We start from the raw sequence: 69,332 nt of genomic DNA, 5'->3' as shown, positions 1-69,332 counted from the left end.
CATGGCTGCCAGCATTAGAGGTGCCTTACTTCCAGCCAGGTGGAGGCCAGGGACAACAGAGTATACTGGGATGTGTATGTGAAATGGCCTGGCGCTTCAGAAGCCCTGAAGTACCGAGCTCTGGTGGACACAGGGGCCAAATGCACCCTGATAGCATCGAGGTACAAAGGGGCTGAGCCCATAAGCATTCAGGGAGTCACAGGGAGCTCACAAGACCTGACTGTACTGCAAGATGAGATAAGCCTGACCGGGAATGAATGGGGAAAGCACGACATAGTGACTGGTCCAGATGCCAAGGGCAAATCCTGCCTGACCAACCTGGTGGCCTTCTATGAGCAGGTGACAAAATTAATAGATGAGGGGTGAGCAACTGATGTCATTTACCTGGACCTGAGCAAAGCCTTCGACACTGTCCCGCACCACATCCTGGTCTCCAAGCTGGTGACACATGGGTGTGATGGGTGACCACTAGATGGATAAGGAACTGGCTTGATGGCTGCACCCAAAGAGTGGCTGTCAATGGGTCCATGTCCCAGTGGAGGCCAGGGACAAGCGGAGTCCCTCAGGGATCAGTCCTGGGACCAGGCTTGTTCAACATCTTTGTGGGTGCCATGGACAGTGGCACTGAGTGCACCCTCAGCAGGTTTGCTGATGACACCAAGCTGTGTGGTGCAGCAGACAGGCTGGAGGGAAGGGATCCATCCAGAGGGACCTGGACAGGCTGGAGAGGTGGGCAAAAGCCAACCTCATGAAGTTCAATAAGAGCAAGTGCAGGGTCCTGCATCTGGGTCGAGGCAATCCCAGGCACAAATCCAGGCTGGGCAGGGACTGGCTGGAAAGCAGCCCTGAGGAGAGGGACTTGGGGGTGCTGGGGGAGGAGAAGCTCACCAGGAGCTCTCAGTGTGCACTTGCAGCCCGCAAAGCCAATCAGATCCTGGGCTGCATCAGGAGAAGTGTGGCCAGCAGGGCAAGGGAGGTGATTCTCCCCCTCTGCTCAGCTCTGCTGAGACCCCACCTGGAGTACTGTGTCCAGTTCTGGAGCCCCTATTACAAGAGGGATCTGGAGGTGCTGGAACGTGTCCAGAGAAGGGCCACGAGGATGAGCAGAGGGCTGGAGCACCTCTGCTATGAGGACAGACTGAAGGAGTTGGCGTTGTTCAGTCTGGAGGAGAGAAGGCTCCCAGGTGACCTCATTGTGGCCTTCCAGTATCTGAAGGGAGCCTACAGGAAAGCTGGGGAGGGACTGCTCAGGATCTCAGGTAGTGATAGGACTAGGGGGAAGGGAATGAAGCTGGAGGTGGGGAGATTGAGGCTGGAGGGGAGGAGGAAGTTCTTCCCCATGAGAGTGGTGAAGCACTGGAATGGGTTGTCCATGGACATGGTTGAGGCCCTGTCCCTGGAGGTGTTTAAGACCAGGCTGGATGAGGCTCTGGCCAGGCTGATCTAGTGTGGGGTGTCCCTGCCCATGGCAGGGGGGTTGGAACTAGATGATCCTTGTGGTCCCTTCCAACCCTGACTGATACTATGATACTATGCACCTTGCATTCTTGACATTGACTTACTGCAGGAGGGATGCTTCAAGGACCCTAAGGGGGCACAAGTGGGCGTTTGGGGTGGCAGCTGTGGAGACTGCAGGCAAAGAACAGCTGTCCACCATGCCCGAGCTGTCGGATGAGCCCTCCGTAGTGGGCAGCCATAAGGTGCAGGATTTGAAGTTACCTATTGCCTCTCGCATAGTACATCACAGGCAATACAGGACCAACAGAGACTCTCTGCACCCCATACACCAACTGTTTTGATGACTGGAGAGCCAGAGGGTGATCAGTAAGGCTCACTCCCCCTTCAACAGCCCGATATGGCCAGTGCGGAAGGCAAATGGGGAATGGAGACTGACTGTGGACTACCGTGGCCTGAATGAAGTGACTCCTCCGATCAGCGCTGCCGTGCCAGACATGCTGGAGCTCCAGTACGAGCTGGAATCGAAGGCAGCCAAGTGGTATGCCACAATTGACATTGCTAATGCCTTTTTCTCTATTCCCATTGCAGAAGAATGCCGGCCACAGTTTGCTTTCACCTGGAGGGGAGTACAGTATCAATGGAATTGGTTACCTCAGGGCTGGGTCCATAGCTCAACCATCTGCCATTAGGTGATCCAGACTGCCTTAGAGAAAGGTGAGGCCCCTGAGCATCTGCAGGTCATCGATGACATCATTGTATGGGGTGAGACAGCAGAGGAAGTTTATCAGAAGGGTAAGAGGATAATTGACATCCTGCTGGAGGCTGGCTTTGCCATCAAGAGAAGCAAGGTGAAAGGGCCTGCCAGGGAGATCCAGTTCCTGGGTGTTCAATGGCAGGATGGCTGTTGCCACGTCCCTCAGGAGGTGGTGAACAGGGTAGCCACTATGGTGCAGCCCATGAACAAGAAAGAGACACAGTCGGTTTTGGGGCTTGTGGGCTTCTGGAAAATGCACATTCCCGGGTACAGTCAAATTGTGAAGCCTCTCTTCCATGTAACAAGGAAGAAAAATGATTTTGTGTGGGGACTTGAGCAGCAGGTGGTGTTTGACCTGATCAAACGAGAGGTGGTCCAGGCTATGGCTCTGGGACCTGTTTGAACTGGGCCAGAGATCAAGAATGTGCTGTACCCTGCGGCTGGTGAGAATGGTCCTACATGGAGCTTGTGGCAGAAGGCTCCTGGTGAAACCAGGGGCAGGCCCCTAGGTTTCTGGAGTAAGGGGTACAAAGGCTCTGAGGCCAACTACACCACGACAGAGAAGGAAATCCTAGCTGCCTATGAGGGTGTCCAGGCTGCCTCTGAGGTAACTGGGACCGAGTCACCTCTATTTCTAGCTCCAAGGCTTCCAGTCCTGACCTGGATGTTCAAAGGGAGAGGCTCAACCCCACATCATGCCACAGATGCTACCTGGAGTAAGTGGATGGCCCTGATAACTCAGCGAGCTCGGATGGGGAACTTCGAATGCCCTGGTATAGTGGAAGTGATCACCAACTGGCCAGAGGGTGCTGACTTTGGAATGCCAGCAGAGCAGACAGTGACCTGTGCTGAGGAGGCTCCCCCATATAACGATCTCCCTGACAACGAGAAGGGCTATGCTCTATTTACAGATGGGTCCTGCCGGCTTGTAGGAAGCAAGCGGAGATGGAAGGCAGCTGTCTGGAGCCCAACAAGGCAAGTGGCAGAAGCAAGGGATGGAGAAGGTGAATCCAGTCAGTATGCAGAGGTAAAAGCTGTCCAGCTGGCCCTGGATATAGCAGAACAAGAGAACTGGCCAGTGCTGTACCTCTACACTGACTCCTGGGTGGTAGCCAATGCCTTGTGGGGGTGGCTGAAGGAATGGAGGAGGAACGGGTGGCAGAGAAAAGGGAAGCCTGTTTGGGCCACTGACCTGTGGCAAGACATCGCTGCCTGCCTGGACAGGCTGCCAACCAAGGTACGGCACATCGATGCACACATCCCCAAGAGCAGAGCCACAGAGGAGCACAAGCACAACCACCAAGCAGACCTGGCTGCTAAGATCTCACAAATAGACTTGGACTGGGAACACAAGGGTGAGCTGTTCTTAGCTTGCTGGGCCCATGACACTTCTGGCCACCAAGGGAGAGATGCCACATACCGGTGGGCTCGGGACAGAGCTGTGGACATCTCTATGGAGGCCATCTCACAGGTCATCCATGAGTGTGACATCTGTGCTGCCATCAAGCAGGCCAAGCGCATGAAGCCTCTGTGGTATGGGGGGAGATGGTCGAAATATAAATATGGAGAGGCCTGGCAGATTGACTACATCACCCTTCCTCGGTCTCACAGTGGCAAGCAGTACGTACTGACCATGGTGGAGACAAGTGCAGGGTGGCTGGAGACCTACTCAGTACCTCATGCCACTGCTCCCAACGCCATCCTGGGCCTAGAGAGACATATCCTGTGGAGACACGGCACCCCCGGGAGGATTGAATCAGACAATGGAACCCACTTCAGGAACCATCTCATAAGGGACTGGGCAAAGGAACATGGGATTGAGTGGATTTACCACATCCCATACCATGCACCAGCTGCAGGGAAGGTCGAGCGCTACAATGGCTTGCTAAAGACCACCCTAAAAGCCATGGGGGGTGGAACCTTCAGGAACTGGGAAAAGCACCTAGCTCAAGTCACTTGGTTAGTGAACAGCAGAGGATCTGTGAACCGAGCTGGTCCTGCCCAGTCCGACCTGCTGCAAACAGTGGATGGAGATGGAGTTCCTGTGATTGCTGAGAACCTGCTGGGGAAGTCAGTGTGGGTTTTCCCTGCTGCTGGTGGGGGCAAACCAACCCGAGGGGTGGTCTCGGCTGAGGGTCCTGGTCACACGTACTGGGTTATGTTAGAAACTGGGGACATTCAGTGTATCCCACAACGGAATGTGACTCTGGCTGAGAGGGGATGAACTCAGAGGGAGCAACACACATCAATGTATTATAGTCACTGTGTGAATAGTTATAAGTTGTTCTAAGATTTTCCCTCCTAGCTTAATACCAGCCCAGCATCCAGGACTCAACATACACACTGCACACCAACCCAGAGGGCTCCTGGGTCAGCTCACCTGCACCTGTTCCTGATGTCCCTACAGCAATGGACTGTACCTGATTTTTCTCTTTCCCTTTCAAAGACAGACTGATTCCTGATTCTTCTCCACATCCCTGCCCAGTTCAAGCACCACCTACACTGACCAGCACCAGAGAGAGAGAGAGAGTCAGCCCTGGGAGAGAGTGAGCCGGGATAACAAGGGACTTGCATAAAGGATTCAAATACCATGGGCCAAGATTGCATGAAGGGGCTGTGGCAGGAGAGGGGAAGTGGAACAGAGGGGTGGATTGTGGTGGGTTAACACCCACTCTGAAAACAGAAAAACAAAGCAGGGTGGAGAGCTTGCAGGGGCTTTGCCCTCCCTGCAGGGCGTTTTCCCCCTGGCAAGCTGAGTCTGTTCCACTCCACCCTCCCTGCCCAGCTAGGGTATAAAAAGCAGGGCATTGCACCTATTAGCTCCTTTTGGCTCATGCCTCCCCTGGATGAGAGCTACTGCAGCTGCCCTCCTGCTCTTCTGTCACGTGGTCGGGCCTGATCCTTCTCCCTGCTGCCCCCGTGCCTCTTCAGAGAGAGGCTGGTTTTGTATTATTCTTTTTTGTCCCCCAATTTGTTCCCCATCCTTCTTCCTTGCCCTTGTGAACCTTACCTGTTATTGATATATATATATATTGTTTGTTTGTTTGTTTTTGTTTAAAGAAAACCTGTTTACCTCTCCACTTCTGAGCTGACTCTAAATTATCGTTTGGTGGATTTGCTCCTTTCCTTTTTTTCCCTCTCTGCTGGGAGGGAGGAGGGGGGGAGCAGGGGAGAGATTCTCAGCCTTGCCCCCATCTGAGCTCTTAACTCCCAGTTAAGGCTTAAACCATCACACCTTCCAACCCAAATAATTTGGTGCTTCTACAAAAGAGCATCCTGGGTTTTATTAAGAGAATCAGAGGTAAATGACTGATTACATCCAGCTGCCTAGCACTTTAAATGAGACATCTGGAGGTGGCCACTGAGGTGATTGAGGGCTAGAGCATGACCCATGAGGAGGGACCTTGGACATTTGTCCAGCTTGGAGAAGAGATTCATAGGAGCTGATTGCAGCACCCCAGCACCTGTGAGGAGGTCATCAAGAAGATGGAGTCAGGCTTCTCACTGGGCTCCATGTCAGGAGAGTGAAGACACAACAAATGTCAGTGGAAGCTCCCCAAGCAGGGGAGCAGGCTGCCTAAGGAGGTTCTGAAAACTCCATCCTTGAAGATTTTCAAGCCCTGAGTAGATAACACCTTGAGCAACCTGGTCTGACCTCAGAGCTGACCCTGCTTTGAGAAGAAGCCTGGAAAAGAGACCTCCTGAGGTCCATTCTAGCCTGGCTTGCTGTGCGATCCTGCTGTATGTAACTTGTCTACAGAGCTGCTTATCTTAAAGCTGGCACACAAGGTGTTCTGAAAGTTTGGTTAAAGTGATAAAGAAGGGAACAGAAGAGTGTGTGCTGTGGTGTGTACAAACTCCTGCTCAAACAGCTCTTGTTTTAGCTCTTTGCTTCAGCAGTATGCCCAAGGTTACAGCAGATATGCTAAGCAAACAGGCTGAGCAAACCCACAGCCCTGGAATTTAAACCAGCAGCTGCTGAGAGCTTATCCTTCACTCTGAGGACAGGGACTAACCTGTCTGAATTCAGCCCAGGTTAAAAATGACAACTTGTGTCAGTGACTTTGACTGGGTTTAGAGAGAAGTGCTGCAGCAGCTGCGCAGGAGTTAGGAATGCTCTAGAACAAAAGAAAAAGGAACATGCAGGTTAAGTTCAAAGGGGAAAGCCTGCTACACAAACCCCCAGACTTGCTCCTTTTGCTGGGTGGTCTGGCTGGTCTCAGTCTCCATCTGAACATGCACATTTCCAGGAAGGGCTGGGGCAAGGGACAAAGGAGATGACAGAAGCCAGAAAAGCTTTGCCGTGGGTCCCAGCTGGTGTGACAGTGTTGAACACTACCAGAAGTGGCAGTCCATAGTCTTGTGGACAGGGCATGTGTCCTGGCCAGCCAAGCCATGGAGAAAGAGCTTGTGACAACCACCCAAAGCTGTGCCAGGTCCTGCACCTGGGTCTCAACAACCCCATGGGGAGCTACAGACTTGGGGATCTGTGGTTGGAAAGCTGCAACTCAGAGAGGGACCTGGGGGTGTTGGTTGGCAGTCACTGACCAGGAGCCAGCAGTGCCTAGGGGACCAAGAGAGCCAATGGCCTCCTGGCTTGGGTCAGAAGCAGGGTGGGCAGCAGGGACAGGAGGTGACCACCCCCCTGTGCTCAGCACTGGGGAGGCCACACCTGGAGTCCTGTGTTCAGCTCTGGGCCCTCCCTGCAGGAGGGACATTGAGGGGCTGGAGCCTGTCCAGAGCAGGGCAGTGAGGCTGGAGAAGGACCTGGAGCCCCTGGGCTAGAGGAGGGGCTGAGGGAGCTGGGGGTGTTCAGGCTGGAGAAGAGGAGGCTGAGGGAGACCTCCTTGCTCTCTACAGCTCCCTGCAGGGAGGTTGGAGTGAGGAAGGAGCAGCTTCTGCTCCTTGGTGGCAAGGGACAGGAGCAGAGGCAATGGTTCCAAGCTGCCCCAGGGGAGGCTCAGGCTGGAGCTGAGGAAATCTTTCTGCCCTGGAAGGGATCTGAGAGATTGGCAGAGGCTGCCCAGGGCAGTGCTGCAGTGCCCATCCCTGGGGGTGTGCCAGCAGCCTGTGGAGCTGGTGCTTAGGGCCATGGTTTGGTGCTGAGCCTGCAGTGCTGGATTGGGCTTGGACTGGATGAGCTTGGAGGTCTCTTCCAGCTGGATGTGTTCTGTGACTCTGTGATTTATCCAACACACATTTGCATTACTGAAGTCACTTTTGATCATGTTTCCTGCCCTGCAGACTCTGATCTCCCTGCCCTGTTAGCCAGTCTGCTGATACAGTCCTGATACTGCATTCTTCCTATTTGTTTCTGGGACTTCAACCCATTGAGACTCCACCTTATTTACAGAGAGAGTTGGGAATTGGAAGCTCCTCTAAGCTTTCTTTCAAGTACAGCACTCCTCACCACCTGCATGCCTTGCTCTGCCTTTGCATTTTACATCTCAGCAATATAACACACAATAAGACTGGCACTCTCCCTCTTCCCTTTCAAAACCTCAGGCTCTCTTCCCACTGAGATGAAAAATGTCTCACTCTGAGAGGAGACAGGCAGTGGTGGTCTGCCACACTGTTCATGGCATGGGGCTATGTGCATGCTGCACAATTAGTCACAAAGAGCTGCTCCTCTGCTAGCGTGGCTGGGCTGGGAGGGTTTCTACAATGGAATCCTGTCTGCATTGCTTTGGCCTTCACTGTCTCTAGAGTGCATTTGGAGTTGTGTGCTGGTACTAAGCATCTGTCATTGCCAGTAACAGAACTCATCTTCCTGGTAGGAGAGTGGGGTTGGACATGAAGATGATAAATGTGGTTTTGCCTTTGTCCTCCATGCAAATTGGCAGGTCCCACTTCCGGATGCCTGATGTCCTTCTACACACTGCTCCAGGTACACAATTGATCAATGACCGTGGGAGAAATGCCACTTCTTAAAGATGCTGTGGGAAACACAGTGATGAGGAAAAGGCTGAGGTACTTGATAACTTCTTTACCTCAGTCTTCACTGCAAGGGCCTCTAGCCACACTCCTGATGTTATGGAAGACAATGCCAGGGACGGGGAGGAAGAACTGCCCATTGTAAGTGCAGATCAGGTTCGTGATCATCTGAAGAACCTGAAAGTGTTCAAGTCCATGGGACCCGATGGGATGCACTCACGGGTACTGAGAGAACTGGCAGAGGAGGTTGCTAAACCCCTCTCTATTATATTTCAAAAGTCATGGCAGTCTGGGGCAGTCCCCACAGACTGGAAAAGGGGAAACATTGCCCCCATCTTCAAAAAGGGTAAGAAGGAGGAACCAGGGAACTACAGGCCAGTCAGTCTCACCTCTGTGCCTGGAAAGATCATGGAGCAGATCCTCCTGGAGTCACTACTGGCTCAGAAGAATAGTGAAGAGGTGATTGGGAGCAGTCAGCATGGCTTTGCCAAGGGCAAATCCTGCCTGACCAACCTGGTTGCCTTCTATGAGCAGGTGACAAAATTAATAGGTGAGGGGCGAGCAACTGATGTCATTTACCTGGACCTGAGCAAAGCCTTCGACACTGTCCCACACCACATCCTGGTCTCCAAACTGGTGACACATGGGTGCGATGGGTGACCACTAGATGGATAAGGAACTGGCTTGATGGCCGCACCCAAAGAGTGGCTGTCAATGGGTCCATGTCCCAGGGGAGGCCAGGGACAAGCAGAGTCCCTCAGGGATCAGTTCTGGGACCAGGCTTGTTCAACATCTTTGTGGGTGCCATGGACAGTGGCATTGAGTGCACCCTCAGCAGGTTTGCTGATGACACCAAGCTGTGTGGTGCAGCAGACACGCTGGAGGGAAGGGAGGCCATCCAGAGGGACCTTGACAGGCTGGAGAGGTGGGCACAAGCCAACCTCATGAGGTTCAATAAGAGCAAGTGCAGGTTCCTGCATCTGGGTCGAGGCAATCCCAGGCACAAATCCAGGCTGGGCAGGGACTGGCTGGAAAGCAGCCCTGAGGAGAGAGACTTGGGGGTGCTGGTGGACAAAAAGCTCAACAGGAGCTCTCAGTGTGCACTTGCAGCCCGCAAAGCCAATCAGATCCTGGGCTGCATCAGGAGAAGTGTGGCTAGCAGGGCAAGGGAGGTGATCCTCCCCCTCTACTCAGCCCTGGTGAGACCCCACCTGGAGTACTGTGTCCAGTTCTGGAGCCCCTATTGCAAGAGGGATCTGGAGGTGCTGGAAGGTGTCCAGAGAAGGGCCACGAGGATGATCAGAGGGCTGGAGCACGTCTCCTGTGAGGACAGACTGAAGGAGTTGGGGCTGTTCAGTCTGCAGAAGAGAAAGCTCCCAGGTGACCTCATTGTGGCCTTCCAGTATCTGAAGGGGGCCTACAGGAAGGCTGGGGAAGGACTTCTCAGGATCTCAGGTAGTGATAGGACTAGGGGGAATGGAATGAAGCTGGAGGTGGGGAGATTCAGGCTGGATGTGAGGAGGAGGTTCTTCACCATCAGAGTGGTGAAGCACTGGAATGGGTTGTCCAGGGAGGTGGTCAAGGCCCCGTCCCTGGGGGTGTTTAAGAGCAGGCTGGATGAGGCTCTGGCCAGGCTGATCTAGTGTGGGGTGTCCCTGCCCATGGCAGGGGGGTTGGAACTAGATGATCCTTGTGGTCCCTTTCAACCCTGAATGATACTATGAAACAGCCTGCACTCTTAGCACAAACAGCTGAAAGCACTCAAAAGCACTCTGTTGAGAACCTTCTTCTGGTGTGGACTACAGTGGGACTGCCTAAGCTTCCCTCCTCTGGAACAGCAGCATCTGTCATTCAGCCATCAATCAGAATAAACATTAAAGCATATCAGGCTTAATAAAACCATTATTACTGTGCCACAGAAATAATAATGAAGATTGGCCGTAAGAGAGAGACATTTATTTACATGGAGCATCATTTTGAAGGGTGACTTCCCTTGCCCCACCCAGCAGGACTTCTGGGACACGGCAAGTGGCACAGTCCATGGTTGAGACTGTTTCCTAGAAACTGATGACTGATCCTGAAAGGTTTTTTCTTGTATGGACCTAATTCTGCTGAGAGCTGAGATCTGTCAGTCTGATTCAGCAGTGGCTTGCTCCTATTCACTGAGAAAAACTGAAAAGCACACAGGGTCCCAGTTCTCCTAGAGGGAAGTTTATGGAAACTGCTGGACACAGACTCACAGTTAAAAAAAATCAGAACCCTATGAAAACCAGGTTAGGAAAAAAGAGATGTGCACAACTCTAAAGCCAGCCCCAAATCCATGACCTTATTTTGGCAGCTGCTGCCTCTGTTAAGGGGATGGTGTTCTCAGGCTTGCTGAAATAAAGACACGGAGCTCAGATGCTGTAAAACTTCAGAAGCATTCTGCTGCCTAACTCCCACTGATTCACCTTCTATGTCTGACTGTGTCTGTAAACATCTCCACGAATCGCCACGCCTGCCAGCACAAATCTCAAGAGCTCACGGGAATTACTCTTGCACCTTTGATGAGCTGCTGCCTCTCTGCCCATCCACCTTTCTGGCACTGCCTGGTGGTGTGAGCCCTGTGCACACAGCCCTGCACACATCCAAGCCCTAGAGCATCAGTCTGCCAGCTCCCTGTGCAGAAGAGCTGGTGGCATCTCAAAGCCCGTATCAGGAGCAAAGAGCTGGGAGTAGCACAGTCCACACCTCTCCTGCTCCCACATCCAAACATCAAAACACTGCCATCACCAAAGCTTCAGCAGCAATTCTAGCAGGTGAAAATGGATTTGAATCGATGTCTAGCACTTCTTCACTCCAGCTGAAGTGTCCTAAAGTGCTTTCTGCTGTTTCTTTCCCTTTCCTTTTTTTCCCCTATAGATGCCATTTTTCCTCTTACCAAAGTTTCCCCTCAGATTTATTAAGGTTTTATTTCTGATTTGCCGAGATCACTCCACATATCTTTCCAGAAATCAATATAATGCATCTTTGCTGCAGCTGCTCTTCTTCAAGGCTGCTTGCCAAGCCCAGTGTGACAGGCCCTGTGACACCCTTGTGCACGCCTGGCTGTACAGTTGGAGTCTTTATTTGCATCCTCTGGCTTCATCTCAAAGTCCACACTAACGAATGGCTGCTTGCAATTACGGATGACCAGCATTAAGAGCTGATCCTAAATAAACCTTCTGTCCTCAGTTACGCCAGTGGCTGAACAAAAGAAGAAGGAAATCTTTTGTTTCTGACATTTTTTCTTGAACTGTACAAAAAATTATCAAGGATCTGCCCTGACTACAAATGAAACCACCACACAGCCAGCAGAACACAACAGAAATAAGGCATCCGTGGTAGAGAGCAAAAGACCAGTCTGGCAAGAACCGTGAGGAAGAGACCAACACATCGACAGAAGTCCTTGATAAAAAGTCCGTCTGTGTTTATCTGGCATCAAATCTGAAACAATCTAAACCGTTCTACTTCTGGACAAGTGTTCCTCAGGCCCTGCCGGCCAGGGAACACATGCACCCGTCAGGAACCCGGGGCTGTGTCCGCCGTGCAGCAGCTCTCGCACAGCAGAGCCAGGCGGACGCCAGCCACAGCCCCTAGCTGGGGGCTGCAGCTCACTGCGGAGCCGGCCGGGTCCCGCCCTGCCCCGCAGCCGGCGCAGCCCCAGCGCTGCTGTGCTCTGTGCAGCGCACGGCTGCAGCTTGTGAACGCTTCGCAGCAACCACCCACGTCAAGGGGCAGGTTTCAGGTACCGCAGCAAGCAGCCAGATATTCCAAACCCCGAGAAGTTTCTGCAGCACATGGTGCGTGTATGGATCGAGGCCGCTTCCTGCCCCCGGCACTGTCCTGCAGCCAGCGCCCAGGCCTGCAGCTCCGCTCAGTGCCGTTCAGCCCTTCGTGGGGCTTCAGCTGGGGGCTCTACCACGGCCAGGGCACCAAGGCTGCGCCACTCCTTTGCGCGGGGCCACCTCGGAACCGGGCATGTGTTACCGCTGCCTGCGGCAGCGCCGAGCGAGTGCCGCCAGCGCCCCGCCACTGTCTTGAGCACTGCGGAGGCTCCCGAGCTCCTGCGATGCGGGGACCAGCTCCGGTTTGCTCCGTGGGGGGGGTGTGACGGCGCTGCAGAGGCGGCGGGGGCGGCCGGGCTGAGAGGGGGCAGGTCTGTGTCGCCATCCCCCCCCCCAGTCGCCGGAAGAAAGGGAAAAAAACCCAAATCCAGGATTTCTTGAAGACAGAAAGATCTGGAAGACGTTCTCGGGGAAAACCCCGCGGAACCCCCAGCAGCGCAGGGGCCGCGGAGCCCCCAACAGCGCAGGCTCCCCCCGCCGCTGTGCGGCTCTGCGCTCGGCCCCCATTGGCTGCGGCCCGCCACGTGCCCCGCCGCCACCCTCGCCCCTTCCCCCCTCCCTCCCCCGCCTCTCCCCTTCCCCGCGGCTGTCCGGAGCCGTTACCTGCGGCGGGGCCACGCTGCTCTGCCCGCTCCGATGCGGAGGCGAGGCGTCCGCTCCCGGCCCGGCGCAGGTAGGAGACCCCGCAGCGCCGGCGGGGCCTGCGGCAGGGAGCGCGCGGCTCGGGGCCATTTGGAGGGAGGGGAAAGCGGGGGGGTTAGCGGGGCAGGCTGCGGCGCGGGCCTGCCGGTGCGGGGCGCCGCAGGGGTGCGTGGGGCTCTGGGGGCGTGCGGGGTGCCGAGGAGGCTTTCCCCTTAGCGGCGCCCCGGGGCCCTTTGTCGCTGCAGGGGAGGGTCCAAGGAGCCGCGGAGGCAGCGGCGGTTTGGGGTATCGGAGCGGGCGAGTGACGGAGCCCCGGTGCCTCGGGGTAGCGATGTGCCGCGGGGCCGCGGCTCCCTCCTTCGGCCGTGGGTGTCCGCAGGCCTCGGTGCCCCTCCGCTGCGGGGCGGAGGTGTGCAGGATGTGCCCCTCCGGGACTCTCCCGGGAGATGCCGTGTAGGGGAGGGCTGCGGGGCGATGGAAGGGCTGCCTCGGGCCCGTCCTGGGAGGGTGAGGAGTGCGGCTGGGACTGCCCTGAGCGGTTCCTCGGAAGCCAAGGGATGGCTCTGCTCGCCCGCGACGTGCCAGAACCTGCTCGGGGGCGATTTTGGCTTTTCCTGCTCGGGAGGGATGGAGATGCGAAAGGAGGAATGACTCCTGTGGTCGCTGAGAAAACCTTTTCTTTTTTTAAACCCTAACTCAGGAAAGATTTTGTTTTGTTTTTTGCTGAGCTGCCTTTTTTAAAGTAGGTAAGATCGTAGTATAAGACTGAGGGAGGAGAGATGTTTATTTTGCAGCTGTGTGCTGTTATGGACATGAAGGGGAAATGTTCATAAAATTACTGGAGGTAGCTAGCTTTCGTGTGGGGAATGGCTGATTTGGACTCATTCTGAGAAAAGGGTGAATAGAGATGCACAGTTCTTCCTTTCCTGAGGAAAACTTGTTGAGCTCAATGCTCTTCGTGTGTCTAAAGTGGAAGCACGTTTTCAAAGGCAGCTTGTCATGGGACTGCAGGGATGCAGTTGGGAGCGGTGTGGTTTCCCTGCAGGGTGTCAGCCCATCCGTTGCACCGCAGTGGAATTACTGCCTCCCGTCTGGATCACACAGCCGGAAACCTGCAGCTACTCCTCAAGTCCTCCGTTGGCCAGGCAGCAAAGGGGGCATTTCCCTGGCAGGTCTAGAAGCAGTGGGAGGGTTGGTGCATGCAGGTGCTGTGGGGCACTGGCTGTTTCCTCTCTATGGGTGGGAAGGGCTCACCCTGCCTCTGCTTTCCTGGAGCTTCTTGGGATGCAGCATCCTCCCTTCCGCAGGGTGTGCTTCTGTTGGCCAAGTGATTGACAGGCAGCTAGGGGCAGGATACCAGATGACAGTGCAACAGCAGAAACTTCTTTTCACTGAGGAAAATGGGCTAAAAAGGCTTAATTCTGTTTACTTTACAGACACCAGTTAAGGTGACAGATGCAGAACGTGCCAAAAGTGCTTGGAGTTAGGCTATTTGGAGGGCAGGTTGTTTTGCTGAGGTAAGAGAGCCTGACAAACTTGGAAAGGCTTGAGGTTTGATAAAAGGCAAACTGCTGGAGGAGACCCAGCCAAGGCTGGGTGATGGAGCAGCTCTCAAACTCTGAAATGTGCATGAACTTGAGCGATGAAAGCATCTGCAGTGTGTGCATCCAGTGCTTCACAGCTGCATGCTGGCAGCTTGGCCACGGGACTTCTGGGTCATGGAAGGGTCTCCTCCATGGAAGGGAACCCTCTCATGAGGTCACTCGTAAAGGACTTCCTTAGACCTTGTGGAAGTTATTTTCCTTTACTTCTGTGGGAAGGGTGTTTCTTTGCTGCTCAAGAATCTTTTGCTCCAAGTCCATATTTGTTTGTGACCACGTCTCCTGTGCTGATGATGTCCTTTTGTTTTGAATTGTTTGCTTTTCACTTTGGTGTTGGTGTTTGGTGTATCTAAGGATCAACTCTCAACCAGCTTTGCAGAGCTAGGCAGACTGAGCTCTCTGTTATCATCTGCAGCAGTTCTGAGCAGGGTGTGCCTGGGAGGGGTTTCTGAGTAGCAGCAGCCTGTGTGCTTGCTGTGTGTCTGTTGGCTTCAGCAGATGCTGAGCTGCACCTCTGTTTCTCAGCAGCAGATAGGATGCTGCTTACACAGGTAGCATGAAAGGGAAAAGGAATTTGCTTTAAAAAACCAAAAGAGGCTAAGGGGGCTCAAAAGCTTCCTCTGCAAGAGACAAACTTCTGTTGGTAGTGCCACGCTGCTCCTGGCAGCAGTTTCCTCCTGCTTGGCTCAAGCACTGACTTTCTGTGGCTCAGAACGACTCAAAATTCAGGTGGTTTGTCTGCCTGGAAGCATCAGCTGCCCTCTGAAGTGCTGAAGCACTCCCTGCTGATCTTTCCTGTGTTGTGCATTATGGTTTTCTGCTGTTCCCCACTTCAGGCCACTGGAAAGAGATTTCCCAGCAAAGCTTAGAAAAGCTTGAATGTAGAGGAAGGAGCCAAGGCAGAGGTGAAATCAAGGTGATTCTTGTCTGAAAGTGGAATTGTCATTTAGCACCTCACTAGGAGATCTTTGCCTGTAAGGTTATTTTAGAAGGCACTATTAGCATCTCAGCTGCCTCCTGTGAGTGCTGTAAGTGATGGTGTCGCCCTGGGATAATTGGACTGGATTTCAGCTGGAAGATTTGGTTTTTACTTCATTCAGTCTGGATGACTCAAGGTTAAGAACAAGTTGCAGCATAGCTGTGTGAATCCCTTCCCAAAGGAAAAGACTGGGCAAACATACACAATTCCATAAGGTGATTAGTTGATTCCATGGTAATTGGTGGTGAGGATGGGCCATTAAACAGAAGAGAACACAGAAAACCAGTGATGTTCCTAAGGTGCTGCTGCTTCTGGCTGGCAGTCATGGCTCCAGGCAAGGTGATTTCACCTGAGAACCTGCTGGTGGTCACAGAATGGTCTGGGTTGGATGGGACCCCCAAAGATCATCCAGTCCAATCCCTCTGCAGTCAACAGAAACATCCTCCACCACATCAGGTTGCCCATAGCCCTGTCCAGCCTTACCTTGACTAGCTCCAGGAATGGGGCCCCAACCACTTCCCTGGGCAACCTGCTCCAATGTTCCACTGCTCTCGTGGTGCAGAACTTGTTCCTAACATCCAGGTCTGTCAGCTGCTTGGAGATTCTCACCTGCTCCACATTTAGCTGTGTGCCAGTGATGCCTACACAGGATTCAGTGTTAGGGTCTCATCTGCTGAGGAGATAGATCTTAAGCAAATGAATTGCAGGTTGTGCAGACAGGAGTGGGTTTTGCTTTCAGTGTCTGATGAAAAAGCCTGACCAGTCGCAGCTCCCTTTGGAAATGCATTGTGCTCTGTTATTGAGGTCCTGCTGTAGGTGCTTGTCACCATGTTATGGGCTCCTCTCCTCTCTGCTGGCAAGGATGAGTTCTCTTTAAGGACTTCATTAAATTAACCAAGCCTGCACCATGCAGAGCAGGCACATCTGTCAGGTGGGTGCTTTTCATAAAATCACAGGATGGTCTGGTGAGGAACAAGTTCTGCACCAGGAGGCTGCTGGGACACTGGAGCAGGTTGCCCAGGGAGGTGGTTGAGGCCCCATCCCTGGAGATATTCAAGATGAGGCTGGACAGGGCTCTGGGTAACCTGATCTAGCTGAGGATGTCCCTGCTGAGTGCAGGGGGGTTGGACTGGGTGAGCTTCGGAGGCCCCTCCCAGGCCAGAGCATTCTGTGGTTCTAGGCAAGTGAGGCAGTCTGTGCTGTGGTGCAGGTCGTGCTGTGCCTCTTGCTCGTGGATGATCCCAGGTGGTTCCAGGTTTGGTTTTTAATAACAAATTCCTTAAGTCACAAGAAAATATGTTCCAGATTTTGTATCTAGGAAATACTCTGTGTTCCAAATGGGTAACATTGCCTCTGCTGCCTTGCAGTGTGAGGCAGCAGTTGGGCTGCAGCGCACCAGCAGCGGTGGAGGCTTCCGTGGAGGGCAGGCTGCACAGCTATTGACTCAGCTTCAGCTCTTTTTGGCCTTCTGTTTCCATTTTCTTTCCTTATTGTTGGGATGAGATATGAGTCACTGTTGGTTTTTAACCATCAGTGGGTGATGGTTTGGTTTGTATGGATAGAGGCTGGTTTCAAAATGTATTCCACAATGGTTTATTGCTTCCAACAAAGAGATGAGGCAGTTTGAAAAGGCAGGAAAGAGCTGAAGGTACCAGGGGTTGATCAGGAGATCAGGGAGAGAGAGTCCCAGAGGAAGGATGCCCCTTGGGGACTTGTGGGCCGTCTATGCCAGGCCAGGTCAGCTGGTAAGAAGCACAGAGGAGCAGAAGAAACCCAGTGAGAATCACAGAGGTGCTGCAGAGAGAAGCCCTTATGCAGATGTCCCCACGCTCCTCTCACCTCCTCAGAGGAATTGGGACAGGCTCTGTGTAATCTGTGGCAAAAATAAAAGCAGTTGAGTCAAGGAGGGATGGAGGAGCAGTGTTTGCCTTGAACTGAAGCCTGTGGAAAGGAGAAGTGGTTGCTCATGGCTAAAATCGTTTTCCTTAACATCAGAATTGGTGATTGGAAGTTGCATTAACTGGCAATAAATTGTGACTTAAAATTCCCCCAAATGAAGACTGTTACAAACTGAAGAGACTAGAGCAGGGTTTGAAAATGTGGGAGGGAACTGGGAGAGTTTTATCCTGATCCCTGAGATTATTTTAATGACTTCCTTAAAGAAGAGAAATTTGTCGTTCTGAAGTTTCTTCTTTCAAGAGGCTCTGCTCACCTGATGGCTCTTAAATGTTTTGTCTGTGTTGGAACCCCCAACCAAGCCCTGCACCTCAGGACCCTTGCTTTCCTCAGACTCAGCCTTTGTTTGATCTGGGTATCAGTACTGCAGAAGCAAACAACACTGACCCTGACTGTAAGGTTCACCATCAGATGACACAAATTACTAATGCTGCTCAAATATGATGTCAGCCTTGGAAGCCTTCACAAACTGAATCATCTCTCACCTCTGTGGTCAGGGATGAGGACTGATTGAAATGTGAATCATTTCATGGGCACAGCTCTCCCAAGTAATCCCAGGCACTAGGTGTAGTAGTTGTCCATCTTTGTCATCTCTTTGCCCCAGCTGTGTCCCAGGAAGAAATCTCTGATGAGTTTCAGTTTTCTTGAACGTGCAGAGTCACAGACAGCAGTGGGCTGGAAGGGAGCCTCCAAGGGCATCTAGTCCAACCCCTGCAGGCAGCAGGGACAGCTCCAGCTAGAGCAGGCTGCCCAGGGACACAGCCAGGCTGTGGTGGTGTTTTAAAAAGCCTTGGAACAGGGAATGGTTGCAGAATTAGTTGGTGCTGCTGTACAAAGATCTCAGGAAGGAGCACCTTGCTGAGGAGTATTCCATGTGGGAAGGCCACCTCTGCCTCTTCTGGGCTTTGTTTCCTGAAACCAGTGCTCAGAACTGAGGAAACTTTGGTTTGATCTCCTGGGGTTGGAGGTCTGTTTCTGTAGCAGTTTGTGTGTCTGATTTTGAGAAGGGGACATGAATTGAGCAGCCGGGTTTGGGTGGCTTTGCAGTAGTTGTACCTTCTGTTTCACTGCCTGCTCAAGCCCTTTGCATGGGTGGGACTTGCAGGTTTCAGTTGCTGTGGTCTTTACACTGCAATCCTGATCTCCTTACACCAGCTGCAAATAGAATAGAATAGAATAGAATAAACCAGGTTGGAAGAGACCTTCAAGATCATCACGTCCAACCTATCACCCAACACCACCCAATCAACTAACCCATGGCACCAAGCACCCTGTCAAGTCTCCTCCTGAACACCTCCAGTGACGGCGACTCCACCACCTCCCTGGGCAGCACATTCCAAAGGGCAATCACTCTCTCTGTGTAAAACTTCCTCCTGACCTCCAGCCTGAACTTCCCCTGGTGCAGCCTGAGACTGTGTCCTCTTGTTCTGGTGCTGGCTGCCTGGGAGAAGAGACCAACCTCTGCCTGTTTACAACCCCCCTTCAGGTAGTTGTAGAGAGCAATAAGGTCACCCCTGAGCCTCCTCCTCTCCAGGCTAAGCAGCCCCAGCTCCCTCAGCCTCTCCTCCCAGGGCTGTGCTCCAGACCCCTCCCCAGCTTTCTTGCCCTTCTCTGGACTTGTTCCAGCAAGTCAACCTCCTTCCTAAACTGAGGGGCCCAGAACTGGACACAGGACTCAAGGTGTGGCCTAACCAGTGCAGTGTACAGGGGCAGAATGACCTCCCTGCTCCTGCTGGCCACACTGTTCTTAATGCAGGCCAGGATGCCATTGGCCCTCTTGGCTGCCTGGGCACACTGCAGGCTCATGTTCATCCTACCATCAACCAGCACCCCCAGGTCCCTCTCTGCCTGGCTGCTCTCAGCCACTCTGACCCCAGCCTGTAGCACTGCATGGGGTTGTTGTGGCCAATGTGCAGCACCCGGCACTTGGATGTGTTAAATCTCATGCCGTTGGCATCTGCCCATCTGTCCAGCCTGTTGAGGTCTCTCTGCAGAGCCTCTCTACCCTCTAGCAGATCAACTCCTGTCCCCAGCTTGGTGTCGTCAGCAAATTTACTGATGATGGACTCAATGCCCTCATCCAGATCATCAATAAAGATGTTAAAGAGGATGGGGCCCAGCACTGATCCCTGGGGGACTCCGCTACTGACTGGCTGCCAGCTGCATTGTGCAGCAAGACCTGGAGGTGGACATCCTCAGGGACGACTCATAAAGCTGCTTCTGCTGGTACTGTGAGAGGAAGAGTTAGCTTGGAATTTTCAGCCTCTAGGAGCTTCCAGTGTTGCCCACCATCATGCTCATGTTATACAGGCACTACACAGCACTTGGTACTGGGCAGGCCACACCTGGAGTGCTGTGCTCAGCTCTGGGCCCTCCCTGCAGGAAGGACACTGAGGAGCTGGAGCCTGTGCAGAGCAGGGCAGTGAGGCTGGAGAAGGGCCTGGAGCCCCTGGGCTAGAGGAGGGCTGAGGGAGCTGGGGGTGTTGAGGCTGGAGAAGAGGAGGCTGAGGGAGACCTCCTTGCTCTCTACAGCTCCCTGCAGAGAGGTTGGAGTGAGGAGGGGGCACAGCCTCTGCTCCTTGGTGGCAAGGGACAGGAGCAGAGGCAATGGCTCCAAGCTGCCCCAGGGGAGGCTCAGGCTGGAGCTCAGGAAATCTTTCTGCCCTGGAAGGGATCTGAGAGCTTGGCAGAGGCTGCCCAGGGCAGTGCTGCAGTGCCCATCCCTGGGGGTGTGCCAGCAGCCTGGAAATGGACTCAAACAATGGGGGCTGCATATCCTTGTCTTGGGGTTCCCTGGGGTGCTCTGCATGACCAGACACAGTCTGTCAGGGGGTGGCAGGGGTCATGCTCAGCTTGGCACAGGCTGCTTTTTAGTTCTTAGCATTCCCACACAGAAGGACCTCCTAAAGATATCATTGCTTCTAAAACATTTCAAGTGTGGACATTTTGTGTACTTAGGAACAGCAATGAGAAAAAAGGCAGAGACCCCCCAGGCTGTGGAGTTTGTTCCTGTGGAGGGACAGGTCAGCTTCCACTGCAGCTTTGCACAGAGACTGAAGCCCCTCAAGCCCTCACTCACTGCACTGCAGTGGAAATGTCAGTGCAGAATGTGATTGTAGCAACACAGCATCACCAGCAGACATCTTCTGTAGGCAGAGACACCAGCATTTATGGCTCTCAAAACAAGTGTAGGGCTGCTGCTGCCTTCTGAAAGGGTGCAGTAGTGCTTGCTTAATACAAGAGAGATGTGGAGGTGCTGGAGCCAGGGCATAGCAGGCAAGGAAGCTGTGAAGGGCCTGGAGAGTAAATCTGATGAGGAGCAACTGTAGGAGTTGGGGATGGTTAGTGTGGAAAAGAGGAGGCTGAGGGGAGGCCTCATGGCTCTCTGCAGCTACCTGAAATGTGGCTGTGGAGAGGTTGGTGCTGGTCTCATCTCACAGGTACTTGGTGATAGAACAAGAGGGAACAGCCTGAAGCTGTGCCAGGGCAGTAGGTTTTCCTAGCAAGAGTGGTCAGGCACTGGCACAGGCTGCCCAGGGAGGTGGTGGAGTCACCACCCCTGGATGTGTTTAAAGGTGGTTTGGATGTGGTGCTTGGGGATATGGTTTAGAGGTGAGCTTGTAGAGGAGGGTTACTGGTTGGACCTGGTGATCGTGAGGGTCCCTTCCCGCCTGAATGTTTCTGTGATTCCGTGCTTGGCAGTGGGGTTTGTATGCCAGCAAGGCTCTCTGGGTTGTAGGCAGAGCTTGCCTTTGGTGCTTGGTTTCTGAGCTGCCATGGTTCTCTCTAAATTTGAGTTGGGTTTTGGTTGTTCTTTTGGTGTTTAACTGAGGAATGCTGTGGGAATGACATGCCCTGAGGTGCTTGGCACTGCTGCCTTTGCTCCTGTGAGCACTACTGCACCACTGCAGCCGGTGGAAGGTGCATATTGACTTGGATAAGAGTGCAGGGAAAAGCCCTGAGCAGTTAAAACCCTGCTGTGCTGGGGAGCTGTTTCTTGGCTTGGCACAGACTTGCATGGGAAGGCTTTTCTTGGTGCTTGCCATTTGCTCACCCCTGTGGTTAACAGCAGCAGGCTGTGAGAAGCTGTTGTGTTTCTTTCCAAACCCGGAGCTGAGGCATGCTGCAGCACTGCCTCTCCCTAGCTAACCACCAGCAACTTGCCCATCTGTCGGGGGGCTCTGTGCTCTCCTCTTGGGCTCATAGCCATTGTTGGAGGGCAGCTGCTGGCAGCCTCCTGGTCCTGCTGTGTGCCAGGCAGAATTTCCTGCGTGCCCTCTTTGCTGCTTGCTTTTGAAGTTGCTGACCATGCTGTTGGTACTTCTGGAGAGGTCAGCAGTAGCTTCAGACTGATGATGAGACAGGTTTGCTTAACCTTGGGGGGGATCAGGGAGTTGATTTGAGATGTGGGCTCCAGTTTTGAGAGTACAGGTTCTGGAGCTGGGATCATCCTTGGAGCCTGCGTGGTGCTTGGACACTCTGGGATCTGGAGCACACGTTTCCCAAGCACTGGTGTTTGACAGGCAGTGGTGTGATGGCAGAAGGCACAGACCTAAACCTGGCAACATGTCCTGACTCCTGCATCTGAGGTCTGTCCTTGGTCACAGGGAGGTCAGGAGCAATTCAGTGTTTCTGCCAGGACAGCCCAGCACCTGGGAAGCCGCTGGGTGTCCCGGGGACCTCTCCTGGTTCAGCAGAGTTACGTTTGGCTCTTCCTTGTTCTTTCTCACAGCAATGCTGAGTGACGATAGCTCTGTGAAGTTAAGAAGGGATCCTTCGCCTCCTGTGCAGTGGTGTGAGGTGGCTGCACGTGAAGATGAGAAGACCAAGCTGGTTTTTAAAAGGTACTCGCAAGTAAGTGTCCCTGGGAGCAGCACAGAGCTTAGCTGCTGCTCCCCCAGCCGCAGGTGCAGCCCGCAGGCAAAGCCCCGCGGGGGACGGCCGCAGGATGGGAGCAGAGTGCTGGGCACGCAGCTTTCCCTGGGGCACCACAGCCCTGCCAGGAGCTTAGGTGCTGAGGCTTTTGTACAGGGCAGTGAGGGTCAGTGGGTGTTCTGGGGAGATGTCCCATCACAGTTAAGGTGTTCATGAAGACTCTGGAATGCTGCCTCACCAAACCTTGCCAGGTTGTTCTCGGTTGGAGGTCAGACTGGGATGAGTGCTTGCTGGTGTACATCCAGGGCCATGGCTTCAACCAAAATCCCTCCCTAATGTGATGCCTCCCTGCCACAGCAAATTTTAGGTCTTAAAGCTTAGAAAACTCAAAAGCCAAACCATTCTGTGCAGTGGTGTTTTGAGCACCTGAATGGCACAGCCTCACTGGAATCTAGAGATGCCTGCAGAACCTCTGTGGAAGAAACCTGACCCCATTCATCTGCTGTGAATCCCCTGGCTTCTGTCAGGCAGCTGTTTCCAGAGGTTGCAGCTGATACTGCTGATGAAAGTTTGATTTCCTCTGACAGTGTAAAATTGAATTTAGTTAAATCAGATGCAATAAAAATTGCTCTGTGGTGTGGCTGACAGGCTGGAGGGAAGGGATCCATCCAGAGGGACCTGGGCAGGCTGCATCATGAAGTATGACAAGACCAAGTGCAGGCTGGGTGAGGAGTGGCTCCAGAGCAGGCTGCAGGAGAAGGCCTTGGGGGAGTCAGGTGGTGACAAACTCCCCAGGAGCCAGCACTGGTCCCTGGCAGCCCAGAGCCAGCTGAGTGCTGAGCTGCAGCCAGAGCAGGGAGAGCAGCAGCACAGGGAGGGGATTCTGCCCCTCTGCTCTGCTCTGCTCAGCCCCCACCTGCAGCACTGCCTCCAGCTCTGGGCCTCCAGCACAAGAAGGACCTGGAGCTGCTGGAGAGAGTCCAGAGGATGCCACAGAGATGATCAGAGGGCTGAGAACCTCCCCTGTGGGGCCAGGCTGGGAGAGTTGGGGCTGTTCAGCCTGGAGAAGGCTCCAGGGAAACCTCAGAGCAGCCTTCCAGTAGCTGAAGGGCTCCAGGAGAGCTGGGGAGGGACTTTTGGTAAGGGGTGGGAGTGTCAGGATGAGGAACAATGGATTGAAGCTTGAGGGAAGACTGAGAGTGGAGATGAGGAAGAAATTGTTGGCAGTGAGGGTGGTGAGACTCTGGCACAGGCTGCCTCCTGCCTGGAGGTGTTCAGGGCCAGGCTGGATGAGGCCTTGAGCAGCCTGTGCTGGTGGGAGGTGTCCCTGCCCATGGCAGGGGGTTTGGAGCTGGATGATCTTGGAGGTCCCTTCCAACCCAACCCATTCCATGAACAGTGTGCTTCTCCAGTCTTCCTGTTTGCAGCAAGCTGAATGCCAGGATTGCATCTCTCAGTGCCTGTGGTACAGAGTTTTCTTAAAGGTATTTGAAAGCTGCCTTAGCTCCATCTGTAGAGTTTCCAGGAGCACTGAACACTGGGCTGTATGTATGCAGTAGTCTGTGTGACTCAGTTTCCAGTTGGTGGTTTTCTCTCTTTATCTTATGCATATTTTGGGGATGTCAGGAATTAAATTGGACATTTCAGTATAAACCTGAGCATCTCAACTCTGCCAGTGAGTGCACAGCCACAGCATGTGAGGGGCTGGAAGGGACCTCCAGAGAGCATCCAGCCCAGCCCCCAGCCAGAGCAGGGCACCCAGGGCAGGGCACACAGAACACATCCAGGTGGGGATGGAAGGGCTCCAGAGCAGGAGACTCCACAACCTCTCTGGGCAGCCTGCTCCAGGCTCCAGCACCCTCCCAGGGACAAAGTTGATCTCATATTAAGATGGAATTTGCTGTGATTGTGTTCCCATCCATTACCTCTCATCCTATCACTGGGTTGAATATCATGTTTATGAGCAGTGCCCATTGGCCCAAATCTTGCAGTTTGAGGTTCTGTCCTTTCTTCTGCTTGCATCAAAATATGGATTTCAAACTTGAGTTGCCTTTTAAAGTAGGAAAAAGCCACGTTTTGTTTCTTTGTGAGGAGTCTGTGTCTTAGCCTGGAGAAGAGGAGGCTCAGGGGAAACCTTCTTGCTGTCTACAACTCCCTGGAGGGAGGCTGTAGCCGGGTGGGGGTTGGTCTCTTCTCCCAGGCAAGCAGCACCAGAATAAGAGGACACAGTCTCAAGCTGTGCCAGGGGAGGTTTAGGCTGGAGGTAAGGAGAAAGTTCTTCACAGAAAGAGTAATTTGCCATTGGGACGTGCTGCCCAGGGAGGTGGTGGAGTCCCCATCCCTGGAGGTGTTCAAGAGGGGATTGGATGTGGCACTTGGAGCCATGGTTTAGCTGTCAGGAGGTGTTGGGTGACAGCTTGGACTCAATGATCTCTGAGGTCTTTTCCAACCTTGCTGATTCTATGATCCACTATGGATTTAGTCTATGATGCAGGCAGAGAGCTGCTTGACTCAGAGTGCCCATTTCCTTGTCTGTTTGCAGCCCTCTGCAAATAGCTCTGAAGGGTTGGGAAGGGTTTGCAGTGCACAGAGCAGGAGTTTGCCTTGCTGTGAAGCCGGTGCAAGTATTCACCTGAAGTTCTTCAACCATCTTGGATTTGTTTGAATATAGAAACAGAAACAGTTGATGGACTGCTGGTGAAAAAGCTGATTTCCCTCCCCCTGGTCCCCCCCCTAAAGCCTTCTGTTTGTCCTCAGCCTTGTTGTACTGTCTGTGGTGGGAGGGTGCTTCCTCTACTTCCTCAAGTTCCGTTTTGGCCCTGAAGAATGTGACAGAACTAAGCTGCCCTACGTGGACCTCCATCGTGTAAGGGTTGGTACTCTTGGCTTTTTTCACTTGGCTTAGAGGAGTTATTAATTGACAGTGTAAGAGTTGTAAGGATCTGTAACACAGAGCTGGAATGCTGAAATTAACCTGGGAGGGAAAATGTATTTTTGCTTCATTTCATGCCATGGAACTTCTGGTTTTGTGTTGTTGTGGAGCAACAGCAGAGGGGCATAGAGAAAGTGGATCCTTAGGGGCGCTATGAGCTACCTGTTACTGATAACATTTGGAATGGACAGCAATGCAGGTGTCACTGGTGATCAAGAGAGTGATGCAACTGGAGAGCAGTGTGACTTCAAAACCCTGAGAAGCCCCAAACCAAGCAGATTAAATCAAAGGTTCTAAGCCAGTTCCTCAGATGGGTTTGGAATTAGGGGGCAGATGTGCAGGAAGGGGCAGCTCTTGCTTCATTCACCTATTTAGGTAGCAGCTGCCTCAGCTGCAGTTTTTCAGGTGGCTTTTAAGCTCTTCTAACAGATACCAATAAAGCCTTTTCTTGCTGGCAGTTCTCTGCCTTGGCTACTTAACTTTGCTCTTGCTCTCAGTCCTTGCCTTGGGTCTCCCACAGCTGTTGTCTCGATGCTAAGGGAGAGCAGAGAATTGAGGACAGTCTCAGTGCTGCTGCAAGTGCACCTTGAGTACATGCTGTTGCCCTTCTGAAGCCCTTTGCTTTCCCCTTCATCTGACATTTATTTTCTGAGTAACAAACTCTTGCTTCCTAACAGCAAAAGCCAACAACACCTTAAGCCAAGGAAGCCTAACAACTGCATGGGGTGGTTGTGACCGAGGTGCAGGACCTGGCACTTGGGCTTGTTGAACCTCCTGTGGTGTTTATGCCCAGACTTGAGTGGTTTGTAATGGTGGCAGAGGCAGTGGTGTGGAACAGTCTTCTTTAGAATGAAAAAGAAACAAAGCAGCCCAGCTTCCCTTTCCTGAGGAGTACAGGCAGAGAACCAAGCTAGCACTAGGTTTGAGTATTGACTCTCTGGCCCTGTGTTTGCTCATGGGGTTTTGATTACAGGGCAGGAAAGATCAGCAAGTTGTGCTGGGGCAGAGACCACACACACAGAGTTTATTTGAACTGATAAAAGCAGTGCCTTTGCTCTTTGTCTTTTCCTTACACCATTCACCAGCTTGCCTCTACAGATCTCTCCCAAATGTACCTCAGTAGGTTTGGGCTTTGTTTCCAGTTAGACAAATCAGAGTAGTTTTATCTCATCCTGATTGTTTTCTGCAGGATGTAGCTCTAGGCTTTTGTTTTGGGGAGTAGTCTTTGCAAGAAGGCCTGAAGCACCCCCACCTGCATTGCTTCTGAAGCTGTGTTTTAGGCCCTGCAGTCCTCTGGGAGAGGTGCTGCTCAATAAGCAGCATCAGTAAGCATCCCTCTTCCCAGGGGATGCATCTCTGGTCACATCCTCCTGTGGGCAGGACTTGGTCTTGCAGCTGAGTAGGGAGCAGGGCTCTGCTTGCTGCAGGGTTAGATGGGTAGAGGGACATGTGGGGGGGTTAATTTATGTTTGCAACTAACAGTACAGGTGCTCTGTCACAGCTCCTTGTCACTTGCCACTTTCACTGGCCTAGTGCAGTCTGCAGACTGCAGAGATGGGGTGGAGAGAACATTCCATGGCAGGTTTTCAGCCTGGGTAGTGCCTGCATTGGAGTGAGAGCTTTCAAATGCCTTGTAAACATCTGTGTGTGATGAACTGCCAGTGCTCAGCTGGAGGGTAGCACTGAGAGGCCTCTGCATGTTCCTGGGGCTGGCTTTCCTGAGCCCCACCACCTGTGTTCTGTTGCAGAAAGCACAGCAGTTCACCAGTGCCACACTGCAGGAGCAGTGCCGACCTGCTCACGTGAAGAGAGAGATGAGAAGGCTGTTTGCAGAGAAGTACAGCATGGACATGGCTCCCTTTGTGAGGAAAGATCTCAGTGAAGATGAAGCTTTGTTTAAGTATGGGCCTCCCTTTGGATTTCACAAGTACTCTGATAAACTGACAGACCTCCTTGAGCTCTTGCCTGAGCATGGTTTGCCAGAAGAGCTGAAGGCCACACACTGCAAGCGTTGTGTTGTTGTTGGCAGTGGTGGAATTCTCCATCAGTCAGAGCTGGGTCACCTGCTGAATCAGTTTGATGTTGTTATCAGGTTGGTATCTTCCATTGCTTCAACTGTTTGTTGGTATTTTTTAGTGAGTTCCAGTTACTTCAACTTTACTTTAGTGAGCTGACCTTGTTTTTCAAGGGGAAACTATCTTCCACGTGTGTGCAGCTTAAAAGACTCTTCCTGAAAGTGCTTTTGAGCCATTTACTTGGAGTGCTGTGTCCAGCTCTCCAGCACAAGAGAGATGGAGCTGCTGGAGAGGGTCCAGAGGAGACCAGGAAAATGATCAGAGGCTGGAGAACCTCTCATGGAAAGACTGGGTGGGAGAGTTGAGCCTGGAGAAGAGAAGGCTCTGGGAGACCTCGGAGCTGCAGTTCAATATCTGCAGGGGACCTGCAGGCAGGCTGGGGAGGGACTGCTCAGAAGGAGCTGTGGGGATAGGCCCAGGGGCAGTGGTTTGAACCTGGAGCAGGGCAGAGTTAGGTTGGAGTTGAGGAGGAAGTTCTGCACAGGGAGGCTGGGGAGACACTGGCACAGGCTGCCCAGGGCTGGGGTTGAGGCTCTGTCCCTGGAGCCATTGAAGCTCAGCCTGGCTGTGTCCCTGGGCAGCCTGCTCTAGCTGGAGCTGTCCCTGCTGCCTGCAGGGGCTTGGATGAGATGAGCATTGAGGATCCCCTTCCAACCCAATGCAATTTGTGCAGCTGTGGTCTGGTTAAATTTGAAGTCTTAGGAGCAAAACAAATGCTCTCTGTGCACAAGACAAAGCACTGTCATCGTTTGTGGGCTACAGATCCAACCCCCCGTGGTCAGAAAGGAGAGATCCAGCAGTGACCTGACAGCCAAGCCTGATCCATCCACTCCTCTTGGAGCTTGCAGAGGCAGGCCTTAGGCCTCGCCTCTGCCTTCTTCCCTGTGGTTAGTTTGGACACTTTTATGTGAGAGGTGATTGTTTTTATAACCATTTCAAACACAATGAGAGTGTAGGGGCAGGCAGCCAGCCTGCGGTGTGCTTATCTTCCCTTATCTTTACGAGCTCAGGCTGTGCTTTCTGCCGTCACCCAGGGTTTAGAGTAGCTGAATTACATGAACACATACCCTGCAGTCCTGCCTTCTGCACATCACTGTTTGAACTCTCCTCCTCTGTATTTTGGATCATGTAAACTTCTTTTGTAAACTCAAATTTGTTCCCCTTAAAAAGGAAGCCTTGCTGGAGTGAGACAACAGCTCTAGCACAAAGGTAAACCTTCCAGCATGGTGAAGGGCAGAGACTTTGCCTTAACTGTTCCCTGGAGTCAGGGCTGGCAGGGTGAAGAGGACTTCTCTGTTGGTATAGAATCCCAGAGCACATCCAGTTGGAAGAGACCTCCAGGCTCACCCAGGCCAAGCCTCCACCCAGCACTGCAGGCTCAGCACCAAGCCATGGCCCTAAGCACCAGCTCCACAGCTGCTGGCACACCCCCAGGGATGGGCACTGCAGCACTGCCCTGGGCAGCCTCTGCCAATCCCTGAGATCCCTTCCAGGGCAGAAAGACTTCCTGAGCTCCAGCCTGAGCCTCCCCTGGGGCAGCTTGGAGCCATTGCCTCTGCTCCTGTCCCTTGCCACCAAGGAGCAGAGTCTGTGCCCCCTCCTCATTCCAACCTCCCTTCAGGGAGCTGTAGAAAGCAATGATGTCCCCCCTTAGCCTACCCTAGTCTGCAGGGCCTCTGCTATCCTAGCATCTAAAACTTGGGGTGAGCTGGAAGGATGCCATGCCTCAGGATGTACTGGAGGGATAATCTGGGTGCCTCTCTGTGGCACACTGTGCCCATCTGTGTTGCTATGGAGAGGAAGAAAGAGCAACTTCCTGGCTGTCAGGGGTTTGCATTCCCTTCCTCTTTCAAGCCTCTCTGAGGTGGCACAAAGCAGTGATGCTGAAACTCTGCCACGCTGTTTGAAGTTGCAGTTGTGCACTTGTCAGTTAGTCCAGAAGTGAAACTGGCTTCCTCTCCAGGAGCAGGGGTGTTGGGGGATGCCATGGGTTAGCTGTTTGGGAGGGTTGGATTGGTTGATGGGTTGGACACGATGATCTTGAAGGTCTCTTCCAACCTGGTTTGGTTTATTCTAATAAAGGTTTATTCTAATAAAGGGACTGAGGCAAGAGCACAGAGGTGCTGAGTCAGCACTCTGCCCTGCTGTGAGCCCAGGCGCCCAGCGCAAGTACTCGGCTTCAGTGCCTGATGCTTCCAAGACTGAGTGCAGTGTGCCTGCACTGTGCTTTGTTGCCAGGTTAAATGATGCCCCAGTTCAAGGCTACGCAGCCCACGTTGGTAACAAGACCACCCTGCGGCTGACCTACCCCGAGGGAGCGCCCCGCTCCGCGCTCGAGTACCCCCCCGGCAGCTTCTTCGTGGCTGTGCTCTTCAAGAGTGCTGATTTCAGCTGGCTGCAAGCCGTGGTGAAAAACGAAACTCTGGTATGTACCCAGCCAGCCCTCTGTTCCTGTGAGCTTGCTTGCTTTCCTGCCTCAGAAGCTGTCTGGGCTGTTCCTTCCTGCTTTCATCTCCTGGAGATCTTGTCTGTAACTCTGGGGGCTCCATCTTCTAGGGGCAGTTGGTACCAGCAGCCATGCTGCAGCCCCGCACTGGCACTTTGTGTGCCACAGGTATTTGTGGTTTCACCAAGCAAAATGCCAGAGCAGGGGTTTACTAGAGTGGAATTAATTTCACCTCAGGTTTAAGTTACTTGTTCAAGTCTGCAAAGCCTGAAGTAGAAATGAGGTTTCTGAGTGTCAGTCCGTGCTGCCAGCCCAGCTCTGTGCTGCTGCAGTCAGCAGGACTCACAGCTGTGGCTCACACTTGGAGTCTGGAGAGGAGGAGACTCAGGGGTGACCTTATTGCTCTCTACAACTCCCTCAAGGGAGGTTGTAGCCAGGTGGGGGTAGGTCTCTTCTCCCAGGCAACCGGCACCAGAACAAGAGGACACAGTCTCAAGCTGTGCCAGGGGAGGTTTAGGCTGGAGGTTAGGAGGAAGTTCTTCCCAGAGAGAGTGATTGCCCATTGGAATGTGCTGCCCAGGGAGGTGGTGGAGTCACCATCATTGGAGGTGTTCAGGAGGAGACTTGACAGAGTGCTTGGTGCCATGGGTGAGTTGATTAGGTGGTGTTGGTTGATAGGTTGGATGCGATGATCTTGAAGGTCTCTTCCAACCTGGTCCATTCCATTCCTCTTCCAGACTTTAGAGCTTGTTCAGTTCTCACTACACATTTAAAGAAGTCCTAAGGAACTGGTAGGGGGTTTGCATCTTTCCAAACCCTTGAAGCTGGTGCTCTTCAGCTCTGCCAGTGTGCAGGCAGGTCATCCCTACAAGCTGAAGAGCAGTAGTTAGGTTTCTCTGACCACAGGCTGAAAAGAGTGCTCTGAGTTCTGGACAGAGGTTAGAAGAAAACCTGCCCAGCTTTGGTGTGGTTTGGGCCCTGCTGCTTTAAGGCTGTTTAGGAGGTCTGGTTAGTACTGACCATGGCTGCCTGCTACTGCTTCAGTCCAGAGATTGTCTGCAGGGATATTGCTTTGTTTTGAATCACCTGAGTATGGTTTTCCATGGACTTGTGCAAACTGAAGAACTTCTGCTCCCTGGCCGTGTTGCCCCTGGTGAAACAAGGGCAGTCCGTGACCTGCCCTGCACTGGGGTGGTTGCTTTGAGGACCTGCAGCTGTCTCACTTGACTTGGATCCCTGACTGACTTTCCAAGCTGGCTGTTTGTGTCTCAAGGTTTGGCTGTGCAGAATGCCTGGGCCAAGGGTGGGTCTCTGTGTTCAATCTGTTTGGAGGGGACAGAATGACCTGGCTGGAGAGCTGTGCTCGGAGGGCCACAGCTGTGGCTCAGTGTCCAAGTGCAGACCAGTGGTGACCCTCAGGGGTTGGTACTGGGACCAGTGCTGTTTAACACCTTTTGGCAGTGACAGCTGTCAGGCACCCTCAGCAAGTCTGTGGATGACACCAAGCTGTGTGGTGTGGCTGACAGCTGGAGGGAAGGGATCCCTCCAGAGGGACCTGGGCAGGCTGCAGAGCTGAGCCCAAGCCAACCTCATGAAGTACAACAAGGCCAAGGGCAAGGTCCTGCAGCTGGGTCAGGGCAATCCCCAGCACTAATCCAGGCTGGGTGAGGAGTGCTCCAGAGCAGGCTGCAGGAGAAGGCCTTGGGGGAGTCAGGTGGTGACAAACTCCCCAGGAGCCAGCACTGGTCCCTGGCAGCCCAGAGCCAGCTGAGTGCTGAGCTGCAGCCAGAGCAGGGAGAGCAGCAGCACAGGGAGGGGATTCTGCCCCTCTGCTCTGCTCTGCTCAGCCCCCACCTGCAGCACTGCCTCCAGCTCTGGGCCCCCCAGCACAAGAAGGACCTGGAGCTGCTGGAGAGAGTCCAGAGGATGCCACAGAGATGATCAGAGGGCTGAGAACCTCCCCTGTGGGGCCAGGCTGGGAGAGTTGGGGCTGTTCAGCCTGGAGAAGGCTCCAGGGAAACCTCAGAGCAGCCTTCCAGTAGCTGAAGGGCTCCAGGAGTGCTGGGGAGGGACTTTTGGTAAGGGCTGGGAGTGTCAGGATGAGGAACAATGGATTGGAGCTTCGGGGAAGACTGAGAGTGGAGATGAGGAAGAAATTGTTGGCAGTGAGGGTGGTGAGACTCTGGCACTGGCTGCCTCCTGCCTGGAGGTGTTCAGGGCCAGGCTGAATGAGGCCTGGAGCAGCCTGTGCTGGTGGGAGGTGTCCCTGCCCATGGCAGGGGGTTTGGAGCTGGATGAGCTTTGAGGTCCCTTCCAGCCCAACCCATTCTATAACACAAGTGATTGCTTTTTGGCACCTGCAGCATCCTCTGGCAGTCACAGCCTCAGGTCTGTGCTTTACACCAAGAGCACCCTTGCTGGCTTTGCAGGGTTCATTCCACCTTCTTCCTTGTGCTGGTGCCGGGAGCTGGTTTTGGGAACTGATTTTGGTATGGGCATACAGGACAGCAGAAAGGCCATGAAGATGCTTAAGGGACTGCAGCACTCTCTCCTATGATTGAAATGGGACTCCTGAGCCTTGAGAAGTCAAGACCCAGGGGAAAGCTTAGTGATGTGCATGAATAGCTGGGTTGGGGAAGGGCCAGAGCCAGGCTCCCTTCAGTGGTGCCCAGACACAGGACCAGAGGCAATGGACATAAGCTGAAACCCGGGAGGGTGTCTCTGGACATCAGGAAAAGCTTCCTTAATGTGATGGTGCCACAGCCCTGGCACAGGTTGCCCAGGGAGGTTGTGGAGTCTCCGTCCATGGAGATATTAAAGAGCCTTGTGGACACAGCTGTGGGCAGCTGGCTCCGGATAGCCCTGCTTGAGCGGCGGGGGCTGGGCCACCTGGCCTCCAGATGTCCCTTCCAGCCTCAAGCACTGTGATTGTGGGAACTGAAAACATGACCTCTCCTCTCCAACACTGGCCTGTCAGCTGGGCAGCTCTGTGCAGAGCCCGGGGGGGAGGTGGGACCGCAGCACCCTGGAGGTGTGGGACCGCAGCACCCTGGAGGTGTGGGACCGCAGCACCCTGGAGATGTGGGACCGCAGCACCCGGGAGGTGTGGGACCGCAGCACCCGGGAGGTGTGGGACCGCAGCACCCTGGAGATGTGGGACCGCAGCACCCGGGAGGTGTGGGACCGCAGCACCCGGGAGGTGTGGGACCGCAGCACCCTGGAGATGTGGGACCGCAGCACCCGGGAGGTGTGGGACCGCAGCACCCGGGAGGTGTGGTCAGCGGAAGCTGCTGCAGAGTTGTGCCTTGAGGCCTGTTCAAAGCCTCCAGGTGTGCTGCAGCTGTGGCAGTGTTAGCATTGCTTAGTGCAAAAGGAGCCTGATTCGGTGTGGGGTTTGCCCTTAGCATGCATCTGCCTGTGAGTGGCATGAGATCAGCACCCAGCTGGCTGAGTCTTGTGGAAATCCTCTTCTGAAGGGGGACTTGGATCACTGGGTGGCTGCTGTCAGACAACAGCTGCTGACTTCAAAGCCTGCAGAATGGCTGTGAAGCCAGTGCTTGATCAGAGCCACAGCACATGAGGGGCTGGAAGGGACCTCCAGAGCTCACCCAGCCCAACCCCTGCCAGAGCAGGGCACTCAGGGCAGGGCACCCAGAACACATCCAGGGGGGGCTGGAAAGGCTCCAGAGCAGGAGACTCCACAACCTCTCTGGGCAGCCTGCTCCAGGCTCCAGCACCCTCCCAGGGACAAAGGTTTCCCTCCTGTTCCCCTGGCACCTCCTGTGCTCCAGCTTGCCCCCAGTGCCCCTTGTGCTGTCCTTGGCCATCCCTGAGCAGAGCCTGGCTCCAGCCCTGCACATCTTTATCCCAGCACTGAGGGCAGCCCTCAGGCTGCTCTGCTCCCAGCTCCAGTTTTGGCTTTTTTCCCCTCCGGGTATGGCAGAGGGCACTGGCGGGGGGGAGGGGCAGAGGAGGCAGTGGGGGGGGAGGGGGGTAGGGAAGGGGGGGGCACGGGGGGGGGAGGGCAGGGACGGAGGGGAGGGCAGGGACGGAGGAGGCGCGGGGGGGGGGCAGGGGAGGGATGGAGGAGGCGCGGGGGGGAGGGGAGGGACAGAGGAGGCATGGGGGGAGGGAGGGGAGGGATGGAGGAGGTGGGGGGTGGAGGGAAGGGGCAGAGGAGGCATGGGGGGAGGGGAGGGGCAGAGGAGGCATGGGGGGGAGGGGAGGGACAGAGGAGGTGGGGGGGTGGAGGGAAGGGGCAGAGGAGGCATGGGGAGGGGGAGGGCAGAGGAAGCACGGGGGGGGGGAGGGGGTGCTGGGGGAAGGGCTGGGGAGGGGCTGAGGGCTGTGTTGGCTGAGTAGAGAATGCAGTCAAAAGCAGCTGTGCCCTCTGCTGATCTGTTTGTGGTTCCTTAGTACAGGGTAGACCTGCACCTGATGGAGAGGGTCCAGAGGAGGCCGTGAAAACGATCAGGGGCTCGGAGCAGCTCTGCTTTCCTGACCTACCTCAGCTTTAGAGGCTGGATTCTGTAAGTTGTGCTTCAGCTTCCCTCTCTGAGCTCCCTGTTCTGCCCCTCAGCCTCTGTGGGTGCGAGTCTTCTTCTGGAAGGAGGTTGCGGGCCGCATCCCCCTGGCCGCGCCGCGCTTCCGGCTCCTGAACCCGCTCGTCCTCAGAGAGACAGCCCTGGACATCCTGCAGTTCCCTGAGCCTCAGCCAAAGCTCTGGGGGTGGGATGAGGTAAGGAGCCGCCTTGTAGGAGGAGATGACTATGGAATGCTGAGCAAAGCAAGACTCTGAGGAAAGTTTGGGAGTTTTCCCTTGAGTTGGAAGGTTTCTCTGTGCAGCTTCAGAGTGGCCTCAGGTAGTAGGGCAGCCGCTGTGCTCTCCAGAGACTCTGACTCACAGCAGGGTTTCAGCTCAGCTTTTCAGTTGTGTCCAGAGGTATGGTGCTTGTGCATGCTGACGTGAAACAGCCCATTTCACACAGCACCCACGTGCAGTGAGACTCAAACTCATTCCAGAACACTCACACATCCCCGTGCCTGCCATTAAAACACACATTTGGTGTTTGAGTGTGTGAAGTGCAGCCCCACTAAGCCAAACCAGCAGTCAGCTGTAGGCAGTCTTCAGCTGCAGGGAAAGCTGAGAGCATAGAGAGCAGGCCAGTGCAGAGCACTCTTCCAGCTGCTGGGTCACCCTGTGCTCAGCTGGTGGATGTGTGCTCCCTGTGTGCTTTGCAGTAGGGAGTGATGGTTTGCTGCTGGAGTCAGACACTGCGCTATCTGAACTGCTGTTTGGAGAAACTGGATGTCATCAGAGCCCTCCTGAGCAGCAAAAAGTACTGAGCAGTCTTCATCCTCAAGCTTTGACAGCATCCAGTGGGGGCCTCACTGCATAGCTGGTGCCAGGATCTCCTCACATGTATTTACATGATGTCACCTGTCAAGCTCTGCCTTTCAGTTGTAGCACAGCAGAGCTGCCTTCTCCACAGGCTCATTCTGAAGGGCACGGCTGGAGAGCCTGTTGCTCAAGATCAGTGTACACATCAACAAGGGTCAGGTTGGGCTGTTGGAGTGCTTGGAGTGGTGGTTCACTTGTAGATTGATTACATGCTAATAGGGCAGCACAGGCAGGCAGAGCAAAAGGTGGTGCTGACAGCCAGAAGCCTTGTTGAAGGCAAACACTCAGGTTGTGTTAGTGCTTGGCTCTAAAACTTTGCCTCTTTCTTGCTCATTTAATAAGTCTTAGTTGCAGCTGATTTTAGTTTTAATTGATTGCAGTTTGAGTGAGAAGAGGGAAGAGGCAAAGCCATTAAACTTTGTAAAGCTTTTCTAAAAGCTGTCCCAAGAGGATGCTTGAGCTCAGCAGCTTCCTTCTGCCCCTCTCCAGAACGTGCCTACGATCGGCGTCACGGCGGTCGTCCTGGCCACGCACCTGTGTGATGAAGTGAGCTTGGCAGGGTTTGGCTATGCCCTGGACCAGCCCAGCACACCCCTGCACTACTACGACAGCCTCTGCATGGCTGCCATGAAGGGACAGACCATGCACAACGTGACCAGAGAGACCAAGCTGCTGCAGAGGCTCATCCAGGAGAGGGTTGTCAGGGACCTGACGGGTGGCATACACTGCGAGTTCTGCAGCGCTGCCAGCTAGCCATGGGTGTGTGCCAGGGCTCGGGCTGGGTCAGTCTGCAGAGGCCCTGCTGGAACCACCTCTGCACTCTTCAGCAGTTCTTCAAGGCCTTTGTGAAGTGGACCTGGAATCTCTCTCACCTTTTCCTCACGTCAAGTTCCATTTGCTGGCCTTGTAAATCGATTTTGCTGTCAGGTTGTACTTTGCACCTTTCTGTGGCTGGCTGTGGGCAGTGGATAACAGCAGCAGTCCTGTCCTCAGCTGCATGTGGCACGCAGGCCTAGCCCGACTGGTCCAGCAGCACGCAGGAGGTGTTCCCTGCGCTGTGGCTCTGCTGAGCCAGTTCTGGCTGTGACGCTCCTCTCCAGGCATGCCAGGAGAACAAAGGTGGATCAAGTCTTCCTTGCAACCTAAGCACTGTCTCTCCCTTCAGATGTTTGTATTCTTTTGGGTTTGTAGGAATATTGTGTGGGTGGAGGAGGAGGAATGTGGGAGTGGAGGGGAAGGCAAATGAAGTGTGGGGGCAGCACTTGAAGGGTGAGTCCTTTGTGATTGATCCTCGAGCAATTAAAGCATTGGGTTAGCATCCTGCTTTATCCTGAGGGCACACTGAGAGGGTTTAGCTTTCACCTGAACCAAATAATTTGTCATTTCTGCCTTTTTAAGACCCAGCTAAATGTCTCTCACCAGCTGACTGGCAGCAGAGCCCAAGAGGTGGCTTGAGTACAAGGCCTGCCCTGTTTGCTTTCCTGGAGGGACTTGAGGATTGCCCTCTGTCAAATGCTGGCTGGGCTGAGTCTTCCACTTAGCAAAACCAGACTCTGTGACCAGGTCAGATTTCCCATGGGTTACATTATGATCCTCCAGTAGTTAACTACAGATATTGTAACTGTAATAGCTTACAGTGGTGGTAACCCAGATGAGCTCCAGTGCTGTCTCTGTAACTGGAGGGAGAAGCAGGCTTGTTGGCTTTCCTGGCTCAGCTTTCCAGCCAGAGTGAGTGTGCATGTTAAGAAAATCCCTTTGAGAAGGTAGTAGCGAGGCAGAGAAATGCTGCAAGCAGCACACTGAGACAGAGCTGCTTCTCTCTGTTTTGTGACTGGAAATCAGTGGATTGCACAGGGACTGCACTGGGCTGTGCAGCAGTCCCTGTCAGCAGCTCTTGGTGTTCATTTTGCCCAGGCAGAGTAGTAGGTCAAACTGCTCTGAGCAGTGGCACTCAACCCACAGGATGTGACAAATGCTTTCTTTGGGAAGGAAGGCTTGCCAGAGAATCCAGGATTGGCCTAGAGAGGTTCCTGGCCATGGCCCCTCCACATGGTGAACATTCCACTTCTGTTATGGGAGGAGGCAGGCAGGGAGTTGTAGTTTTCTCCAAAGGCCGCTGTGGGGAAGGGAGGACGAGGTGGCTGAGGTGTGGTTTGTTGGTGTTTGTTTCCCACAGAGGGAAGCTGCAGTGAGTGATCAGTGTTGGAGTATGAGAGCAGCAGGCTGATTCTCAAAGGCAGTAAAATGACATCAGGTCATGGAGCATAACTGAAGGCAATTGTGGACCTCCTCTTTCTTGAGTTTCATGAACCCACCTCTCCTTGAGAGCCATCTGGGGTGAGAAAAGTGGAACGTCGGCTTCTAGTCTGTGGCACTGTTTGTGTTCATAGCAATATCATCAACTCCTTGGTCATGGAAACCAGACCTTTCTGCACTGGCAGTACGTTTCTAGCCTCCCTGTCTCCTAAGTGTAATAGTGCTTTAATTTAAAACAGTGTGAAGAGTTCTATGCAGGTAGTCTTTATGTGAAGATGTGCTAATTATTTCCTCCTGGTGTTCAAACTGGAAGCAAAATCCTTTCATTTCCCTGGGTCTTGGTGATGTGTTGGAAGACTTCAGGAGGTCTGTCGAGAGGATGTCCTGAAGACACCGCGGTCGTGGTTCAGCGCGGTCCCTCCCTCCCCAGTCTGCTTCATTCGGTGATTTACAGCAACCTGTTGATCAATGTCAATGCCAGGAGCTGTTTGGAGATGTGGCATCTGATGTGGCATTAGATTTTCTCACCACTTCTCTGGCCAGTGACCAAAGGCTGTCCTCTGGTAGCATGCTCACTGAAAGTGCCTGCAGAGACTCAGCTGTCCCTGGAGTGGCAGTCAAGTGCAGGCTGCAAAAAGCAATAAACTGATGGAACCACTTTCTACTGATGCTGTCTCTGCTTGCCTCCTTCTATAGGGCTTCTGTGTGGGATTGGTTGAATTGCAAGTCCTGAGGATGCACCTCAGCACTGACCATGGTGTATAGAGGTTGGTGTGGATGGGAATGTTTCATGCTGGGTTATAGCAGTGGCCTCAAACTCAAGGCTGTGTCCTTCAGCAGCAGCAGGCTGCAGCCTCTGTTCTGTGCTTTAGACTTGCTGTAGGGAAGGACAAAAGCAATGTGCCCTGGGGGCTGGGAAGGCCAATGGTACACTTGGGTGCATTAAGAAGAGTGTGGCCAGCAGGTCCAGGAAGGATCTCCTTCCCCTCTGCTCAGCCCTGGTGAGACCACATCTTGAGTACTGTGTCCAGTTCTGGGCTCCCCAGTTCAAGAGGGAGAGGGTACTGCTGGAGGGAATCCAACAGAGCTGTGGGATGCAGACAGTTTGTTCTGCAGCCATCTAACTCCGGACACCTTTACCTTCCTGCAGCAGCACAGCTCTGACCTGAGAGTTCCCAAAGCTCCAGAAGTTGTTAGGTTTGTAGACAACTGCAGATACGTCCAGGTCACCACAGTATGTTCCAGCAGCTCACCATCTGCCCTGCCCCTTGTCTCATGAAGTGTTGGAAGGTAGGTGACCCCTCATTTTGTGCATGAGGACACCTTCCTGGATGTCTCACTGCCTCTGAGGGGCACACCAGAGGTGCTTTTCTTGCTGCAAGTAGGCTTCTGTGTTCTCGGCCTCTGGCTATTTTCTGTGTTTTCCCTGAAGCAAGCCTGCTTTGAGGAGCTTAAGCAGCCTCCCACAGCTACCCATGTACCCACCAGTGGTGTGGATCAGAAACCTGAGTGCTGAGCCTGCATTTCAGTGTGTCCCCAGCCAAAAGGGCTGTATGTCATGAGGTGAGCACACAGTCACAGAATGCCAGGTGGAAGGGACCCCAAGGATCATCTGGGCCAACCTGTCTGGGTTGTAGTGGAGTTGAAATGAGGTGGCCCAGCACCCTGTCAAGCTGAGGCTTAAAACTGACTTCTTACTGCAGGCCCAGGGAGGTTCTTCCCCTCTGCTCAGCCCTAGTAAGACCACATCTGGAGCATTGTATCCAGTTTGGGGCGCCCCAGTTCAAGAGGAACAGAGAACTACTGTTGAGAGTCCCAATGGAGAGCTGTCCTTCAAGTGACTCAGTTGGTAGTGCGTCAGACTTTTAATGGGAAGGTTGCGAGTTCAAAGCCTGCAGTAGGCAGTAGTGTCCTCCTTACTCTAGTCATGAGGTCTGGGGTGACAGGTTGGACTTGATGATCTTTGAGGTCCCTTCCAACCTTAGGAATACTGAATACATAACTAACCAAATGAGGTCAGAACTTCACTTTCGGTTTCATGCAACATTAAAACCTTAGTGAGGAGTGCCAGAGTGTAGGCTTACCTTTGCAATTCAAATTCCTGCAACTTGGGGTTAAAGCAAGTTTTTAGGGGGGGACCATGTGGCTCAGTTGGTAGCACATAAGACTCTTAATGGGAAGGTCATGAGTTCGAGCCTGCAATGGGCAGCGGTGTCCTCCCTTTTTGAGCCTGCAGTGTGCCCAGGCAGCCAAGAGGGCCAATGGCATCCTGGCCTGCATTAAGAACAGTGTGGCCAGCAGGAGCAGGGAGGTCATTCTGCCCCTGTACACTGCACTGGTTAGGCCACACCTCGAGTACTGTGTCCAGTTCTGGGCCCCTCAGTTTAGGAAGGAGGTTGACTTGCTGGAACGAGTCCAGAGAAGAGCAACGAAGTTAGTGAGGGGCTTGGAACACAGCCCTGTGAGGAGAGGCTGAGGGAGCTGGGGTTGCTTAGCCTGGAGAGGAGGAGACTCAGGGGTGACCTTATTGCTCTCTACAACTACCTGAAGGGAGGTTGTAAACAGGCAGAGGTTGGTCTCTTCTCCCAGGCAGCCAGCACCAGAACAAGAGGACACAGTCTGAGGCTGCGCCAGGGGAAGTTCAGGCTGGAGGTCAGGAGGAAGTTTTACACAGAGAGAGTGATTGCCCATTGGGATGTGCTGCCCGGGGAGGTGGTGGAGTCGCCGTCACTGGAGGTGTTCAGGAGGAGACTTGATGGGGTGCTTGGTGCCATGGGTTAGTTGATTAGGTGGTGTTGGTTGATAGGTTGGACATGATGATCTTGAAGGTCTCTTCCAACCTGGTTTATTCTATTCTATTCTGTGAGGATGCTAAAGTCCTGGAGCAGGCTGCCCAGAGAGGTTGTGGTCTCCTTCTCTGGAGAGATTCCAAGCCCCTCTGGATGCGTTCCTCTGTGACCTGCCCTAGGTGGTTCTGCATTGCAGCAGGGCTGGACTTGATCCCTGGAGGTCCTTTCTAACCCCTGGCATTCTGTGATTCTGTGCTATCCACTGGTCCTAGGAAGGAGCTGTAGGGGCTCAGAGCTCTGGGTTGGTCTGTGTCTGCCTGGTGAGTGACCTGTACACTGCTGAGAGAATCCTTCTGTTCAAGCTCCCCTTGCTCCTGTCCATATGAAGCTGATCACAGCTGTGTGCAGGGCTCTGTAAGAAGATCAGAGCAAGCTGTCTGCCCTGCAGCAGGACAAGAAATTGTTTGGTGGAGCCCAGCTGTGCTCCTCACAAGCTGCACTTGGAGCTTTATCACTTGTGACTGTTGCAAGGTGGTGACACCATCAGTGGCTGCTCTGATGGTCAAGGTAGGTGGCAGGCACTAAATCAGCTGTGCTCACAGGGATAGGCAGGGCCAGGAATTACCACAAGGTGGGTGTTCAGGCAGGGCAGGGGAGAGGCAAGGCCCAGAGTTTCTTAATCTCTCTGGCTACTTGGCTGTTCCAGCTGACTGACCCTTTTCTTCTTGGCCAAGCACTTGGGCATGGCTCTGTGTGGTCAGTGGCTGATACCTGTTAACACTTGCATTTCCCAGCCCCTGAACTGCAATTACAGCTGCTCACGCTTGGAGGCTGCGTTTTTACCCTTGAGCTTACCTCCCTTTGGGCTCAGCTGCCTGGTCATTCATTTTTGCAGCCTGCCTCTCCTGTGAGCAGGCCAAAACCAACTTGTTTCAAGCTCCCACTTCTGCCTTTTGGGGGGAACAAAGCTGCCTTGTTCAGGGCAGCCACTTCAACTCCCTCCATGTGGGCAGCAAGGAGCCCTGGCCTTTGGAAGGAGGCACTCACAGTTTACATGGATGCTTCAGCAGCCCTCAGGTCCTGGAGCTGCTCCGTGGAAGGGCTGCCAAGAACCACGAGGAACACAATGGGCAAGGTGCACAAAGCAACTCTCCCCCTCCCCCATCTTCCTGACAAAGTAAAAACAGAAAGGCAAGCAGGTAGTGCAGTGCTGAGCATTGCAAGCTTTCTTCTCAGCAGTCTTTGCTCTCCTGCTACAGCTAAAACAGTTATTCCATAGCTCAAGGTCGTTTTGAGCCCCAGTTTGGGTCTTTATTATGTAAGACAACCCTGAGAGGAATTGCAGAATGTGAGGGGCTGGAAGGGACCTCCAGAGCTCACCCAGCCCAACCCCTGCCAGAGCAGGGCACCCAGGGCAGGGCACCCAGAACACATCCAGGGGGGGCTGGAAAGGCTCCAGAGCAGGAGACTCCACAACCTCTCTGGGCAGCCTGCTCCAGGCTCCAGCACTCTCCCAGGGACAAAGTTTCCCCTCCTGTTCCCCTGGCACCTCCTCTGCTCCAGCTTGCCCCCAGTGCCCCTTGTGCTGTCCTTGGCCATCCCTGAGCAGAGCCTGGCTCCAGCCCTGCACAGCTTTATCCCAGCACTGAGGGCAGCCCTCAGGCTGCTCTGCTCCCAGCTCCCTCAGCCTGTGCTTTTCTGCCTGCAGCAGCTTGGTGGCTCAGGGGTAGACTCTCAACAAGCAGTTCCCCCACGCACCTGCTAAGCATCTCTGGATGGTGGCAAAACAGAGGTAGCAGAATCAGCTTTGATCTGAGACTTACCTCAGGGTCTTTGGTGAATTAATGACACATGGGAGACAAAAATGTTGGCTTAGAAGCCATGAAACAGACCAAAGGACTTGGTCTGCTTCCTGCTGTAGAAACACTGGATGAGGAGTGTGCTAGACCCAAAGTCTGGAAGTAGGAACAAGGTTCCTTGCAAATTCCCTTTCTTCAGCCTGTTTCTATATCTCAGCTCAAAAAACCCAACCCAACCAACCAAAATAACCACAACAACCCTCACAACAACCCCCACAACAACCCCAACCCCAGGGCACGTTTTGCAGGAGTTTGAGCTATTTCAGCCACCACCCGAGGCAAGGATGGGAAGGTGTGAGGAGCTTTCTCAGCTACCTCAGGTACTCTGGTGTGCTGTGCTGGTCTGCAGCATGTCTCTGGCCTCTTCTGGAAGCTGACTTCCAGTGGCAATGTTTTGTGCCCAAGGGATACAAAGGCATTTACTGTGGGGCAGAGAAACTGTGGTGGAGTCGCCGTCCCTGGAGGTGTTCAAGAGGGGATTGGATGTGGCACTTGGTGCCATGGTCTAGTCATGAGGTCTGTGGTGACAGGTTGGACTTGATGATCTTTGAGGTATTTTCCAACCTTGGTGATTCTATGAAACCTGAGGGAAAGACTTAAGGAAATAAGGGATATAGGGGGAAGGGGATATGAGGAAAGCAGACCTGGAAAAGAATGACAGCAGGACCCTGGTAGTGGGCTAGAGAACACAGGAATCCTCATGGTTCTCATTTGGATGTCCAAGCATGGCCTTAGCAATGCCTCTGCATCAGGCCAGCAGCAGCCAGGCCTGACACTTTGCAGCTGTGTGTGCCTGTGCCCTCCGTGCTTCACAGTATCACTTCTGTAGCAGAGATGACCATGAACTAGCTCAGCAAACATCCTTGGCCAGCTTCTTCCTGCTGGGGAGAGCAGATGCTCGTGCAGAGCAGCTGATGTGATTTCTCAGGGCTTTGCACTGTTGTACCTGCAGGAAAAGATCAGGATGTGGCTTTGGGGCAGTTTTGTGACCCCTCTGAGCTGCTCTGTTAGGGAAGGAGGTTTGCAGGCTGCTGTGGTTGGTGGGATTGTGTGTTTTGAATGGAAGGTTGGTGTGCTCTAGGAGTTGAGTGTGGTGATCACAGTGAGTGTCACAGCTGTGGGGTTGGTTTTCAGCAAGTCCTTTCCTGTTTATGGAGGCAAAGCATGTCTTAGCTCAAACCCATGGAGTTTTCCTCTGTGTGGTCATGAGGGGCTGAAGCCTGTCACCATTTGTCCTGTCTGGTTTTATCAGGCTTCATTTCTAAGCCTGCTTTTCCTCCCAGGTGGCTGTCCCTCTGTTACCTGCCAGCTCCTTCCTGGCTCTGGCTGCTGCTCAGAAGGGGACGGACAAATGTCAGTTTGTAGCTTTGGCTCAACAATGGAGTTCAGAGGGCTGTGATCAGTGGCACAGAGTCTAGTTGGAGGCCTGTAGCTAGTGGTGTTCCTCAGGGATCAGTTTTGTTTAGTATCTTAATATCTTAGTATCTTGACCTGGAGGAGGGGACAGAGTGGAAGGTCAGCAGGTTTGCTGATGATACCAAACTTGGAGTGGTGTCTGCTACCAGAAGGTTGTGCTGCTGTCCAAAGAGATCTGGACAGGCTGCAGAGCTGGGCAGATCAATAAGGACAAGGGCAGCTGGGGAGGAACAACCCCAGGCACCAGCGCAGACTAGGGGTGACCTGCTGGGAAGCAGTTGGAGTACTGGTGGGCAGCAAGGTCTGTATGGAACAGCAATGTGCTCCGGGGGCCAAGAGGGTCAACGGGACCCTGGGGTTCAGCAAGCAAAGTGTGGCCAGCAGGGCTGGGGAGGTTCTGCTGCCCCTCTGCTCTGCCCTGCTGAGACCACAGCTGCAATGCTGTGTCCAGTCTGGGGCTCCCCAGCTCAAGAGAGACAGAGAGCTGCAGGAGAGAGTGCAGGGGAGGCTACAAGGATGCTTCGCTGTCAGGAAGGTTCCCTGTGCAGCTGGGGGCTCTCCTGCAGCTCAGCCTCGGCAGTTTCCCGCTGGCAGGCGCAGGGACGGCAGCGTGCGCGTAGCGCCCCCTAGCGCTGTGCTGTGTGGCCAGCGGCGCAGCCGGACTCAGCGGCTCTGCCTGTGGCTGCGTTGCGCTGTTCCCAAGGATCCCAGCAGGAAAGATTCCTAGCTGCTAACGCAGCCGCTGCGAGCTGGGTGCTGGAAGGCAAACCTGCAGTGAAAGGCATGGGAATGAAGTTTTTTCCTTGCCCAAGACGCAAGCGGCTTTTATCCTGTGACCGAGCAGAAAAGAATGTCACCCGAGGTGGCAAGTGTCAGCTCAGGCTCGGAGCTAAGTGGCCTTTAATCAGATAGTGTTCTCTTGGTCTGTAAATTCATTGTCTTCCATCCATGTAGGTGTCAATGTAGAAAAGCCACTGTCTAATAACATTTCTCAATCCCCTTGCCTCAAAGTCTCTATTGCTGCTGTGACAGCTGGACCAAGGTGTGGGTATCTGAGAGCTGCTAAAGGATCTGGGTGTCTGATTCTGTACCTGTCTGTCCCATCTGGGACAAATCAGCCTAAAATGGGCCATCTAAAGAGGAGCCAGAAGCACAAGTTTGGGTTGTAGAGCAATTAGCCAAGGAAAGGTGTAAAGTGCCAACCAAGGTTTGAGATCAGGGGGCTTTCTCCCTGCTGTGGAGTGAGTTTGTTGTGATGTTCAGTCATTCATCCAGTGATGAGCTCCTTTCTCTGCAGAAATCATTCTGGGAGGGTTGGCTGTTGGTGTGCAGCATGTTCTGGGAGCAGCTGAGGTGTGGGCCAAGGGTACAGCTGCGGCCAAGCTATCTGAAGAGGAGGGACATGCTATGTGTGCTGGAGGGAGGACAGCTGATGTCTCCATTCTACTCACTGTGTTCCCACTCTGTGCCCCCTTGTTCCCCCTCTGTTCTCACAGTCACAAGTGTGTGTCCTCTGAGCAGAGCACCACACTCACCTGTTATGCTGGTGGGACTTGGGTCCCTAGGATAACTCACCGGTCCTGGATCAGATGCCTGCACCTGGAGAAAAAGGACTGAGTCTTCACACCCTGCACAGAGCTTTTTAGGATCGTCCCTTTACCTTCTTCTGGTAGTTGCATGGAAAATGGGTGGAGAGGCCATTAGTCACTTAGGATGTTTGTGTTCTTCATCTCCTTCCTGCCCTCCTGCTCTAGTGTTTCAGAACATTTGGGCAAAGGGAATTTATCCCACACTCTCAGCCCAGACAAGCATCCTCCACCCAGTCCAGCAGGCTGGAGTGTGCTTGCAGGTTGCATGGATAGAGAAGTTCACTGCTCACTTGTGACACTGCTGCTCCATGCACCAGCAGCACAGAAGGCAAAATTTGCTTTGGGTTTGAGGCTGGTGAAGGCAGAAGCATAGAGCTTGGCTGCCAAGGCAGAAACTCATCAGGCCTCTTTAGAACAGCCCCCAAAGTACCAGCACCTTTACCAACACCCCCAATCTCTGGGATTCAACAGAGTATTTTGGAGATAACTGAGACCTCTGCCACCTCCTGCCCTGAGCCTGCTTTGTGGGGCTTCTGAAGAACCACCTCATAGTCTTGATCACCTGGTACTGGTTGCTTCTCCCTGTAAGCTCTTTCTTCTGGTGGAGCTGTGGCCTGAGGCTCAGAGTCACAGAGCAGCTCCTTGCCACCTCGCTGGGCCTTTCTGGGGGGCAGATGCCCCAGGTGCAGCCCAGCATGGGGCTCTTCCCCTTCTGTGGGCCCAGGAAAGAGCTCTTCTTTGTGCACAGCACAAGTGCCTCTTTGTGGGAGAAGGGTTGCATTCGGGTGGCTTTGGAAGGCTCCAGGGAAGGTTTGCCTGTGCTCGAATTAGAGGAAGCTATGCTTTGTCTGTGACTCTGAGGGGAATGTACACACCTTGCAACTGAAGGAGAGAAACTGGGCAGAATTTGGTTGGATGGATGTGTTAAAATATTGTTTTGTTATTTTGACCTATTGTATGCCTTAATTACAGGCATGCCAGCAGAAATAACCAGTGAAGGTGACACACCTGTGCCTTCTGATGGCCTACAGAGCTCTGCTGCAGAACGTGATCAACGTCTTTGCCTGCTTGCATCTTGCCCTGGAAGCTGTGCTCAAGGTGATTTGAACATCAATATAACAACAAATGGAAGCAGTACATGAGAAGAATAAACATGGATTTAGGAAGGGCAGGTCCTGCCTGACCAGCCTGATCTCCTTCTATGATCAGGTGACTGCCTGGTGGATGTGGGGAGGCCTGTGGATGTAGTTTACCTGGACCTCAGCAAGGCCTTTGACACCGTCCTCCATAGCAAACTCCTGGCCAAGCTGTCAGCCCATGGCTTGGACAGCAGCACTCTGAACTGGGTTAGGAACTGGCTGGATGGCCGAACCCAGAGAGTGGTGGTGAATGGTGCCACATCCAGCTGGCAGCCAGTCAGTAGCGGAGTCCCCCAGGGATCAGTGCTGGGCCCCATCCTCTTTAACATCTTTATTGATGATCTGGATGAGGGCATTGAGTCTATCATCAGTAAATTTGCTGATGACACCAAGCTGGGGGCAGGAGTTGATCTGCTGGAGGGTAGAGAGGCTCTGCAGAGGGACCTGGACAGGCTGGGCAGAGGGGCAGAGGCCAACGGCATGAGATTTAATGCATCCAAGTGCCGGGTTCTGCACATTGGCCACAACAACCCCATGCAGTGCTACAGGCTGGGGTCAGAGTGGCTGGAGAGCAGCCAGGCAGAGAGGGACCTGGGGGTGCTGGTTGATAGTAGGCTGAACATGAGCCTGCAGTGTGCCCAGGCAGCCAAGAGGGCCAATGGCATCCTGGCCTGCATTAAGAACAGTGTGGCCAGCAGGAGCAGGGAGGTCATTCTGCCCCTGTACACTGCACTGGTTAGGCCACACCTCGAGTACTGTGTCCAGTTCTGGGCCCCTCAGTTTAGGAAGGAGGTTGACTTGCTGGAACGAGTCCAGAGAAGGGCAACGAAGTTGGTGAGGGGCTTGGAACACAAGCCCTGTGAGGAGAGGCTGAGGGAGCTGGGGCTGCTTAGCCTGGAGAGGAGGAGACTCAGGGGTGACCTTATTGCTCTCTACAACTACCTGAAGGGGGGTTGTAAACAGGCAGAGGTTGGTCTCTTCTCCCAGGCAGCCAGCACCAGAACAAGAGGACACAGTCTCAGGCTGCGCCAGGGGAAGTTCAGGCTGGAGGTCAGGAGGAAGTTTTACACGGAGAGAGTGATTGCCCATTGGAATGGGCTGCCTGGGGAGGTGGTGGAGTCGCTGTCACTGGAGGTGTTCAGGAGGAGACTTGACAGGGTGCTTGGTGCCATGGGTTAGTTGATTGGGTGGTGTTGGGTGATAGGTTGGACGTGATGATCTTGAAGGTCTCTTCCAACCTGGTTTATTCTATTCTAAAACATCTACATTATAACACCTCTTGGCTTGGTGATTGCACCCATGAGCTGGCTACTGTTGCAGCTTATCTTGGTGCTGATGCATCTCTGTGTGAGATGGTTTCAGCAGATTACTGATGCTGCAGGCAAATGGGATGAGATCAGGACTGAGCCCATGAGCCTGTAGTGCTGAGTCAGTCTTGATCTGACACGGAGGCATCTCTTGCATTGGGTACTCGGTGTGAGTGCTGTTCAAGAGAAGACCTGCAAGCAATAGTATTTCTTATTTCTCTGAGTGGACACAGGAAATGATGTAATTTCATTCCCAGAATGCCTGCATCCAGCCTGCTTTCCTCCCAACGTGGCTCTTATCTCCTGCCTCAGTGGGAAGGAGGTTTTCTTGGCCTCAAGGCCTGCTAGCAGCCTAGGCAAAGGCAATTTTAAGCTGCATCATTTTGGGCCTGGTGTGGGGGCAGTAGCAGGAAGGTTATGGGGGGCATTTATGCCTGGGAGTTTCATAGTTTCATTCAGGGTTGGAAGGGACCACAAGGATCATCTAGTTCCAACCCCCCTGCCATGGGCAGGGACACCCCACACTAGATCAGCCTGGCCAGAGCCTCATCCAGCCTGGGCTTAAACACCCCCAGGGACAGGGCCTCAACCACCTCCCTGGACAACCCATTCCAGGGTCTCACCACTCTCATGGTGAAGAACTTCCTCCTCACCTCCAGCCTGAATCTCCCCACCTCCAGCTTCATTCCATTCCCCCTAGTCCTATCACTGCCTGAGATCCTGAGCAGTCCCTCCCCAGCCTTCCTGTAGCCCCCTTCAGATACTGGAAGGCCACAATGAGGTCACCTCGGAGCCTTCTCTTCTGCAGACTGAACAGCCCCAACTCCTTCAGTCTGTCCTCACAGCAGAGCAGCTCCAGCCCTCTGATCATCCTCCTGGCCCTTCTCTGGACACGTTCCAGCACCTCCAGATCCCTCTTGTAATAGGGGCTCCAGAACTGGACACAGTACTCCAGGTGGGGTCTCAGCAGAGCTGAGCAGAGGGGGAGGATCACCTCCCTTGCCCTGCTGGCCACACTTCTCCTGATGCAGCCCAGGATCTGATTAGCTTTGCGGGCTGCAAGTGCACATTGAGAGCTCATGTTGAGCTTTGTGTCCACCAGCACCCCCAAGTCTCTCTCCTCAGGGCTGCTTTCCAGCCAGTCCCTGCCCAGCCTGGATTTGTGCCTGGGATTGCCTCGACCCAGATGCAGGACCCTGCACTTGCTCTTATTGAACTTCATGAGGTTGGCTTGTGCCCACCTCTCCAGCCTGTCAAGGTCCCTCTGGATGGCCTCCCTTCCCTCCAGCCTGTCTGCTGCACCACACAGCTTGGTGTCATCAGCAAACTTGCTGAGGGTGCACTCAATGCCACTGTCCATGGCACCCACAAAGATGTTGAACAAGACAGGTCCCAGGACTGATCCCTGAGGGACTCTGCTTGTCCCTGGCCTCCACTGGGACATGGAGCCATTGACAGCCACAGTTTGGTCTGGCTGCTGGGGGCTGGGGTTTCTGTGTTAAGCCTAGACTATGGCTTTTCTGTATTTTCATATCTTTTGCACTGTACCATGTAGTTATGAATAGCACTTCCATTTAGACTTCCCACAATATTCTGTATTTCTATCCAGTCCATGTGTGGAGCTTTTTTCTAACTCCTTTGAGAAGAGTTAGAGGGTCTGTCTTGCTCCCTTAACCCAAGACACCATGTGAACCTCATGAGGTTCGACAAGGCCAAGTCCTGCACCTGGGTTGGGGCAATCCTTGATATCAATCCAGGCTGGGGAATAATGAGACTGAAGAACAGAACCTGCAGAGCAGGACTTGGGAGTACAGGTGGATGTATCACCTGATAGGGCAAGAGCTTCAAATTGTGCCACAGGAGATTTAGGTTAGAATTAGGAAAGGTTTCTTTCCTGTGAGAGTGGTCAGGGATTGGAACAGAGGATTTTCAAGCAACATGTGGACCCGTGTGGCCACTCTGGTCTTAGCTCACTTGTTGAACTCCGTGATCTTAGAGGTCTTTTCCAACCAAACCCACTCTGTGGTTCTATGGATCTGGCTTTTCCAGCTGGCCATGAGCTGGCACCATGTGCTCAGAGCCCACAAGCTGTGTCCTGGGCTGATTCCCAGCAGCATGGGCAGTAGGTTGAGGGAGGGCATTCTGCCCCTCTGCTCACTTGAGACCTCACTTGGAATAGTGTCCATCTCTGGAGCCCCCAGCACAAGAAGGACAGGGCCCATTGGAGCAGGTCCAGAGGACAGCCTACCCTATGAAGACAGGCTGAGAGAGCTGGGACTGTTCACCCTGAAGAAGGCTCAGAGGAGACCTTATAGTGGCATTCCAGTACTTAAAGGGGTTTATAAGATGGGGACAGAATTTTTATCAGGGCTTGTTGTAACAAGACGAGGGGCAATGGTTTAAACTAAATGGGGACTGATGTAGACTAGATGTAAGGAAGAAATGTTTCACAAGGAGGGTGGTGAGACACGGGCCCAGAGAGGGGGTAGGTGCCTCATCCCTGTAAGTATTCTCGGTCATGTTGGATGTGGGCTCAGAGCAACCTGCTCCAGTTGCAGATATCTCTGCTGGCTGCAGGGGGATTAGATTAGATGATGTTTAAAGGTCACAGAACCACAGAGCACATCCAGTTGGCAGAGACCTCCAAGCTCATCCAGGCCAAGCCTCCACCCAGCACTGCAGGCTCAGCACCAAACCATGTCCCTAAGCACCAGCTCCACAGCTGCTGGCACACCCCCAGGGATGGGCACTGCAGCACTGCCCTGGGCAGCCTCTGCCAACCTCTGAGAACCCTTCCAGGGCAGAAAGATTTCCTGAGCTCCAGCCTGAGCCTCCCCTGGGGCAGCTTGGAACCATTGCCTCTGCTCCTGTCCCTTGCCACCAAGGAGCAGAGGCTGTGCCCCCTCCTCACTCCAACCTCTCTGCAGGGAGCTGTAGAGAGCAAGGAGGTCTCCCTCAGCCTCCTCTTCTCCAGCCTGAACACCCCCAGCTCCCTCAGCCCCTTCTAGTAGCCCAGGTGCTCCAGACCCTTCCTCAGCCTTTCCAACCCAAACCTGAGGCTCCAAACACATGGCCAGGATGCATAAGCAAAGAGAGACCAGCTAGTCTGGAGATGACAATGCAGAGGGCCCATGACAGAGTGATTCCTTTCTTCCCTCTGCACTGTCTTGGGAAGAGGACAAAATCTAAGGGGCACAAAGAGCATACTGGGGGGGAGTAAGGCTCAGCAGGACTTTTTCTAACATAGGATTGGGGAAGAATTGGCATGGATTGTGATGGGAGGCCTTCCAGCACTGGAAAGTTTGAAAACTCTGTTGGATGAGCTCCAGGCAGGACTGTTCCAGCTGCAGCTGATCCCTCTGTGGGCAGGAGATGTATTTAGCTGCCCCAGAGGGAGGAAGGGAGTGTTCTTTCCACCCTCCCTCTTTCTGCCCTTTTGGCTTGCTGAATGATATTAGACACTGATGCTGGCCTTGTGGTTACTCACCCTTCCTCCTGAAGCATTTTTAGCTCCCCTTACAGGACATGTGAGAAAGCAAAGTCAACCATAAAACGGTGAACAGACAGCTGATTGTGGGGACAGAGAGGGGGGAACTGCAAGTCCTTAATTCAGAAGGCAGTCATAGCCAAAATGAAAGCATCTCCTGGTGTGATTTAAAATTTACAGTCCTGGAAAAAGCACTTTATCAGCTTGCAGAGGTTGTTATTTAGTTGGAGATGTGTCTTTAGGGGCTTGAACTTACCTCTCTTCTTGAGTGGTGATTGGGAATGTTAGCTTAGGAGAGGAGATCTTGGGACAAAAGAGCTTCCACATTGTGCAGAAATGAAGGAGAGGCTCCAAAGCTGCAGGAAGCTGACTCTGTGACCCTCTGTTTAGTTTCTCTCCCCCCTGTGAGAACCCTGGAGAAGTCAGCTGGAGCTGAGGCTTGCAGTGGGCCCAGTAGAGCACTTCCCTGCTAAGCCATCCTGCAGCCTGTGCAGGGAGGGTTTGGTCCATGGCTCACTGCCCATTTAGCTGGCATTTTGCTTCAGCTGCTCTGCACACCTGCAGCCCTGGTGGCAGCTGTAAGAACTCCTGTGTGAAACCTGCCCTGCAGATGGGGTGACACAGAGAATATCTGTTTGGGTCTGCATGCACCACAGACACCACTGCATGTGTGGCTGCCCAAGCAATGTTGGGGGTGGGTCCTGTGCAGGCTCAGAGCTGCTGGGAAGAGCAATGTTAGCTCACCCATCACTACTGACTGCAGCCACTTCTGCCACATCCCATGCCCTGCAGAATCCTTCCTTGTGCTTGAAAGAGCTCTGCTTTTTCTCTCCTCCAAGATTTTTGATCAGTGTATCAGTGAAGAGAGAAGGAGAATTAAAACAACTGGTTAACACACAGGCCTGGAATCTCAGGCTTTTTTTCCTCAGGCTCTGCTTATCTCTGACCCTCAGCCCAGTTCCTGGCTCCAAAGAGGCTGCACTGCTCCTGCTCTCGGCTCAGGACCCTGCAAATGTAGCCCCACCCTGTGTTCCTGGCTTGCCCACTTGTCCTTAGCGAGTCTCCTCAGCCTGCTGTGACTTCTGAGGGGCTGCAGCCTGCCCCTGATCCCACACCTGTGGCTGTTAAGTCTCTTCCCTGACTGGGCTGATTTGCTTGCTGCTAGTGACGGCTGCTGTGGGTTGTGGTAGTGTAATGACATCTTTTGGGCCCTTGCTCCTGCTGACATTGCTTGGAGGTCTCACCCTTGTCAACCCCAAGCTAATTCCTGATCACATATGGGCCAGACATTCTTCCACAGAGACCTTCCCAGGTCAGGCCTTTGCTGTCATTTCTCTCTGCAGTCCACAGAAGACAGAGCTGCCACAAAATGATCACACCTGGTAGTACAACAGCTCCTGCATGTACCTGTGAAGAGATCCTGATGATTCAGCCCAGCAGCTGGCAATCATCAACCTCCAGAGCTCCAAATCAGACACATTCTGTGCATCTGACAGAGATGTTTCCCAGTGCAAAGCTGCCACAAAAAAATGTAAGGCAAAAACATATTCCTGCTTAACCAGTGGTGTTAGGAAGAGTGCTCCAAAGCACTAAGTAAATGCACCTGGAGTGGTTTTGTTCTGGCTCTGGCTTCCCATCTGCAGCAGCTGTTGAACAAGAACTGAATGATGCTCAATTCATCATCTCATTGAAGGGCTGCATGAAAGGGAGAAAAAGGAACATCACAGGATGTGGTGGTTTAGGCTGGGTGCTGGCCCGGATGCCACTGCACAGATCACACCTGAGAGGTCCCAAGGGGTGGGCCCAGCCCAGGGGGTGGTCAAAGGAGACCAGGTATTTCATTCCCATAATGCCCTGCTCCCCTATAAAATGTCCATGTGGGGTCTTCACTTCCTCTTTTCATCCCCAGCTGCTGCCTAGGTAAAATGGCGTGAGCCGCCTTCATTGGGCCTGCCCAGGCCCAAGGCTGGGTTGGGGGGTGGGGGAGGAAAGAGCTCTGGGGGGGGTTGGGTGTACCCCCAGGTGGGGATGGGACGTTCTTGGGTATGTTGTGGGATTTCTCCTTTTTGTCACAGTGCTTGTGGTTCTCTGGAAAGCTTTCATTGGTGTTTTTTATTGTTTTTCTATTTAAACTTTCCATCGCTTTTGCAATCTGTTTGTCTGAGTTGTTATTTCTGCCCGTGATGGGGAGGGGGTTTGCCCCAACCCATTACACAGGAGGTGTGAGATGCTGTCCACCACCACCTAGTTACTTCTGCTAACAGCAGCTGCAGCTCCAAGCCCATGGTGTGACCCAGATTGCTGTCAGCCCTCATGTCACCAGCACCCTGGGGACAGACAGGACATGCAGGTGTTTCCTTGTACAGAACCAAGGAGCCAGCTGGGTGCTGAGGTCCCTGTACCAGTACCCATACAGATGTCACTCCAGAAAGATCTGCCAGTCTTACAGTGGGTTCCTGTAGGAGAACCATGGAACACCTCTAGCTGCCTTTGGAGAGCACCAAGTTTTAAACTGGTGGAGAAGGTGAACAGAATCCTGGCTTGGATCAGCAAGAGTGGGTCATGCAGAACCAGGGAAGTGATTATCTGCCTCTGCTTGAACACTGGGGTCAGTTCTGGGCCCCTCACTACACGAAGAGGCTGGAGCAGGTCCAGAGAAGGGCAACAAAGCTGATGAAGGGTCTGGAGAACAGGGCTGGTGAGGAGCAGCTGAGGGAGCTGGGGTGGTTTAATGTGGAGAAGAAGAGGCTAAGGGGAGACCTCATTGCTCTCTGCAGCTCCCTGAAGGGAGGTTGGAGACAGGTGGGAGTTGCGCTCTTCTCCCTAGGAACAAGTGATAAGAGAGGAAATTGCCTTGATTTGCACCAGGGAAGGTTTAGGTTGAACACAAGGAAGAATTTCTTCCCCAAAAGGTTTGTCAAGCCCTGGAACAGGCTGTCCAGGGCAGTGGTGGAGTCCCCATTCCTGGAGCGGTACGTGTGATGGTGAGGGATGTGGTTTAGTGGTGACATGGCAGTTCTGGGTTGGAGTGCAGTTGGATTTGATAATCTTAAAGGTCTCTTCCAACCCCAAAGATTTTATGATTCTGCAGTCTATTAGCAGGTCCAATGTCCTCTCTGAGCTCTTCAGCTTGGATATCCATTTCTACATGAGAGCAGCTTTCTGTGTGCTTCTGTGCCTTCTGGCAGGCTGCCCTCAGGTACTAAGATGCCACCTACCATTCAGAGCCTTGCCTGTGCTGTGGCCTGCATCCTCTCTTTCCCTTTGTTCTTGAACAAATCCCTGGTGTGTCAAACACTTGTTCCTTTTTCTTCTTTAGGCTTACCGAAGACACAAAGATCCCCCAGTGTGACCCCTGCCTGCTGGTGCCCTGAGCAGCTCATGGCCAGCAGGCTTCACAGGTGGGGAAGGTTGATAAAGGTGTTACGAGTTCATGTACCATGGAAAAATCTGTGCCTGGGTGGGGAAGGTCATCTCCCACCTTGTTTTGGCCAGTCAGCTCTGTCACTTCCTTGGGAAGATGATGCTTGAAATCACAACAGGAAGTCTTTGTAGGCAGGAGCTACATCCTCAGCAGAAGGAACTGGTGGGTTTGAAGTTTTCCTTGCTAGCAGCTGGCAAGGAATCGTGTTAGGGTCAGGAAACACAAATGTAGCCTCATCACTAGGTTGGGGAATGGAAGGACCACACTCACCTTCTGTTGTCTTGTGTGCTTGTGGTGAAGGCACATTATGCCCAAATATCAAACCTTGTCCCAGCATGTGGACAAGTTCCCCCTCCTTCAGGAGGAAGACAAAAGCCAAGGCATTAGCCAGGCCAGCATGCACCCAGTGCATGCAGTGCTCGTGCAAATACCAAGTATGGCATAATCCTAGCTTCACGCTTTCTATAGGCTGAGGCCAGTTGTTTGTGAGAGTGCCCATTGGTCAAGCCCAGCCTCGAGGAATCTATAAGTATCACCCCAGTTGGTAAACAAGTTGCCCCCTCTTTCACTTTGTCTCTGTGCTTGCTCAAGAGAACAACTCTCGAGCCATAGCCTCTGCCATTGAGCTCATTGTTGTTAGCTTCTGTCATACATGCACACATACTGAAAGCCTCTGCATCGTGAGAAGCAATCGTGAGGATCATCTCCAGAGGGACGACCTTCGCTGCCAGTTCGCAGCCAGTCGTACCACCGTGCCCCTGGAGGACTGGACCAACCCCCGAGGGTAAGATCTGCCCAGTTGTCAGGGAGAAAGGACTTGATTGAGACTGAGTCCACATATGCCTAGCCCCGCCATAGCGGGAGAGGAGCCACCACGTGTGCTGCTCTGAGCCCTGTGAACCTCAGGGAAGACCAAAGCATTGTTTGTGCCTATACTGCACCGAACCCGGGACCACTCTGAGCGTCCCGCTGTTCCTTTAAGCTCAGTAAACGATAAGCCGCCGCGTAACGCAGCCACATTCTCTCCCCGAGGCTGTTTGCATCAGCCCTGAGAATCGCTGTGGTTGGGCTGACCCCCGTAGCTTTGCCTGCTGCCGCGTCGTCCGAGCCCGCCTACCGGCCACTGTTGTCCCGCCCTGTCATGTGAGCCAACTTTGAGGGCCGACCCCACGGGCCGACCCCGACAGGACCGATCCCTGTTGTCTGGAGGGAATCGACCGAGTCCTGAAGGGAACCTGCTTCTGCGCTAAGCCCAGGTTCCACTATTCCCTCTCCACTGCTGTGAAGAGAGGAGACAATAACCCAACACCGCCATCCAACTCGACTAGGAACCAGTCCAGCAGCAGTCGTCTGCCGGACCTCCACCTTGCTACAAACAACAGCTACAGAGTATCTCCCACCTGCTTTCCATCCACTGGCGCTCAGTTCAAAGTCTTCGCGTCTAGCAGAGTAAGCACTGATGCCTAGAAAGATTATAATACTGCTGTCTATAGCCAGAAGCCGCCCGCGTCCCGCTGAGTCGCCATCTAGTGGCCAAGCGGCAGAACTGCACCCTTCGTTATGTAAAGATAGAAATAGCCTGTAACTAGTGCAATTAAGTTCTAATCATAACACGAAGCCACTTGTGGAATGTATTTCATGAACGTGCACTAGAACATGTATATAAGTTGGTGAGTAATCGGTTATTAATAGTTTGATACTTAATAAAAATAATATTTTCATATTTCATATTAATAATTTTAGAATAAACCTTTATTTAGAATAAACCAAACCAGGTTGGAAGAGACCTTCAAGATCATTGTGTCCAACCCATCAACCAATTCAACCCACCCAAACAGCTAACCCATGGCACCAAGTACCCCATCAAGTCTCCTCCTGAACACCTCCAATGACGGCGACTCCACCACCTCCCCGGGCAGCACATTCCAATGGGCAATCACTCTTTCTGTATAGAACTTCTTCCTAACATCCAGTCTAAACCTCCCCTGGCACAGCCTGAGACTGTGTCCTCTTGTTCTGGTACTGGGTGCCTGGGAGAAGAGACCAACCCCCACCTGGCTACAACCTCCCTTCAGGTAGTTGTAGAGAGTGATAAGGTCACCCCTGAGTCTCCTCTTCTCCAGGCTAAGCAACCCCAGCTCCCTCAGTCTTTCCTCACAGGGCTGTGTTCCAAGCCCCTCACCAACTTTGTTCTTCTCTGGACTCGTTCCAGCAAGTCAACCTCCTTCCTAAACTGAGGGGCCCAGAACTGGACACAGTACTCAAGGTGTGGCCTAACCAGTGCAGTATACAGGGGCAGAATGACCTCCCTGCTCCTGCTGGCCACACTGTTCCTGATGCAGGCCAGGATGCCATTGGCCCTCTTGGCTGCCTGGGCACACTGCAGGCTCATATTCAGGTGGCTGTTGATCAGCACCCCCAGGTCCCTCTCTGCCTGGCTGGTCTCCAGCCACTCTGACCCCAGCCTGTAGCTCTGCATGGGGTTGTTGTGGCCAATGTGCAGAACCTGGCACTTGGATGTGTTAAATCTCATGCCGTTGGACTCTGCCCATCTGTCCAGCCTGTCGAGGTCCCTCTGCAGAGCCTCTCTACCCTCCAGCAGATCAACTCCTGCCCCCAGCTTGGTGTTGTCAGCAAATTTACTGATGATGGACTCAATGCCCTCATCCAGATCATCAATAAAGATGTTAAAGAGCACAGGGCCCAGCACTGATCCTTGGGGCACACCACTAGTGACTGGCCGCCAGCTGGCTGTGGCACCATTCACCACCACTCTCTGGGCTTGGCCATCCAGTCAGTTCCTAACCCATCGCAGTGTGCTCCCGTCCGAGCCATGGGCTGACAGCTTAGCCAGCAGTTTGCTATGGGGGATGGTGTCAAAGGCCTTGCTGAGGTCCAGGCAGACTACATCCACAGGCCTCCCCACATCCACCAGGCGGGTCACCTGATCATAGAAGGAGATCATGTTGGTCAGGCAGGACCTGCCCTTCCTAAATCCATGCTGGCTAGGCCTGATCCCTTGGCCATCCTGTAAGTGCTGTGTGATTGCACTCAGGATGACTGTTCCATGATCTTGCCTGGCATTGAGGTCAGGCTGACAGGTCTATAATTCCCTGGCTCATCCAACCGGCCCTTCTTATGGATGGGCACAATGTTGGCCAGCTTCCAGTCCTCTGGGACCTCTCCAGTGAGCCAGGACTGCTGGAAGATGATGGATAGTGGCTTGGCCAGCTCATCTGCCAGCTCTCTCAGCACCCTAGGATGAATCCCATCTGGTCCCATGGACTTGTGGGGATCCAAGCTGCTAAGGAGAGTTCCAACCACCTCCTCATGGAACATAGGGAAACTGTGCAGCTCCCTGGCTCCTTCTGCCAGCTCTGCAGGCCAGCTGTCAGGAAGACGTTCTGTCCTTCTAGTAAAAATTGAGGCAAAAAAGGTGTTAAGTATCTCTGCCTTTTCCTCATCCTTTGTTACAATGTTCCCCTCTATGTCAACCAAGGAGTGGAGGTTGTCCTTTCCCTTCCTCTTGCTATTAATGTATTTACAGAAGGACTTTTTGTTGTCCTTCACAGTAGAGGCCAGTTTAAGCTCCAAGTGTGCTTTTGCCTCCCTAATGTTCTTCCTACAAGACCTAGCAACATCCTTAAACATTCTGTGGGTTGCCTCCCCTCTCTTCCAAAGGTGGTACACCCTCTTTTTTTCCCTTAGTTCCATTAAAAGTTCATGAACCATCCAGGCTGGCCGTCTGCCCCGGCGGCTCACCTTCTGGCACGTTGGCACAGCCTGTCCCTGAGCCTTCAACAATTGTTCCTTGAAGTAGGTCCAGCTCTCCTGGACCCCTTTATTATTAAGGGCTTTATCCCAAGGAACCCTCTGAATTAGTTCCTTGAGTAACCTGAAGTCTGCCCTCCGGAAGTCCAGAGTGGAGGTCTTCTTGCTGCCCCTCTTAGCTTGACCAAAAACCGAGAATTCAATTATCTCATGGTCACTGGACCCCAAACACCCTCCGACCACCACATCACCCACCAGCCCTTCCCTGTTGGTGAAGAGGAGGTCAAGCATAGCCTTACCCCTGGTTTTAATAACCTCTTCACAACAGTGCTGCACTTGCTCCCCAGCAGGTTTAAGTGAGTTGCATTATTTTGTCACCAGCATCCATGTACTGCAAGTTTTTGTACAAAAATAAACCTCCAAGCCCAAGAACTACCTGAGCTGGTGAAATTATCACAGTTTCCCAGTATTCATCTTTGTGGTAACAATTCACACATGGGAATGTTAAACCATGCCCCCTCCCTGGGGATGTTTAAGGCCATGTGGGATGAGGCCTTCAGCAACCAAGTCTAGTTGAGAGGTGTCCCTGCCCCTGGCAGTGGGGTTGGAGTAGATGATCCCTTCCAACCTGAGCCATTCTATGATCAGATGCTCTCTCTTGTGCTCCTGCTGCTTGTTGTGCTGCTGCTCCTTTGTGTGTCCTTTCACAAAGGCAGTCTGGCCGACAGTCCCACTCTGCTGGAAGTACCTCATGCTGCTGGCTTTGTTTTTCTTTCAGAGACGGAGGGATATAAATCAAGAGGGACAAGTAGAGTGTATGGAACAAGCTCCTTCAGTGCACATTTTGGGGGGAATCTCATCAAAGTCCTCCAAAGCTGCCAGCAGATTCCAGGTTTGGCTGCAACACTAATCTATAAAAGCTGCTGGGATAACCCTTGTGCTTTCCTCACATGGAGAGGGCAAACCTATTTCTCTGTCTCATTTGCTGCTCTGCTGATGCCAGATTTCCCTGTGCATTTCACACCCTCAGACTTTCCACTGATCACTACCCAGCTCAGTGGCCTTCAGATCCTGGAGCTCAGTGCTGAGATAGCCTCCTTCCAGGTGAAATGGAGGGATAAGGAGCTAAAAAGTGGTGGCTTTCATTTCTTTATCAATTACAGTGCTTCCTAGGCTCTGCGGTTAGAGAAGTGCAGAGCTCAGGAAAAATCCAGGCTGAGGACCTGGCCTCAGCTTCGAGGATTTCCCTTCTGAGATGAGCTAATTATTGCAGCACTCTCCACAGCAAGGATCTCCCACTGCTTTATGTGCTTGTCTGCATGTTTTTCTGTCACACACCTCATTCAAAGGGCATCTGAACACAATTTTCTCATGGAAAGTGCAATCACTTTCTGGAATATGTTACTGCAGAGTATTGCTGAATCCACTCAGAACAATTCCAGAGGAGGGGATTGTGGGTTCACACCAGTCCAGATCCACATGGGATTGTGCTAACAAGTTTTGGAGTAGGTCTGAGCAGTACTTTCAGGCCTCAGCTGTTCTTTAGTGCTCAGAGTGTAGGAAGAGACCTTTATGTGTGAGATTCCCAAATACCTTGCTTGATGGCTTCTTGCATGGCTGTGTGCTGGAGAAAGCATGGATCTAGTCCCTGTTTCCTTTGCTGACCATTTGCAGTGTGTGCAGAGTAGCTGCAGAATTCCAGGCAAGCTCCTGACAAATGTTGTGCTTGTCCCAGGAGAAGCCAGCACAGGCTGGATGCTGGTATTACGTGAGGCATCTTCTATTGATCCTAACCTCTTACAGGACAAGAAGAGGCACAGGATCACAGGAAACATCTGGTTAGAAGAGACCTCCAAGCTTATCCAGTCCAACCCTTGACCCAGCACTAGAGGCTAGGCACCAAACCATGTCCCTAAGCACCAGCTCCACAGGCTGCTGGCACACCCCCAGGGATGGGCACTGCAGCACTGCCCTGGGCAGCCTCTGCCAATCTCTGAGAACCCTTCCAGGGTAGAAAGATTTCCTGAGCTCCAGCCCGAGCCTCCTCTGGGGCAGCTTGGAACCCTTGCCTCTGCTCCTGTCCCTTGCCACCAGGGAGCAGAGGCTGTCCCCTCCTCACTCCAGCCTCCCTTCAGGGAGCTGTAGAGAGCAAGGAGATCTCCCCTCAGGGTGTATGAGGTTGAAACCTCTCTCGAAGAAGGAGCAGAATAAGGCATCTGTGCAGGGATCATGGTTCCCTACCCCTCAAGGTAGATGACAGCTACCTCTGATGCCCACCATGCAGCTCAGGCTGCCATTGGCCTTCTGTGCTGCAAGCTGTCCCCCAGCCCAGCCAAGCCCAGCAGAAATGGTCAGTGTGTTTACAGCTGATGGACCTCACAGGTGTCTGCCTTGGCTCGGTGACCTCCTGCTCAGGGGCTGATCAGTGCTGCGGCACCACACTGCTGCGGCACCACGCTGCTGCGGCACCACGCTGCTGCTGCTGGGATGTCACCTTGGTGTGGGGTGGCAGGGAGCTCGAGTTCACCTGGAAGAGAGGGAAGGTTTGCATCCTCCCCGCTCCATCCTCGGTGTTGCCGCCTGACCCTCAAGCCGTTTTTGTGCCAGGCCTGTGCAACTGTCCTGGGCATGGTCCTGGAGCTGCTGCACTGCCCAGCAGAGGGCAGTGACAGCCAGACAGCCAGACGGACGCGAAGGGGACGCCAAGTGCTGCTTTGCTGTTCTTCTTTAGCCGGGGCTCTCGAACCAGCTAAGCTGCTTTGCTGGACGGGGCCAGGCTGCTCAGAAGCTGGCAGGATCAAGGCTTGGTCTCCATTTCCCCAGCTGTTGATGGTGTTTGCTGCTTCAGCCCATAAAACCTGAGCTTGGTGTGGGTCTTTGGTAGAACAGGGGTGGGTTAAAGAGGTCCCTGCAGTGTGCTAACTCTTGCACATTTCTTAGGGAGAATTTCTCTCTGGTGTAATTTATTTGGAGTATTACAGGGTGGGTTGTGGGGGAAACACAGATGAAATCCCATAGATTGTTTGCTTGAACTAAAACTGAGAGTAGACTCTGCTGAAAGCAGAATATCTGCCCAGTCCGGGTCCTCCAGAGTCTTCCTTGTGGGCAATGTTACTACTGATTTATACATGATGGTTCAGAGCAGAAGGTGGAGATGAGGAGGATGTTCTGCTCAGTCAGGAGCAGGAGGAACTGCATCTGGAGAGTTTCTCTGCTTGATGTCTGGATGGGGACATGCTCTATAAGCAAAGGATTCATCTTGGTGAGGCAAAAGTATGAATTTTATTTGCAAGAAGTTTACTCTCCTGAAAGTCACCAGAAGCTGCAGACAAGTTCAAAACTGGCATCACAGTAGAATGTGGAGCATGGGAAGTGTTTTGTGTTAGGACAAAGATGCAGTGTGGATCTTTATTCTATTTCTCTGGTCCTGTGCCATCTCCAGCTGCTCTGCATGGTGGCTTTGGCTGACATACAGGCAGGAGACATCCTGCACCATACATAAGGCAGAGGAGAGGGGAGTTCTTGCCCTGCTTGCAGGGCTGGGGACAGCCTGGCCTCCATGGCCTGATCCTAAATGTTCTGTGACCCCAAATGGTGGGGGACAGAACATGCAGGCTGCAGAGGCTTCCCAGAAGTGGGGACTCAAGCAGTGGTCAGCCATCCTCTGCAGGGTTATCATCCACAGGCTGCTTGGGGGTTTCCCACCTTGAGGAGAAATAAGTAGCCCACTGCTAGATTTTCCCAGATTTCCTCCTCGGCCTGCTGTAGAAGCAGAGGCTGTAACAGCTCTGCACAGGCTGTAACGGCTCCACAGAGGCTGTAGCAGCTCTGCACAGGCTGTAACGGCTCCACAGAGACTGTAGCAGCTCTGCACAGGCTGTAATGGCTCCGCAGAGGCTGTAGTGGCTCTGCGGAGGCTGTAGTGGTTCTGTACAGGCTGTAGTGGTTCTGCAGAGGCTGTAGTGGCTCCACAGAGGCTGTAGCGGTTCTGCAGTGGCTGTAGTGGCTCCGCAGAGGCTGTAGCGGTTCTGCAGTGGCTGTAGTGGCTCCACAGAGGCTGTAGTGGTTCTGCAGTGGCTGTAGTGGCTCCGCAGAGGCTGTAGCGGTTCTGCAGTGGCTGTAGTGGCTCCACAGAGGCTGTAGCGGTTCTGCAGTGGCTGTAGTGGCTCCACAGAGGCTGTAGCGGTTCTGTACAGGCTATAGCAGTTCTGCAGAGGCTGTAGTGGCTCTGTACAGGCTGTAGCAGCTCTTCAGAGGCTGTAGCGGCTCCATACAGGCTGTAGCAGCTCTGCAGAGGCTGTAGCGGCTCTGTACAGGCTGTAGCAGCTCCACACAGGCTGTAGCAGCTCTGTACAGGCTGTAGCAGCTCTGCAGAGGCTGTAGCAGCTCTGTACAGGCTGTAGCAGCTCTGCACAGGTGTAGCAGCTCCGTACAGGCTGTAGCAGCTCTGCAGAGGCTGTAGTGGCTCTGTACAGGCTGTAGCGGCTCTGTACAGGCTGTAGCGGTTCTGCAGAGGCTGTAGCTGCTCTGCAGAGGCTGTAGCAGCTCTGTACAGGCTGTAGCGGCTCTGTACAGGCTGTAGTGGCACTGTACAGGCTGTAGCGGCTCTGTACAGGCTGTAGTGGCTCTGCAGAGGCTGTAGCGGCTCCACAGAGGCTGTAGCGGCTCCACAGGGGCTGTAGCAGCTCTGCAGAGGCTGTAGCGGCTCCACACAGGCTGTAGCGGCTCCACACAGGCTGTAGCAGCTCTGCAGAGGCTGTAGCAGTTCTGTACGAGCTGTAGCAGTTCCACAGAGGCTGTAGCGGCTCCGCACAGGCTGTAGCAGCTCCGTATAGGCTGTAGCAGTTCTGCAGAGGCTGTAGTGGCTCCGCAGAGGCTGTAGCGGCTCTGTACAGGCTGTAGCGGCTCTGTACAGGATGTAGCGGCTCCGCAGAGGCTGTAGCGATTCCACAGATACTGTAGTGGCTCCACAGAGGCACGGAAACCTTGAGCCAGTGCTGTCTGGTTTCAAAAGTGAAGGTGAGCTGTTGGAGCTGGCTCTATGAAATGCTTGCCCCACCTGGCAGAAGGGCTGCTCAGAGCGTGACCACTGTGTGTGCTTAATTGTGAGCTGGAGCAGAACCACGGCAAGTCCTGGGTCAGTGACAATGAAGTCTGAATTCCAGATGTGCAAAGCCTGGCATTGTGAGATGGGAAGGCCGTTTAGAGAAGCACATTTTGGAAATCTGGGGGAGTGCACAGTGGGATATGAGATCTCAAATTAAATCTTCAGCCAAAAAGGGAGGAATCTAGCAGTAGTTTAATCAGGCCAAGTTACTGCATGAATTGCTTCAGCTGCAGGCTAGGAGTGTTGCTGCAAAATTGGCTCCTGTAGCAGCCTTATCTGATGGGTCAAGGAAGCAGCTTCCAGGTTTTGCAAAGTGGCTTGTCACAGTGTGGGGAGATGGGGCAGTGAGCTGGCAGTGAGCTGGTGTGTGGGATCTCTGGGTGAGTTGTTGAAGATGCCCAGTGCTTTCCTCTGAAGGTTTTGCATGTCTGGAGGCAGCAGGGACACTTCACTGCAAAACCTGATGCTGAAGTGTCAGTCACACTGTCAGCTCCTCAGGTGAGAGTGTAAGATGGTTGTGGATTGCTGGAGCAGCAGGCAGTATCTCCAGCTCAGGATCACACTGTGTGCATGGCCTTGTGCCGCCCTACTGCAGCTGTCCAGTGCCTCCTGTGGTAGGCTTAGGACTAAGTGTCCTACCTCAGGGACAAAAGTCCTCCAGAGACAGAGTCCAAGGGGCTGGACAGTCCATCCCAGAGGGTGGACCCAGGAAGGTGTACATTGTTGTTCTGTCCCATAATCCTGCATCCCTATGTGAGCAGACCTCACAGCCTCTTCTCTCTTTTCTTCCCTCCTCTGCTCCCTGCTCATGGCTGTGGCTGGCTCTGGCTGGGGGCTGCAGCCCTGCTGGCCAAGCTCTTTTTCTGCTGTGCAGCTGGGCCTAGGGTGCCAGATAGTGTGTGTGTAGGGAAGTCAGGCTTGGGGGGGGGGCCTGCTGAAGCCTAGTGCTGGGGGAGGTCTTGTCCTGGTTGTGGCCTTGTGGAGGCTGGTGAGCTCAGCTGCAGAGGCTCAAGCTGATTTGGCTGTGCCTATAGAAATCCATTTGCCTTTGTCCCCTTTGTACACCTTTGGGGTACATTCATTCTGTCCTCAATCCAGAGCTGTTCTCAGCTCCCATGGTGTGATCTGCCCTGGTTGCCCTGCTTTGCACCACTGAGAGATCCATTTCCAGCCCTTTGACTGCCTTCGTGCATGGTGTGAGGAATGAGCAGTGCCAAAACCTGCCTTGAGGCTTCTGCAAGGACTGTAGCACATCTCTTGTGTGCCTCTCCCTGCTTGTGCTGCTCCTTAGCATTCTGTGCCTTGCATGGTAAGAATAATTGTAATTTTTAAATTGGATGTTTAAACATTTTCTTGTCAGGAAAAGCCTTGAAACAGGAATAAAAAAGCAGTGCTGCAGAGAGAGAGGCAGTGCCCACTGACCCACTGACTCCAAAAGTCAGGTGCAGGAGCAAGCAGCACTTATGTGAATTTTAGGGATTTGAATTTGGAATGAAGCACTGAAAGTTCCTGCTGTGTCCCCCTTAGGTGTCCAGTGTCTTTGGTGGATGATGGCTGCTGGAGGAGATATTCCCCTGAAAAGCTCAGGAAGGAGGGTATTCAAGCCAGGTTTTGAAGTTACCATGGTGAGGAAGAGGAGGACAGATGCAATGGAAGACAGAGTGCTCAAATGGTATTTCAACATTGCGTTGTTGAAGTTAAATGTGTGGCTTCAGAGCTGTCTGCTGTGTTCCTCAAAGAAAGCTCAGAGCTGACCTCTTGGCTTGAAACCTGACATGGACTCACTCCTCTCTGGGTATTGTCGATCAAGCTGCTGGTGGAGAACTCTCATGACTCCATGGCAGTCATGTTGATTATCTGCAGCAGCTCAGGCTGGGTGCCTCCTGTTGCTGCCACACCAGCTCCACCTCCGGTGTCACAAGAGTCCAGCCCAGGAGGTGAACACAGGAAGCAGCTTATTTCATACCCATAATATCCTGTGCCCTATAAATCCCTCTGCAGAGTCTTTCTCTTCCTCTTTCTTCCCTCTATGCTCACGTGGGAGATGCTCCCTATCAGGTAATGCTGGGAGAGTATTTCAAGGCTCTTAGGCCTGGCCAGGCCTCATGCCAGGAGGAGAAGGTGGCAGGGTGGCAGTCTCAGACCTGGCCAGCTGAGACCATCCTAGCAGTGTGTGTGTGTGGGGAGAAAGAGCACTGGGGGGTTTGGATGTACCCTCAGGTGGGGAGATAGGAAATGCTGGGAGGCTTTGGGTGTGCTGTAGGGGACTCTGTGTGCTTTGGGACTCTTTTGTCACTGTGCTTGTAGCTCCTGTACAACGTTTACTGCTTTCCATCACTTCTTCAATTCATTGGTGTGAGGAGTGTCATTCTTTTGCCCCTCTCAGGGGCAAGAGAAGATCTGCCTGGCCTCAAACCAGGACACCATCCCATTGCAGCAGAGAGGCCCAGAAGCTGGCTGCCCATGGAGGCTCTGGGCTCCTCTCTGCTCACCAGCTGCTTTGCACAGGCCAGTGCTGGCAGATGCCAGGTTCAGAGTGTCATGGGATGTTTGTGCAGGTACTTTACAAGTACCCTCACCAATTTAGCTCTCAAACTTTGAGGTAGCATCTGGTCTGTGCTCCCTCTAAAGTCAATAGAGCCTTACAATTGTCTTCAGAGGCTGTAAAAAAACCAGCAGTGAGACATTGTGGTGGGTTAACGCCCGTCCTGAGAACAGGGGGGAGGGCTCAGAGTGCTTTGCCCTCCCTGCAAGGCGTTTCCTCCCACCCCACCCCCTCCCAGGAAACTGAGTCTGTTCCACTCCCGCTCCCTGCCCAGCTAGGGTATAAAAGGGATGACATTAGCCATTAGCTCTGCTTTTTGGCTCCTGCCTCTCCTGGATGAGAGCTACTGCAGCTGCCTTCCTGCTCCTCTGCCACGTGGTCAGGCCTGATCCTTCTCCCTGCTGCCTCTGCGCCTCTTCAGAGAGAGACTGGTTTTGTATTCTTGGTTTTTTCCCACTCCCATCCATCCTTGTTCCTTGCCCTTGTGAACCTTACCTGTTATTGTTATATATATATATACATATATATATATTTTAAAGAAAACTCTTTACCTCTCTACTTCCAGGATGACTCCAAATTATTGTTTGGTGGATTTGCTCCTTTCCTTGTATTTTCCTCTCTGTTGGGGGGAGGGGGGAGGGGGGGAGAGATTCTCAGCCTTGACCCCATCTGAGCTCTTAACTCCCAGTTAAGGCTCAAACCACCACTGACATCCTTATTAAAAGTGCAGCTGGACTGTGTGAATGCAGACCCCTCTGGCTTGAGATCTGAACTGTTTTGACCTTCAGAAAGCCTCATATCCACTGGCTCTTGCCTATTTCTCTTCCAAGATCACCTCATTAACATTACTCGCCCCTGCAGACCTTGGTGTGGGCCATAATCCCATTTCCCAAGGTATGCTGCCATCCTGCTCCTGAGCCATGACCCAAGCACCCTGTAAACCCTGTAGAAGTTTGGGCTTGCTGTTATAAATTGCTGGTGTCAATGATTAGAAACCCTGGGTGAGTGCAGTTGCTGTACCAATGCAGACCCAAGTTGGGGATCCAGTGCTGCACTCAGCTCTCATGTCCCTCTTCCTTCTTCTGTGCTCTTGTACCAGGTCCTAGCTGACTGCAGAGGATCTAGTGAAGAGGAGTGGGGTTAGAAAAGGTTTCCTAATGAGAAGCACTTGTCTGCTGTATGGGATGTTGCATGACCAGGGAATCATGACCCTGCACAGCAGGACCTCAGCTCTTCTCTGGGAGCACTTCCTTAGGTCCCAAGGACAGACACAGACCTGCTGCAGTGGGTCCAAAAGACTGGAGCACCTCTCCTAGAAACACAGGCTGAGAGAGTTGTGGCTATTTAGCCTGGAGAAGGGAAGGCTCCAGGGAGACCTCAGAGCTGCATTTCAATATCTGCAGGGGAGCTGCAGGCAGGCTGGGGAGGGACTGTTCAGTAGGGGCTGTGGGGATAGGCTGAGGGGCAATGGCTTGAAATATGAGCAGGGCAGAGTTAGGTTGGACATGAGGAGGAAGTTCTGCACAGGGAGGGTGGTGAGACACTGGCACAAGCTGTCCAGGGATGGGGTTGATGCTCCAATCCTGGAGACATTGAAGCTCAGCCTGGCTGTGTGGCAATGCCAGCGATGAGCAGTGTGAACAACCTGGCAGTGTAGGCCTAGAGCCTGACAAGGTGGTAGGCCATGCACAGCATAAGTGCAAAAGTGGCTAGCAGTGTAGCAAAATAGTGCTGTGCCTGCAGCATGTAACTAAAGCAGGACACTGGTAGCTATAAACACAGAAGGTTATCTGGGAACAACAGGACATGCACCTGCATCAACAACCTCGCGTGTTGTTAGTAGTGTGACCAGTAATCTGTAACAGTAGATGTGTGGTCACTCGTGGGGAGCCAATGAAGCCATGCCAACAAGGCTCTCTGAGTCTACATAAGCTGTAAAGGTTCCCTTAATACGCACTCACTATTATTAGCTCTCCATATCAGCTGTAAATCAGCAGTATACAATGCTATGCTCGCACTATATTCCTACAACACTGGAACAATAAAGGAACAATACTCAATCATATTGGTTGTCCGTATTGACTCCAGTCTCTGTCGCCAACATGGCTGTGTCCCTGGGCAGCCTGCTCTAGCTGGAGGTGTCCCTGCTGCCTGCAGAGGGTTTGGACAAGATGCCCTTTGAGGGTCCCTTCCAACCCACTGCTGTCTGCGAATCTGTGAAGCCATTGTAGCTTGCCAGGGAGATCCCAGGAAACCATGTGGAGCAGGTTCTCAGGAGTGGGTGTTGTGGGAACCTTCCATCAGCAGGTGTGGGGCGAATGGCCAGATGACAGCTTGGAGCAGAGCAGGGAATGGGGCAAGCCCTTACAAGGGAATGTGCAGTATGCCAGGCACACATGGGCAGGGTCCATCATCCAGTACAGTAGCAGCCCGGAATAGTTTGGCTGGGCAGCCCTGCATGAGGGAACAATCCTGAAATAGGTCGAGAGTCTTGATGTTATTTTTGTTGTGCTGGAAACCGCAGCCCTGGCACCCTGTGTGGCTGCCAGCTTGCAGGTAGCTCTGCTGAGGTGGGTGCCCCTCTGCATCCCAGCGTGGGAAGTGAAGAAGCCACCTTTCACCAGGCAGAGGTTTTGGAGGGAAAGATGAAAGATTTGTTAAAAATCAGCTTGCAGTGCTCTGTGATAGAGCAATATGAGAGTGGCATGAGAAGCCTTAGCCTGTGATGCTGAGGACCAGAGGAACTGGGGAGATGTTGAGGATGTAGTTTGTCATCCTGATACGTACTGCAGATTCAGGCCTAAAAGCTATTTGTTTCTGTGTGATCAAGGTCAGGCTGGACAGGGATCTGAGCAACCTGCTCTAGTTGCCTATATTCCTTCTTACTGCATAGGGTTTAGACTACATGACCTTTAAAGGTCTCTTCCAGCCCAAACCAGTTTTGATTCATTTTGACACAATGTTTTTAAGCAGATTAATTAAAAATCTGGTGAAGGGTGTGGAGAACAGGGCTGGTGAGGAGCAGCTGAGGGGACTGGAGTTGTTTAGTCTGGAGAGGAAGAGGCTTAGGGGAGACCTCATGGCTCTCTGAAAGAAGGTTGAGTGAAGTGGGAGTTGGTCTCTTCTCCCTAGTATGAGGTGGTAGAAGGCAAGGAAATGGCCTGAAATTGTGCATGGGTGTTTAGGTTGCAGGGTTTGGCACAGGCTGCCCAGGGAGGTGGTGAAGTCCTCATCCCTGGAGGTGTTCAAGAGACCTGTGGCCATGGCACCTGGGGCCATGGTTTAGTGGCCATGGTGGCATTGGGTCAATAGTTGGGCTTGATAATCTTAGAGGTCTCTTCCAACCCAGACAATTCTGTGATTCTGTGAGAGGGGCCCATGGGGGGATCCACCCTCCCTGCTTGCACTGCATCTGGTGGATGGCAGCCAGAGCATGGCTGTGGCAACATCTATCTCAACAGTCCATGCAACACAGTGGATACTTCTTTCCGAGCCACCACCTTGGAGTCACTCCCAAACTGTAAAATATGTCCTGAAGAACTGGGAACTGAGCAGTGGTCAACCAAATTCCTGCTTCAGACAAAGCCTGGCCCAAAAGAAACCTGAAGGGTTGAAGCCTTAAATCACATAGGGCTGTGGAGTTTATGAGGTCTGTAGAAACTTTCTGACCTCAGTGATTCATTTCTAGCCAAAAATCTATGCTTTTTATATCTCAGCATGAGAC

At 53.2% G+C, this 69,332-nt stretch overlaps 1 protein-coding gene across 4 annotated transcripts; it reads left to right on the top strand.

Moving 5' to 3' along the window:
- The first annotated feature begins 12,576 nt into the window (after positions 1-12,576).
- ST3GAL5 (ST3 beta-galactoside alpha-2,3-sialyltransferase 5) lies at positions 12,577-37,844 on the top strand. 4 transcript variants are annotated; one of them, XM_068167676.1, is made up of 8 exons: positions 12,607-12,685; positions 14,091-14,171; positions 21,923-22,034; positions 24,823-24,937; positions 26,746-27,089; positions 29,311-29,497; positions 34,098-34,256; positions 35,409-37,844. In XM_068167676.1, exons 3-8 carry the CDS (start codon positions 21,925-21,927, stop codon positions 35,670-35,672), a joined length of 1,179 nt encoding a protein of 392 aa, XP_068023777.1. In that variant the 5' UTR covers positions 12,607-12,685; positions 14,091-14,171; positions 21,923-21,924; the 3' UTR covers positions 35,673-37,844. The 4 variants fall into 4 exon arrangements, with proteins under 4 accessions (XP_068023775.1, XP_068023778.1, XP_068023777.1 ...); XM_068167674.1 differs by lacking the exon at positions 14,091-14,171 and having other exon boundaries at positions 12,577-12,685; XM_068167677.1 differs by lacking the exons at positions 14,091-14,171; positions 24,823-24,937 and having other exon boundaries at positions 12,577-12,685; positions 21,923-22,044.
- The last annotated feature ends 31,488 nt before the right edge of the window (positions 37,845-69,332 follow it).

This window comes from Melanerpes formicivorus, unplaced genomic scaffold (assembly GCF_026170545.1).
Source record: "Melanerpes formicivorus ecotype bairdi unplaced genomic scaffold, bMelFor1.0.p_v2 SCAF_121, whole genome shotgun sequence".
Taxonomy (NCBI): Eukaryota; Metazoa; Chordata; class Aves; order Piciformes; family Picidae; genus Melanerpes; species Melanerpes formicivorus.
The sequence above is the reverse complement of the archived record's forward strand: the minus strand, read 5'-3'. Positions and strand labels throughout refer to the sequence as shown.

Bases quoted from the DNA above. Each gene is read 5' to 3' on its own strand.
- ST3GAL5 (XM_068167674.1), top strand. From the start codon at position 12,649: ATGCGGAGGCGAGGCGTCCGCTCCCGGCCCGGCGCAG. The intron at 12,686-21,922 runs GTAGGAGACCCC...TCTTTCTCACAG, and splicing joins CCGCTCCCGGCCCGGCGCAG to CAATGCTGAGTGACGATAGC. The intron at 22,035-24,822 runs GTACTCGCAAGT...GTTTGTCCTCAG, and splicing joins ACCAAGCTGGTTTTTAAAAG to CCTTGTTGTACTGTCTGTGG.